The sequence below is a fragment of the Procambarus clarkii genome, chromosome 65, assembly GCF_040958095.1.
Source record: "Procambarus clarkii isolate CNS0578487 chromosome 65, FALCON_Pclarkii_2.0, whole genome shotgun sequence".
NCBI classification, from domain to species: domain Eukaryota; kingdom Metazoa; phylum Arthropoda; class Malacostraca; order Decapoda; family Cambaridae; genus Procambarus; species Procambarus clarkii.
In genome coordinates, this window is record NC_091214.1 from 30,198,913 (window position 1) to 30,271,001 (window position 72,089).

At 46.0% G+C, this 72,089-nt stretch overlaps 2 protein-coding genes across 3 annotated transcripts; one reads left to right on the forward strand and one right to left on the reverse strand.

Moving 5' to 3' along the window:
* Window positions 1-14,817: 14,817 nt before the first annotated feature.
* On the reverse strand, window positions 14,818-15,477 carry LOC123771194 (uncharacterized). The gene has a single exon (XM_045763646.2). It carries the CDS (start codon window positions 15,475-15,477, stop codon window positions 14,818-14,820), a length of 660 nt encoding a protein of 219 aa, XP_045619602.2.
* A 1,288-nt stretch (window positions 15,478-16,765) lies between these two features.
* Window positions 16,766-45,044, forward strand: LOC123770987 (beta-1,4-glucuronyltransferase 1). Of its 2 annotated transcripts, none has more exons than XM_069309668.1 (8): window positions 16,766-18,183; window positions 18,635-18,770; window positions 30,073-30,334; window positions 35,835-35,979; window positions 39,803-40,024; window positions 40,218-40,417; window positions 41,013-41,174; window positions 44,146-45,044. In XM_069309668.1, exons 1-8 carry the CDS (start codon window positions 18,180-18,182, stop codon window positions 44,338-44,340), a joined length of 1,326 nt encoding a protein of 441 aa, XP_069165769.1. In that variant the 5' UTR covers window positions 16,766-18,179; the 3' UTR covers window positions 44,341-45,044. The 2 variants fall into 2 exon arrangements, with proteins under 2 accessions (XP_069165769.1, XP_069165770.1); XM_069309669.1 differs by having other exon boundaries at window positions 16,767-18,183; window positions 35,835-35,981; window positions 39,817-40,024.
* Window positions 45,045-72,089: the final 27,045 nt, after the last annotated feature.

Below are 72,089 nucleotides of genomic sequence, written 5' to 3' on the forward strand. Positions count from 1 at the left end.
CCAGTCAGATGACCAGCGAGCCTGTGATGACCAGTCAAGTACTGGTGACTGGACCGACGTACCTCCGGATGGCCCAGTTTTGTTACTAGTTGAAATTAACATCGATATGTGCTCTAAGTTAAGATTTTTTATAGGTAAAGCCTTTAGGGGAAGCCAGCGTCTTGCTGGAGACCAGCCAGCATCCTGCTAGAGAGTCGGCGGTGTTCTGACACTGTGATGATACTGTGGAAGACTGGCCCGTGATTTGCAGAGACAGGTGGACTCTCCGGCGTGAGTACCATAGAAGAAAGGCTCTAAGACGGAACCTTGAGTGTTGTACAATAGAAGATAGAAGTGGATTCGTCGGGATAGAAAATTGCATAAGTTTTTTTGTAGTGTCCCGTGTGAAAAGTGACACCTGTGGTCACCTGTGGTGCTGTGCTGTATATATGTAGTAAGTGTAATATAGTAATATATGTAATATGTACATATGTAGTAAGTGTATATAGTTAAAAAGTACACGTGGTGATGGTTTCGTTTAGTGTGGTTTATCGCTATTCCAGTTGGATTGACTATTACTACTCAGTTCTAAATAATTTATCTATGACTCTGGTTGGATCTGGAAAAAGAGATCCAATTTTCTTTGTTCCCATAGAAAATTTGAAGTAAAAAACCCGGCTACTGGCTAAGTGAGGCCGTAACAATACCAATATGAGATCAGTAATGATCTATGGTTAACATAAATGAACTGAAGATATCTTTAGCAATGATGTTAGCCTTTCTTGGGCTTGGCCATCTGATATGTAATGTCCTGCTACCAAATACTTAAATATTATTATTTACTAGTTGGGAACCTGACAGCTGAGTGGACAGCGCTTCGGGTTCGTAGTCCTGGGGTTCCGGGTTCGATCCTCGGTGGAGGCGGAAACAAAAATGGGCATAGTTTCTTTCACCCTGATGCATCTGTTCACCTAGCAGTAAATAGGTACTTGCGAGTACATCTGCTACGGGTTGCTTCCTGGGGGTGTGTAACAAAAAGGAGGCCTGGTCGAGGACCGGGCCGCGGGGACACTAAGCCCCAAAGTCATCTCAAGATAACCTCAAGATAATGTTGAAAGGAAAGTTTTATAATCCAGATTGTAGTAATATTGTTGTAATTGCTTTACAAATAAATTATAACTGTCTTCCTAAACACTTGGACTTAGTTTGCATAACAAGTAGTGGGAAGCATAACAAGTAGTGGGGAGCATAACAAGTAGTGGGAAGCATAACAAGTAGCGGGGAGCATAACTTTTGCAAAATGTTTAATGTTTAATAGGTTTAATGTAAAAATTTTACACCTAGAGACTTATGTTTATTTTTAGTTGATGAATAAACAAATTTAAAATTTACCATTCATTTTTACTTAGTAATTAATTTAATTGTAAATACCAAATGAACCTAAACAAATTTCTTTCTTTGTCGACAACAAAATCTTTAGACATAAAATAAGTAACAAATAGCGCAAAGTAAAAGTAACAAATTTAAAACCTTAACCACTAAGGTATCTCGAGTAAGACTGAAAACAGGAGATGCTTTTTCACTCACAGAGTTATAAACCCATGGAACCGTCTACCCGCCTAAGCCGTAAATAATAAAAAATTGTTAGGTTTTAAAGTACAGTTGGAAAAGGTCTTCAAGGCAAATGGAGGGACCTTCGACATGCCGCCGACTTCCTGTCCTCGTCGAGGCCGCCAGAGAGTTACTGGCCTTCGGGTAAATTCAGGTAAATATAAAAATCAGGAGTGTCAACATATCCACTCAACACTGATAAATTCTGTAGTGAACAAAGATCTGCTAGCAATAGTTAACTTTTAATTAGCCACCGGGACGACAGAGTTATAACAGTTATTTTAAATCCATCGCAGGGAATATAACTCAGAGAACAAATATTAACACGTTTTTAATGATTTTTTCTTGACGTCCGTTTATCCGGAGCCGACGAGAGCCAGGTAAGATCTCTTAGAATTATGTAGGTAAAGAATCAACTTTAACATATATGTTTACTACAATACCGTTGCTGAATGTAGAACTTCAAAAACATAGTTTTACTCCGAAATAAACTCATTTTATAAGAAAATATATCGTAAATAGGTTGTTATTGGTTTAGGGGTGACGACGATCGTGGGATCTGATGCGCCTCGGCGTACCCGTGAAGGGTTAAACGCGAAGCCAGGAAAGGATGAAACGTCAAGCCTAATTGTGAAACGTGTGATGCCAATCACTGGAAACTAATATGCAACGCGGCAAAGATACGCAGACAGGCAGATGATTGGCGAGCCCCAGGAGTCCCCCAGGGTGACAAGCACCGGCCCCGCCCCACACAGACAACACTGGGGAGCCCCAGGAGTCCCCCAGGGTGACAAGCACCGGCCCCGCCCCACACAGACAACACCGGGGAGCCCCAGGAGTCCCGCAGGGTGACAAGCACCGGCCCCGCCCCACACAGACAACACCGGGGAGCCCCAGGAGTCCCTCAGGGTGACGTGCACCGGCCCCGTCCCACACAGAGAACACCGGGGAGCCCCAGGAGTCCCTCAGGGTGACGTGCACCGGCCCCGTCCCACACAGAGAACACCGGGGAGCCCCAGGAGTCCCCCAGGGTGACAAGCACCGGCCCCGTCACACACAGACAACACCGGGGAGCCCCAGGAGTCCCCCAGGGTGACAAGCACCGGCCCCGTCACACACAGACAACACCGGGGAGCCCCAGGAGTCCCCCAGGGTGACAAGCACCGGCCCCGTCACACACAGACAACACCGGGGAGCCCCAGGAGTCCCCCAGGGTGACAAGCACCGGCCCCGTCACACACAGACAACACCGGGGAGCCCCAGGAGTCCCTCAGGGTGACGTGCACCGGCCCCGTCCCACACAGAGAACACCGGGGAGCCCCAGGAGTCCCCCAGGGTGACAAGCACCGGCCCCGTCCCACACAGACAACACTGGGGAGCCCCAGGAGTCCCTCAGGGTGACGTGCACCGGCCCCGTCCCACACAGAGAACACCGGGGAGCCCCAGGAGTCCCTCAGGGTGACAAGCACCGGCCCCGCCCCACACAGAGAACACCGGGGAGCCCCAGGAGTCCCCCAGGGTGACAAGCACCGGCCCCGTCCCACACAGACAACACTGGGGAGCCCCAGGAGTCCCTCAGGGTGACGTGCACCGGCCCCGTCCCACACAGAGAACACCGGGGAGCCCCAGGAGTCCCTCAGGGTGACAAGCACCGGCCCCGCCCCACACAGAGAACACCGGGGAGCCCCAGGAGTCCCTCAGGGTGACAAGCACCGGCCCCGTCCCACACAGACAACACCGGGGAGCCCCAGGAGTCCCTCAGGGTGACAAGCACCGGCCCCGTCCCACACAGACAACACCGGGGAGCCCCAGGAGTCCCTCAGGGTGACAAGCACCGGCCCCGTCCCACACAGACAACACCGGGGAGCAAAACCACAAACTCGGCCCCAGCTAAAACACAAAAGTCATCCAGTGCCCCCCGGCAGATAAGAAGCCAACCGCCAACCACAGCTGAGGGCACACTAGGAGCCCACCAAGACCCACCAACTCCCGGCATCTCTCGGCCTAGCGGCGCCGGACACCGTCACCCCGCCGGGAGAACCAGCAAGAAGACGCCAAACAAAAAAAAATCTACCACTAGTCCCATGACCCAAGGCGATATGTGTGCCAGGCGTCGTGAAACCGAACCGTGAAAAAGGGATGCCAAATGGCAGTTTCAAATCCAAATCGCAAAAACAAAACATGATCCGGCGGCTCCCAGGCGGAGGAGGTGTCCAGACGTCCACTCGTCGTCAAGGTTGAACCAGGAGTCCCCACGTAAATAGGTGGCAAGTAACGGCCAATGAGCCAGCATTGTGATTGGCTAAGACAGTAAGATGGACAATGTTACCTTCTCTCTGATTGGCCTAACGAAAAGCCCTAGTGACATTTATCGAGACTTAAGTAAACTACATCAAAATTGTACGAATACTTTCCTGAATGGTACGTACGGCCATTAATCTTTATGTTGATATCGTAACACTTTGAAGTACTTCCCAGTACGTCAATACTTCTTACCCAGTACATAATAACCTTCATTACACAGCGACATAAAAAGGAATACATGATGCTTCGTAAATCTAGGTCCAGGAGTCTGGACCAAGCATGGCAGGCGCCTCACTCTGTTTATATACAGTGTATGAAATGAAGTGGCATACAAGCGAGTAGCATTGTTTGCTCTGAACATTACATTTCACTCCTGTTCTTTGAAAGGAAAGGATACCGAATGTCCACTAAGCTTGTAGCATACTGCTTAATGGTTATCGACACAAAGTAAGTTACTGACATTTTTGTTTTGACATATTTTTTTTTTTTTTTTTATAAAATAATACACAATGTACAAAACAGACACCCGCCGAACAAACAAGTTATGAACATACACAGGACAATATAACAAAGGAAGTAAACCACGGATACACTAAACATACCCAACAAAAACCAAGAAAGAAAACACAGGACACAAGGCACAAAAAAAAAAAGAGAACCCAGAAACGGGGACAGTATGTACCACAAAAAACAGAACATGACATAAATAGCACACAATAGAAATAACATAAAACATAGGCACATCCACACAACCTTAAGTACAGAAATACAAAAGGAGAACGCACATACAAGCCCAGCCCAACAACCCAAACACAGGTGCATAAAAGTACAGAACAACAGGCCTCCGAAACCCCTAAGAGGCAAAATTACAAAACTACATTAAACAAAAAACATGGAAATACATACATTGAAAGTCAAACAGAAATAACTGAGTACATTTCTTTTTTTTCTTACTCCGTTTCCTCATGTATAATTAAAAAGACACAATACAAAGGCAGAACACAAAACACAAATCAAGAAAGAACAGATAAATAATACATAAATAGCACAAGGCAAAGTACATGGCACATAAAAAGAGAAATAACAATCAGTAATGGCAAAAAAACACTCATAACACAGGAACAGTAGTACATGAAAAAGGGGGGGGGGGGGGGAGGACAAAACATAGCCCGGCCACCCCAACCCCCCACACAGAAAATCACAAAAAACAGAAGAGGCACGCTCCAAAGACATAGGAGCATATAAGCATACATACCACAAAGAACAAAAATGCACAAAACATAAAACCCATACAAGGCAAACAAAAAGGCCCACGCAGGAGCCAGGGAAAACATAAAAACCACACCCACACACAAGCACACCCAAACGAAACACACACCCACAGGAGCAACCACAACAGAAACAAAACAACCACACACACACACACACACACACACACACACCCCGCCCAACCCCCGCCGAGGAGGCCCATCGGAGGACCGGGGACCGAAAACAAACCGGAACAAGACCCACCCAACCAACCCACAGCCAACATCCACGAGCCCAACCCACGACCAATCACTCAAAAGCAGCCCCACGAACATACGCACCAGTAAACCAACCACAAAAATCATCCGGAAAAGCATGCTGCAGCCACCACCAGGTGAACCTTCACCGTAAGCGCCCTCTCAAAAACCCCAAAACCCTATCAACCCCATAACCCTCCCTCCGGCCAACCCACACACAATACACATAGTCAGCGACAAGAAGACAGAGCGTATTACGCACCCGTCGAGAGCCCCGCGGAAAAGACAAAAACAAAAACGGCAAAAAACCACCCCGACATCCCGGCCCACAAACCACGGCCAACACAGCACGAAACCAAGCAAGCAAACCACTCAGCCTCTCACAAAAATAGAAAACATGTAACTGAGTTTCAGGCAAACCACAGTGGACACATGCGTCAGAGGCACGCAAACCCAGCATGCACAACCGGTCATTTGTCGCCAACGACAAATGTAACATGCGAAACAACAACTCCCGCTGCTGCGGTGCCAAAAACCGCGCCCCTAACGCCGCCCACACCTCCCCCCAATCCCAACATGGGAATAAAGACTCCACCCGCGGCTGAACACGACAAAATAGAACCCCATAAATCGCCTTCACTGAGAGATACATATAACCCGGACAACGACAGACAGCCCGAAGAATGTCCACCGCCCAGGAGTAAACAGGAGGGGTACAAAAGGCCACCTCCCGACAAACACCGCAATCCACCAAAAAACTAAACCGGACCGAACAATAAAAAATACACAAAGCATTGAGCCCCCCACCCAACGCTAAACCCTGACGCAACGAGACCCAGAACAGCGCCCGAGCCCTGGTAAACACATCAGGAATACCAACCCCACCTTCCCGCACCGCTAACACCAACGTCGAGCGACGAACCGGGTGGTAACGACCACACCACACGTACCTATAAACCTGACGTTCCAACCCCAGAGCCAGCCGGCGATCTAGGGGGAAACACCGAGCCACGAACCAGACACGTGACAGAACTTTACAAGTAACAAGCAACGCCCCCTGATAAATTGTTAACGGGCGCGCAGCCAACAACCCAACCGCAACACCAACACTACGAGAAACCGCACCCCAATTAAATTCCAAAGATCTCTCGTAAGAAGCGAACCAGGTGATCCCCAGAACACGCAGAGAGGAGACCACCGGAAACCAAGACCCCTCCCACACAAGGCGAGAGGACCACCCACCGATACCCATAAGACCAGATTTGGCACGATTGACCTGGGCCCCAGTGGCCAACTCAAACCTCTCAACCACGACCTGGACAGCCCGAACAGAACCAGCAGAGGCCACGAACAGGATGGTATCATCCGCATAACCGCAGATGGGTAACCGAAGATCAGAAGGCAGCCGGGGGGGACGGATTAACGCACAAGCCTTGACCGCCCGAAAAAAAGGCTCCTGAAAGAGCACATAAAGGAGCATGGAAAGCGGACAACCCTGCCTCACCGAACGGCGGACAGGGAAAGGAGCACTCAAGAACCCATTGATGCAAACCCGACTGCAACACTGAGCGTACAACATACGCACCCAACGAACAAACAAAGGCGGAAAACCAAGCCTCTCTAACACACGAAAAACAAAAGCTAACGAAACACGGTCAAAAGCCTTAGACCAATCCAGGCAAAGCATCGCTGCAGACAAGCGAGAGCCCGACACGTACAGAAGCACATCCCGAAATAACGCATTGCACTGCAGTAACGAGCGACCTGGAACACCACAAAACTGTTCCACGGAAACCACAGACGCAACCACACGGCGACACCGACCAGCTAAAATCTTGGACAGGATCTTATAGTCCACATTCAACAAAGTAATGGGTCTCCAGTTCGAGAAGAACCGCAAATCGCCCGGCTTTGGGAGCAGCCGCACAATCCCAACGCACTGAGATACAGGCAGAACGCACCCCCGGAGGCAAGTCCGGACCACCTCCAAAAGAACATCACCCAACACATCCCAAAAGGCAACATAAAACTCGACAGGAAGTCCATCCGAGCCCGGCACCTTCCCGGAACGAAACGACCTCACCACACCGAAAAGCTCCCCCAACGAAACATCTTCCTCCAAACCAACACAATCAGCAGCAGACAACCCCGGAGCACAACCACCCAAAAAACCTTCCGCAATCGCGTCGTCCCCTACCACCTCCCCATAGAGCGCAACCAACTCTTGCCGCACATAATGCAACACACCACCGGTGTCCGAAACAACAGACCCATCCGGCCGTTGCAGAGCCGTAAAAAGAACACCGTCCCGCGCAGCCTTATCCCTAAAAGATAAGGAGAGAGCCGTTCCCCGTCAACACGTTCACTCACACGAGCACGCACACGAACACCCTCGGCCCACTCATTCCGCAAACCACAAATACGCTCCTTACACTCCGCAATCTCCCCAAAACAGTCAATCCCAGCATTGTACCGCACATACAACCGCGAAAGCCTCGCCTGGAACAACCGCAGCAACCCAAACCTTCCAGCAGCCTCACGTTTGGCAGCCACCCAAAAAAACAACCGACATTGCTCCTTACACCACTCCCACCAATCTAAAACAGAAGGAAAATCACACCGCCGGGCGAGAACCCCGACCCACCAAACCCGAAACTGCCCACAAACCCTCGGAGAACGCAACAACCCACAATTCAGCTTCCACCACCCCGCGCCGACCCGTACCTGACTGGGCACACCAACCCGGACCACCACGAGACTATGGTCCGAGAAAGCAACCGGGACAGTGTGGAAAGCAAACACAGAACACCCCCCGCCAGTAACATACACGCGATCAATCCGCGAACGCGCCCCATGCGCAGCAAAAGTAAAGGACAACTCGCCCCCATAGAGCACAGCAGCATCCTTGAAACCGCAAGAACGCACCACCTCCAGCAGCGCACCCGAGACATTCTGCGGGCGGGCGCTACTACAGTCCCGCGCACTCGTCACACAGTTAAAATCACCACCAAAAACCATACTCCGCGTATCATGACGCAGGAAAGGGAGAAGCCCCACCCGAAAAAACTCCTCCCGTTCCCGACGGCGAGCCACCCCCGAGGGGGCGTACACCGTCAGGAACGGAAGAACGACCCCCAAAAACTCAACCCTCACAAACAAAACCCGCCCATCTTCATCCATCTCCGTGTGAAGCACGGAGAAGGAAGCCCTCCTAGAAAACAACATAAGCGTCCCCCCGAAGGACGTCCTCGGCGGGTTGAGCACAACATGAAAATGCGCACTTAAACACTGCAGCACAGACACCTCACGAACATTATGCTCCTGGATCAGAGCCACATCCACACGCTGCTCCTGCAGAACATCCAACAGGCCCAACTGGACCCCAAGATCATTCAAACCACGAACATTCAAAGACGCACAGACAACAGAGGGCGCCATCGGGAGAACCTCAGGACACCCCCAACCCAATGCGTCTCCCAGGGGCCACAACCGCACCCGCAGCAGGAGCCACATCCACACCACCAGGCTCAACCCCCTGCCGCACCCTGGAAGACGACCGGCCAGGAACCGCCTTCAAAATCACAGGAGACACACCATGCGAAGAGGGCGCCCCAGGCGTCGAGGACACCATCCACAGTTTTTCCACTGCCTCCGCCGCCCCGAGCCCGACACCACGCTCAGTGCCCCGCTCATCCCCAGATCCCGCTTCCGAAGGGGGAGGAGGAACCACTGGAGAAGCGGAGGGAGGAGCACCAGCCAAAGGCACACCACCCGAAGCCTCGATCCTCTTCCCAGGGGGGCCCCTGCTGTGCGACCGATCCCTCGGAGCGCGCTTTCGTCGAGGAACAGAAGAGCCCAATGCAACCACAGGAGGCACAGCACAAGCGACAGCAGGCGGCTGCGCCACGGCACCAGCATCAGGAACACCGCTAGGCTGGCCGTCAGGAGACACAGTATCAACACCGCCCCTGGCCTCGGGAAGCACACTGGCCACTGCACACGGGTCGCCCTCCGGCACTACACCACACACGTCGGATTCCAAGGAGACACTCGGGTCGCGATGTACCTCCGCCGCCACCAGCATAGGCGCACCCGAAGCAGGAGCCGCGAGAGCATCAGAGTCAACAGACAGAGCAGAGGACCCAGCAGCAGACGGAGAGGTAGGTACAGCTGGGGCCGACGCCTCCAGAGGCACACCCACAGAGCCCGGGCCCGCTGGGGGCGCCCCAGCCTCCGGCAGAAGTGGAAAATCATCCGCATGGAAAACCGATGGGTCCTCTGGGTGAGGGGCACGGCAAGCTGCAGCGAAATGGCCTACCTCACCACACCGGAAACAGGAGCGAGTCTGCCCCTGGTAGAACACACGCACATAAAACCCACACACAGCCACCCGAGAGGGAATAGCCCCAGAGAGCCGCATGCGCAAAGTACGGGCACCCATACGGAGCCCCTTCAGGCGCCCACTAAGCAGACAGGCATGACGCTGCCCCACCACCTCACCATACCGACGGAACGCGGCGGACAGCTCCTCATCAGGAAACTGCACCAGCGCACCATGAACGCTCACATACGTCAGGGGGCCCCACGGATCGGAGACCTCCACCGTCACAGCAGAACCTGGAAGTACATGCGTCCGTGTACCCCATCGACGCACAAACAGCTGATACACCTGCGCCGAGGAGAACGTCACCGCCACCCGGGTAGGGGAAAGTTTCTCAACACCGTAGAGATCTTGGTACTCAACACGCATGACGTCCATAAGGGCAACCTCCACCAAGGGCCAGTCAATGGGGGCCGAGAAATCAAGCCGGGCGGTGTCGACCCGGCGAACACGGCCACCACTAGTCGACGCCATGACACCCGCCAGGCCCCGGCCAATGGCCGCACCACACCGTCAACAAGACGACCACCACGCAGCAGGTACAGGTCAACACTGACAGCCCGGGCCGAACGTCAGCGCCCTCCGGTAGCAGAGCGGCGAATCGTTGTTTTGACATATGGTATGCCATTGACAGTAATTTATTGACACATAATGTGTCAATAAATTTATAGGCCCTAGGACTATTTTTCTGTGTTTTGATTTTTCTTGAATTTTTTTCTTAGTATTATATAAAACATTAGGAACCGATTACCTTGCCTACATTTGGTACTCATGACGTTATAAAAACAGAAGCTGCTGTCACTATACACACCCATACCTCAATACCAACGCTCCCAAGTGTCAGCCCTCAATACCCACGCTGTCGGAAATTTCCAACACCCCAGATACTAATCTAACTAACCATACTAACAGAAATTCTAGAACATGATAGGGAAGATTGCGTCAGCCGCCACATGTACGCGGTTACTATTCCTTTGCCACTTGATAGAAACTCCGTCGTTAACCTGCTTTGATTTGCATTTGATTATCTTAGATACAGTTTAAGTAATGTTCATAGCAATTGAGAAGAAAAATATCGCATATAAATAAGCATTTGCCTCCTTTCATTGGCAAATTTGCACCAAAAATGTATGCCGTGAATGTCAGCTGATGAGGGGAGGGGGGCGAACCACGCAGGTGTTGTTGAGCACCCGGAGAGACAGGCAGACACATCGCCGTGCTCCCCAGATAAGCGCCATATTTGGGCTTATAATCTCAAGAAACATCTTTCATGGCGGTGCGAGGTGAGCAACAGAGTCCTGCCGTTGAATGGAATACCATGGATCAAGTTGTCGCATTCTCCATACACGAAAGGCCGCATCCTGGTTGTGGTATATTATATTTCCTTGTTATGAGCTCTTAACATTAAAATTTCAACCGGGTTATGAGGCAGAATTAATAACAAACCCCAGTAAGCCTTTCTCCCTTTCATTGGGTATCATTTCATGTGTTATAGTGCTAATACAGTAGGCTGTTGCAGTCGGTTCATTGCATTACCCCGGCAGATCTACGTTTGCGAGGTGAGGGTGCTACCGGTTCCAGCACGTTGGAGTTCAGGGTTTGAGTACATGATGCAGTGACCATAGAGTCAACATATACTGCATAAATCATCTGATAACTAATCTCTTGTTAATGGTGGGCCAGGAGGAAATCTTAAGTCTAGCTATGCTGAATTTTATAACTAATAAGTTGTAGTGTAGTCTACTAACTCTTTAACCCTCAGTTATCTATAAATATCATCATTGAATTTATTCAACATTTATGGATTAATTATTTCTGAGCATTCATGAGAATATTACCTCCGCATTATATGTAGACTAACATTATAGAATTTACCCCCCAAAAGATGTGTATGGGAATCACTTCACTTTAAACCAAAGTTTTACAGTTCACTTCTCATTTTTACTTCTCAGTTCACATTTACATTTTTATTCTGAATTAATTATCAAATTTAATATTATAAGATCCATAGGTCACTTTCTTAGAGCTCGTAACATTTTTTTATGGTCCATATGAATCTGTGACTGATATTATATGCTGGAGCAAATTTCCCCCTACACACGCTCCCATTGTCAGCCCTCAATACCAACGGGCCCAACTGTCATACCTCAATACCCACGCTGCCAGCTGTCATACCTCAATACCCACGCTGCCAGCTGTCATACCTCAATACCCACGCGCCCAACTGTCATAACACAATACCCACACTTCCAACTGTCATTCCTCGATACTCACAATCAAAACTGACAGCCTTCATTACCAACACTCCCAAGTGTCAGCCCTCAATACCAACACTCCCAAGTGTCAGCCCTCAATACCCACGCTCCCAAGTGTCAACCCTCAATACCCACGCTCCCAAGTGTCAACCCTCAATACCCATGCTCCCAAGTGTCAACCCTCAATACCCACGCTCCCAAGTGTCAACCCTCAATACCCACGCTCCCAAGTGTCAACCCTCAATACCCACGCTCCCAAGTGTCAACCCTCAATACCCATGCTCCCAAGTGTCAGCCGTCATTACCCACGCTCCTAAGTATCAGCATGTTACGGTATCGACACCGTCGCTGGAGTATGGAGTGTCGACTTCAGCGCCATCTACGGGTCTGCACTCCTACTCCCTGGTATCTGGTGCAACTTGGACAATGCTCTCTGTTGGTGGTGGCGTAACAGTGGTGATTGGCTCCGGTTTCCTGCCTCAATCAGAATGTGAGGTCGAAGATGATGACCTCTGGTGGGTGGCATATCGAGATCAGCGTCATCTAGGTTGTGGCTACAAGCATAATATCAATTCCTCCGTTAACGAGTGATATCGCAGGGCTGCCCAATGTATTGTCCATTTGGCTAATGACGTTTTTATGTCCACAGAGGTGACGTATGGAAGCGATTGAGTTGAGGAGAGCAGTTCACCATGGGTAGTGCACAAACTCTTAGGTTAGTCCTGCAAGAGGACTAAGTAGCCGCCGTCGATCCGAGCAGTGTGTGTGTTAGCTGCTGATAATGCAGTGTTTTTAAAGACCAACGTACCCGGGATTTGCTCGTTATAGTTACGGAAGATAGTGATGTGTCTATTGTGAAGTGCTGCTAGCAAGCTACTAGAGACTTCTGCCAGGGTGTTAGCTACCCCTGTATGTGTTAGTTTGGGACCCCTGTCAGCGTGTTGCTGAAGCCCTCTGCCAGTGAGTATCTGGAGAGCGAAGGTGGGGTGTATGCACATCGTGATAATGTGTGGGTAGGCTGGCCCTTGTAGAAGGTGAACACGCCAGTGTTTGCCAGTACGAGTGGATAACGTGTACCTGGAATGTGGCTTTACTGGGCTTGATGAACACTGTCGTTGTGTTGTGTTCTGCGTGAAAGAGTCGCCATTGTATAGAGATGTAGTTATACTTTAATATTATAATATATATATTGGTAAAGAAATTTGTGTATTGCTTATCTCCATCTCCTTATTTATGCATTGCACTACTACTTGACACAGCCAGTTCTCGAAATTTTACTACCGACTTGGAGTTGAATATAGGAAAAGAGGTTATAACAGCGAGAACCCAGTTACTGGCCCATAGTGACCGTAACACAGCTTTGATATCTTATTTAATGTGGTGTTCTTGAGAGTATCCTCATAATGCACCCAAAGTGTCAATCAGAGACTACTGATCACATGGCCCTGTATGTCCAGCCATCCTCTGTGATGGGGACATTTAGCATCGCGTAGCTAGTTCTAGACACACTCTGTACTCATCTTCATATAGTCTAGGTTAACTAGTTCTTGACACACTCTATAGTCCCCTTCATATAGTCTAGGGTAGCTACTTCTTGACACACTCTGTACTCCCCTTCATGTAGTCTAGGGTAGCTAGTTCTTGACACACTCTATAGTCCCCTTCATGTAGTCTAGGGTAGCTAGTTCTTGACACACTCTATAGTCCCCTTCATGTAGTCTAGGGTAGCTAGTTCTTGACACACTCTATAGTCCCCTTCATGTAGTCTAGGGTAGCTAGTTCTTGACACACTCTGTACTCCCCTTCATGTAGTCTAGGGTAGCTACTTCTTGGCACACTCTATAGTCCCCTTCATGTAGTCTAGGGTAGCTAGTTCTTGACACACTCTGTACTCCCCTTCATATAGTCTAGGGTAGCTACTTCTTGACACACTGTTACTTCCCTTCATATAATACAGTACATGTGCACATGTGTATATGTACCTATATGTTTTAATTAAATAAAAGTTCATACTATACAAAGCTACGCATAACTTTTTTGTTTAACTACGAAAAAAAAGTGAGAGGGGGAACAGTGTGAGAGGGGGGGAGAGAGGGAGGGAAACATCTTAGAAATGATCTAGCATGTTTCTTAGGAAACATTCCTAAGAAACATTTTAAGAATGATCTATCATGCTCTAGGAGGGTTCATCATACCTCTGGCATGGTCAATCATCCCCCTGGGATGATCCCTAATGCCCTAGAATGCTTCAGGATTCTCTTGGATGATCATTCATGCCCTGTGAGTGCCCGTAATATTCCTGAATGATTCACCAGACTGTGAGATGGTCCTTCATTCCTCACAATGACACTTGTTATTAAGACAAATAAGTCCATATATGACCAAATATTCACCATCACTGAAGGGTTCGGACGCTCTCCAGTATTATCTAGACAAATAACACACAAATAAATTGTTAAACAGACGAGGAAACTTGATGTTGATGGTCCGCCTCGCCGAGGAACGCTGGGAACGCCCAGTATTTTGTCCTCTTTCCGAAAGGTTCTGTCTGATAATGCTGGAAGTTTTAAATGAAAAACTTTTAAACTGTAAACACACATTTTCGGTTCCAATGACCGGGTTTTATTCATGGTATCAGAGTTAAAATCAACAGGAAATTCCATTGCCTGAAAGCTGGAATGAGAAAATCTCATTTGGTTGCCATTTAACGTCAGGGATGAGGATCCGGCTTGTACTCAGTGGTGGTACTCTGTACGGGGTGGAGTTGAGAGGTGGCTTGTACTCAGTGGTGGTACTCTGTACGGGGTGGAGTTGGGACGTGGCTTGTACTCAGTGGTGGTACTCTGTACGGGGTGGAGTTGAGAGGTGGCTTGTACTCAGTGGTGGTACTCTGTACGGGGTGGAGTTGAGAGGTGGCTTGTACTCTGTACGGGGTGGAGTTGAGAGGTGGCTTGTACTCTGTACGGGGTGGAGTTGAGAGGTGGCTTGTACTCTGTACGGGGTGGAGTTGAGAGGTGGCTTGTACTCTGTACGGGGTGGAGTTGGGAGGTGGCTTGTACTCTGTACGGGGTGGAGTTGAGAGGTGGCTTGTACTCTGTACGGGATGGAGTTGGGAGGTGGCTTGTACTCTGTACGGGGTGGAGTTGGGAGGTGGCTTGTACTCTGTACGAGGTGGAGTTGAGAGGTGGCTTGTACTCTGTACGGGGTGGAGTTGAGAGGTGGCTTGTACTCTGTACGGGGTGGAGTTGGGAGGTGGCTTGTACTCTGTACGGGGTGGAGTTGAGAGGTGGCTTGTACTCTGTACGGGGTGGAGTTGAGAGGTGGCTTGTACTCTGTACGGGGTGGAGTTGGGAGGTGGCTTGTACTCTGTACGGGGTGGAGTTGAGAGGTGGCTTGTACTCTGTACGGGGTGGAGTTGGGAGGTGGCTTGCCCAGTCTTCATCTTGAGCCACTCTGGCATATATACTAGAGCAAGGACTGCCATAGGATTGATTGACAGGCTGCTAGGAGTCAGATCCTCTTTATTATATATTTCATATTTATATACAGTTTTTGTAATTAGCAATAGAGTAGAGCCGGTCTTACCAGTAGAGTAGAGCCAGTCGTAGCAATAGAGTAGAGCCGGTCTTACCAGTAGAGTAGAGCCAGTCGCAGCAGTAGACTAGAGCCGGTCTTAGCAGTGGACTAGAGCCCGTCGTAGCAGTAGACTAGAGCCGGTCTTAGCAGTAGACTAGAGCCAGTCGTAGCAGTAGACTAGAGCCAGTCGTAGCAGTAGACTAGAGCCAGTCGTAGCAGTAGACTACACCCAGTCGTAGCAGTAGAGCCAATCGTAGCAGTAGAGTAGAGCCAATCGTAGCAATAGAGTAGAGCCAGTCGTAGCAGTAGAGTAGAGCCAGTCGTAGCAGTAGAGTAGAGCCAGTCGTAGCAGTACACTAGAGCCAGTCGTAGCAGTAGACTAGAGCCAGTCGTAGCAGTAGACTAGAGCCAGTCGTAGCAGTAGACTAGAGCCAGTCGTAGCAGTAGACTAGAGCCAGTCGTAGCAGTAGAGTAGAGCCAGTCGTAGCAGTAGACTAGAGCCAGTCGTAGCAGTTGACTAGAGCCAGTCGTAGCAGTAGACTAGAGCCAGTCGTAGCAGTAGACTAGAGCCAGTCGTAGCAGTAAAGTAGAGCCAGTCGTAGCAGTAGAGTAGAGCCAGTCGTAGCAGTAGAGTAGAGCCAGTCGTAGCAGTAGAGTAGAGCCAGTCGTAGCAGTAGAGTAGAGCCAATCTTAGCAGTAGAGTAGAGCCAGTCGTAGCAGTAGAGTAGAGCCAGTCGTAGCAGTAGAGTAGAGCCAGTCGTAGAAGAGAGAGATAGGGAGAGAGAGAGAGGGGGGGGAGAGAGAGGGAGAGAGAGAGAGGGGGGGGGGAAAGAGAGGGAGAGAGAGAGAGAGAGAGAGGGGGGGGGGGGAGAGAGAGGGAGAGAGAGAGAGAGAGAGAGAGGGGGGGAGAGAGAGAGGGGGGGGAGAGAGAGGGAGAGAGAGAGAGAGAGAGAGAGAGAGGGGGGGGGGGGGAGAGAGAGGGAGAGAGAGAGAGGGGGGATGGGAAGGCGGCATATGCTGATACGGAGATTGACAGGCAAACACATATGTACCCATAAATTATCATTCACATAATTTGCCTGGTTTCACTGAGCTCTACAGATAAGAGTTAACTATCTGGTGATAAGATTGTGAGCGCAAGCTTGTGTCCACCGTCCACGTCCCACTGCAGTTACAGCCACGGTGTTCACGGCTTCTTCCTTCCAGGGACACTAACTCTGCAACATGAGTCTTCCACGGACTCACTCTGATACACGAGTCCATTACTTGCAACCTGCCGTCAGTATGGTGTGTCCTGAACACCTTGTGGAGGTCACAGTGGTGGTGGTGCATTAGTCACCCAGCAGTGGTGGTGCATTAGTCACCCAGCAGTGGTGGTGCATTAGTCACCCAGCAGTGGTGGTGCATTAGTCACCCAGCAGTGGTGGTGCATTAGTCACCCAGCAGTGGTGGTGCATTAGTCACCCAGCAGTGGTGGTGCATTAGTCACCCAGCAGTGGTGGTGCATTAGTCACCCAGCAGTGGTGGTGCATTAGTCACCCAGCAGTGGTGGTGCATTAGTCACCCAGCAGTGGTGGTGGTGCATTAGTCACCCAGCAGTGGTGGTGCATTAGTCACCCAGCAGTGGTGGTGCATTAGTCACCCAGCAGTGGTGGTGGTGCATTAGTCACCCAGCAGTGGTGGTGCATTAGTCACCCAGCAGTGGTGGTGCATTAGTCACCCAGCAGTGGTGGTGCATTAGTCACCCAGCAGTGGTGGTGCATTAGTCACCCAGCAGTGGTGGTGCATTAGTCACCCAGCAGTGGTGGTGCATTAGTCACCCAGCAGTGGTGGTGGTGGTGATGATATATATTAATTAGGCAGTATATGTGATTGTAATTTTGCTGTGTGCAGCTTCGGAGGAAGTAATATAAAGACTGAAGACACTGCCAGGCTGGACAGTACCCTCACTTCACAAGCACCTAGACACTGCCAGGCTGGGCAGTGCCCTCACTTCACAAGCACCTAGACACTGCCAGGCTGAACAGTACCCTCACTTCACAAGCACCTAGACACTGCCAGGCTGGACAGTACCCTCACTTCACAAGCACCTAGACACTGCCAGGCTGGACAGTACCCTCACTTCACAAGCACCTAGACACTGCCAGGCTGGACAGTACCCTCACTTCACAAGCACCTAGACACTGCCAGGCTGGGCAGTGCCCTCACTTCACAAGCACCTAGACACTGCCAGGCTGAACAGTGCCCTCACTTCACAAGCACCTAGACACTGCCAGGCTGGACAGTACCCTCACTTCACAAGCACCTAGACACTGCCAGGCTGAACAGTACCCTCACTTCACAAGCACCTAGACACTGCCAGGCTGGACAGTACCCTCACTTCACAAGCACCTAGACACTGCCAGGCTGGACAGTACCCTCACTTCACAAGCACCTAGACACTGCCAGGCTGGGCAGTACCCTCACTTCACAAGCACCTAGACACTGCCAGGCTGGGCAGTGCCCTCACTTCCCCAGCACCAAGACACTGCCAGGCTGGGCAGTACCCTCACTTTACAAGCACCAAGAATGTGTAAGTTAATGGAACAATATGTTAGTGTTTCACCCTGAGACAATTTTCTGTGCATAAAACATAGAAAGATTTGCATATAAAATATTTCAGGTGCTGACACAGTGAAGAAAGAGATGTCCACAATGACTGCCAGATGAACAAAAGGGCATAGATAGAAACTTGAGAAATAGATGAGCAATACAGATGATTAACAATTGTTTTGTAGTTTAAGATTGATTAGTAATAAAATACTGTGAACTATGTGCAGGTTATAGAGCCAGCGAACTCCGAGCACAATTTCAAAAGTACATTTAAAAATAGAAATAGATAGTCATTGCATTAAACACCATAGTGTCGTCATTGTATTAGTGGTTACAGAGTCGGGGTCCAAAACTTAATCTCGACCCTACTGACGGAAATAGGTGAGTACACATCAAATTTGGAAAGAATTAACTCTATATTTCCGTCGCAGGCGCAAGATATTCTGTACTCTGGTTCCGGCGTAAGGTGACCCATCTGTCTGTGATTGTTAACGTGGCATTGTTCCTCTACCTCGTCACCACCTTAACTAGTCACAAAGTGTACAAGTGCCACACACTTGTACCCAAGTAAGTAGTTCTCTTTAACTGTACCGCAAGTGGTTAAAAACGATCCCGTGGTCAGGTCCCGTAGTACCTCCGAGGACAAAAAAAAAGGAATACAACATTGGTTACATGCAGGGTACACGGCTACTTGTCACAAGTTGTAGATCTCCTCCAGCTCCTCAGATGGCGGGCAGGAACCATGGATGCAGTGAGCATTTCCTCTCTGGATCGTCACACTAAGGTGCTAATATATATGACAGTGTCAGACCACGGAAGAAGAACTGAAATAGGAATTTCCTTACGTTCTTTCGTATATTAATATATATATATATATATATATATATATATATATATATATATATATATATATATATATATATATATATATATATATATATATATATATATATATGAGAGGGTATGCTATATCCGGTTGAGTGACGATAATGTGCGCCTTCATTACCACAACAGAGCCAGGTGTTTGGGTTCTGAGAGCCCTCCCAGGGAGAACACCAATCAACAGCCCACACCGCCCGTAAGGCAAAACACCTCCCAGACTTCATTCCCACAGAAAACTTATTAGAAGCTATCAAAGCAACATCAGCCAGAACCTTGCAACACATCCCTAAAGCAGCCCGCCCCCATGCAGCAGCCAAATTATCTGCCCTCCTGAGAAAGGTCAACGACTCTCCTGGAACGACCCAAGCATGGCACAGCCTCTTACTGTTTGGCAACATATGTCTAGCCACCCCTGCAAGGAGAGACAAGACCTTAGCTGCCTCAATCATCAAAGCTATAAATGATTTTCCCAGGGAGGACAACCAGGTGCGTCTTCCCACTCGTGCGAGAACACCCACGGCAGGAAGAGCAACAGTGCCATATCCGAGACATCAAAAATCAGAACATCAGTCACCAAGAAAATAGAAGAAGGAAACACTATTGGCGCAATAAGAGCCATCACCAGTGAGGACTCAATTGCCGACAGAGATGCCGCAACAGCTCAAGCCCTAAGGGAGAAACACCCACCCAGGGCTCCGCGTGAGGACGACATTGTACAAGTGGGGGCTACCGGAGCAGAACCTCTCTGGGTGGCTGAATCTGTGGTCCATAAAGCAGCCATGTCCTTCCCTACAGGATCAGCAGGTGGGTTCACAGGACTAAAACCCAACCACCTCAAGCAAATGCTCAACCCTGCACTGGGTGACATTGCAAAGAACCTCTTGGTGGAACTAACCAGATTCACCAACACATGTCTAGCTGGCAACATACCAGCGTCCCTAAGACCTATCTTTTTTGGAGCATCTCTCTGTGCTCTAAAGAAAAAGGATGGAGGGATCAGGCCAATAGCTGTGGGCAATTCTCTCCGGCGTCTCGTCGCAAAGGCAGCTGCAAGAACAGTTAGTGATGCAGCGGCCAACATGCTGAAGCCAAAACAGCTCGGGTTCGGCATTCCACAAGGGTGTGAGGCGGCAGCCCATGCAGCTCGAGTCTTCATCGCCAACATCACAGACGAAAAGGCCCTTATCAAGCTAGATTTCAAAAATGCCTTCAATTTGGTGCGGAGGGATGCTGTACTCCGTGCGGTTCATAGTCATTTCCCTTCCCTCTACCCTTTTGTACAATCATACTACAGTATGGACCTTAAGCTACTTTTTGGCGAACATGAAATTGACTCGCGAGAAGGCGTCCAACAGGGTGACCCCCTTGCTCCTCTCCTTTTCTGCTTAGTCATCAAACAAGTCACAGAGGTCCTGTCCAGCGAGCTTAACATCTGGTTCTTGGATGATGGTACCCTAGCTGGTTCCCAAGACTCCCTCCTGGAGGACATCAGAAAAATCCAGGAGCAAGGTGCAGTTTTAGGCCTCACCCTGAACCCTTCTAAATGTGAAATAATATGTTCCAACCAGGGCATCGTAGAGAGAATAGAGGGTCTTCTGCCAAATATCCATAAAACTAAACCTGAAGACAGCACACTCCTAGGAGCTCCCCTGGGGTTGAAAGCCATCGATGAGGTCCTTGATAAGAAAATCACCGACCTTAAGAGGATGGATGGGAGGATTGAGGATATTGATGCTCATGATGCACTCTACCTCATCACCAGATGTCTGTCCCTCCCCAGGTTAACCTACTTTCTGAGGTGTTCACCATCTTACAGCAGCCAAAAACTGAGTGAGTATGACCGGTTACTGAAATCAATGCTAGAAAAAGCCCTTAACCCTCTTGATGACCTACAGTGGAAACAAGCCTCTCTTCCCGTAAGACTTGGGGGCCTCGGAGTTCGAACAGCAACGCAAATCGCTGTTCCAGCCTTCCTGTCCTCCTTATCAGCATCCGACGACCTTGTGAAGGAAATTCTACCTGCCCACTTACATCAGCTGGCAGGTGTACATGATCCCAATTTTACAAGCCGTGCCACAGAGTGGGCCTCTCGTGCAGGCTCATCACCTCAACCACTATCCCCAAAAGCCCACAAGCAATCCAGCTGGGATGGCCCCATTGTAGACCAAGTTGCTGCAGAGTGCCTGGGTGCTGCAACAACACAACACGACATTGCTCGCCTCACAGCAGTAGCAGCCCCACATGCAGGGGATTTCCTGTTAGCAACCCCAATGTCGGCAACTGGCATGCGTCTCACACCACACGCCCTCCGAATTACTGTGGCCCTCCGCCTTGCTGCCCCAATCCACACCAGATATAGGTGTATTTGCGGCGAGGTGGTGGCTGACAGGTACGGCCACCATGGCCTACTCTGCCAAAGCAAAGGGGGATGGCACTCGAGGCACAGTGAAGTTAACGACATCATCAAGAGGAGCCTCACCACAGCTGGATGCCCAGCTGAAAGAGAGCCCCGTTACCTAACGCCCCGTAACTCTGATGCTCTTATTGGTCGCCCGGATGGTATCATAGTGAACCCCTGGAAGAATGGCAAGCAGTTGGTATGGGACTACACGTGCGTATCAACCCTGGCTAACACCTACATTAACCTCAGTGTTGCACAACCAGGTGGCGCTGCCACCCACAGGGAAGCAGCCAAATCCCGTAAGTATAGAGAACTGGATCACCACTACAATTTTGTCCCCATTGCTTCTGAGACACTCGGCGCCTGGGGTAAAAGTGCTACCAGTTTTTTGAAGGAACTGGGTTCTCGGCTCATTGAAACAACAAGGGACCCTAGAGATGCCAGCTTTCTTTTCCAGCGCCTCAGCGTGGCGATACAGAGGGGAAATGCGCACTACATCCAGGGTTCCTGCCCGCCATCTGAGGAGCTGGAGGAACTCGACAACCTATGATAACCATCTTTGTAACCTATATGTAACTCCTTTTTTGTAACAAGGTTCAAATAAAGCAAATATATATGTGTACATACCAAAGAATGGGGGTGGTAGGAGAAGAAAATATTAATGTTCAGTGAGAGACCACAAGGTCTCCTCTGAATACTTTTTATTTTCTTCTCCGAGGCTATGGGTCCCCACATTGGCACCAGAGGTGGTACCCTCACAAATTTTATATATATATATATATATATATATATATATATATATATATATATATATATATATATATATATATATATATATATATATATATATATATATATATATATATATATATAATATAGTGTGTGTGTGTGTGTGTGTGCAGAAAATCTACAAATGGGAAAGAGATGATGAACTTTTCGGCCGCTCAAGGCCAACACCAGACTAAGGGAAACAAAGGCAACTGGAAGCTGACCACCCATCCCCAGGATAATAATTACTCAGAAACAGGTATAGATTTAACAAATCCACAAGGGCCGTGACGAGGATTCGAACCTGCGTCCGAGAGCATCCCAGATGTTGCCTTAATCGACTGAGCTACGACATGGTCCTTGTGGATTTGTTCATTTGATGCATCACGCAATTGTGATTTCTGCGTGTAGTGTAAGGTATAGATTTGTTTGGGATAGTCAGAAGGATTAAGTGGTCAGAGAATAAGTATAAAAGGTTAAAGAAAAAGCCTCATAATATATGGTAATAATTTTGTATTGAGACATTTTAACCCTCCCTATCAGTTTTTTCTTAAGCTGTTTTGTAATACTGCATCTTAAAACTGGGTCAAGTTTGTACATACCAGTACTAACATTGAGAAGATATGAACATTGACTGGTTAGGGCAGACTCAATCAAATTCCGTTCCACAAAACCATTGCAATTGGTAATGCTTTTCGCTCCATCCCAATTAATAGTGTGATCACACAAACTTGTGTGTTGATACAATGCCTTAGACGTTTGGGTAGTTCTTATACTTTAAGCATGTTGGGACACACGCAATTGTAAGGATTTTCCTGTTAGTTCAAGGTGCACAGAGACACAATCATTCCAGGGCTTCGAAAACACACAACCTGCTGTACCAGGGGAATATTTTGTATTAATTAAATTGGACTTGATCGTACTATTCGTGAACACCAAATTGATATTAAGTTTCTTAAAAACCGGAGAACGTTTTTCAAGTCCCATCGCATAAGGTACCACGCTTAGCATGCCTGAACGAGCAATCCAAAAACATCTTAGGGTATTGTAAACTCTTCCCAATTTCATATAATTGCAGTTCCAGTTCTATAAACAGTTCCTCATTTTTTCCCTGACCAAGGATATTGTCACCTCATCATCTTCCTTCACAAACGTGGACACATTAGTGAGCAAGTATGATAACTACGATGACCAAGCTGTCACCTAACGCTTATCTTACTTCCCTCACAAGAATTTGTCAGGGGTTGACACTCACAGGAAGGGAGTCAGATAGCGGCAATGATATCTCTCTCTCCCGACAATACACTACACCTTCATATACACACAAGGCAGTCAAATACACAAGGCAGTCAAATACACAGAACAGTCAAATACACAGAACAGTCAAATACACAGAACAGTCAAATACACAGAACAGTCAAATACATATAAGAATTAAATACCCAAGTCAGTGAAATACATAAGTCAGTCAAATACAAAAGTTAGTCAAATGCACAAGGCAGTCACCCTAACGTGAAGTATCAAAGAGAAAATAAATTAGAACAATGTGGGGATACGAACCCTCGGCTTGGGTGCTCCCAAGGCGCGCACCTTACCTCTGGACCCCGACATTGTATAAGTTATATAAGCTGGCACTCCCCAGAACTTCTGGACAACTTATACCCGTGCCACCTCTTGGCTTACTTAATCTTCATAAATCAATCAATTCCACATGAGGTCTGCATGCCCCTACTGAGGCAGTCCTGGTTTGACATTATAGCCATCAGGCACCCTGGTATATGGCATATATCCCCCAAGCACCCTGGTATATGATATATATCCCCCAGGCACCCTGGTATATGGCATATATCCCCCAGGCACTCTGGTATATGGCATATATCCCCCAGGCACTCTGGTATATGGCATATATCCCCCAGGCACCCTGGTATATGGCATATATCCCCCCAGGCACCCTGGTATATGATATATATCCCCCAGGCACTCTGGTATATGGCATATATCACCCAGGCACCCTGGTATATGATATATATCCCCCAGGTACTCTGGTATATGGCATATATCCCCCCAGGCACTCTGGTATATGGCATATATCCCCCCAGGCACCCTGGTATATGGCATATATCCCCCAGGCACTCTGGTATATGGCATATATCCCCCCAGGCACTCTGGTATATGGCATATATCCCCCAGGCACCCTGGTATATGGCATATATCCCCCCAGGCACCCTGGTATATGATATATATCCCCCAGGCACTCTGGTATATGGCATATATCCCCCAGGCACCCTGGTATATGATATATATCCCCCAGGTACTCTGGTATATGGCATATATCCCCCAGGCACCCTGGTATATGATATATATCCCCCAGGCACCCTGGTACATGACATATATCCCCCAGGCACTCTGGTATATGACATATATCCCCCAGGCACCCTGGTATATGATATATATCCCCCAGGCACTCTGGTACATGACATATATCCCCCAGGCACCCTGGTATATGACACATATCCCCCAGGCACTCTGGTATATGGCATATATCCCCCAGGCACCCTGGTATATGACATATATCCCCCAGGCACTCTGGTATATGACATATATCCCCCCAGGCACTCTGGTATATGATATATATCCCCCAGGCACCCTGGTATATGATATATATCCCCCCAGGCACTCTGGTACATGACATATATCCCCCAGGCACTCTGGTATATGACATATATCCCCCAGGCACCCTGGTATATGATATACATCCCCCAGGCACTCTGGTACATGACATATATCCCCCAGGCACCCTGGTATATGACATATATCCCCCAGGCACTCTGGTATATGGCATATATCCCCCAGGCACCCTGGTATATGACATATATCCCCCAGGCACTCTGGTATATGTCATATATCCCCCCAGGCACTCTGGTATATGATATATATCCCCCAGGCACCCTGGTATATGATATATATCCCCCCAGGCACTCTGGTACATGACATATATCCCCCAGGCACCCTGGTATATGACATATATCCCCCAGGCACCCTGGTACATGACATATATCCCCCAGGCACTCTGGTATATGACATATATCCCCCCTGGCACCCTAGTACATGACATATATCCCCCAGGCACCCTGGTATATGACATATTAACCCCCAGACACTCTGGTATATGACATATAACCCCCAGGCACTCTGGTATATGACATATAACCCCCAGGCACTCTGGTATATGACATATAATCCCCAGGCACTCTGGTATAGGACATATAACCCCCTGGCACTCTGGTGTATGGCATATTAACCCTCAGGCACTCTGGTATAGGACATATAACCCCCCAGGCACTCTGGTATAGGACATATAACCCCCAGGCACTCTGGTATAGGACATATAACCCCCAGGCACACTAGTATATGACATATTAACCCTCAGGCACTCTGGTATATGACATATAACCCCCAGGCACTCTGGTATATGACATATAACCCCCAGGCACTCTGGTATATGACATATAACCCCCAGGCACTCTGGTATAGGACATATAACCCCCAGGCACTCTGGTATATGACATATAACCCCCAGGCACTCTGGTATATGACATATAACCCCCAGGCACTCTGGTATAGGACATATAACCCCCAGGCACTCTGGTATATGGCATATTAACCCTCAGGCACTCTGGTATAGGACATATAACCCCCCAGGCACCCTGGTATATGACATATAACCCCCAGGCACTCTGGTATATGACATATTAACCCCCAGACACTCTGGTATATGACATATAACCCCCAGGCACTCTGGTATATGACATATAATCCCCAGGCACTCTGGTATAGGACATATAACCCCCTGGCACTCTGGTATATGGCATATTAACCCTCAGGCACTCTGGTATAGGACATATAACCCCCCAGGCACTCTGGTATAGGACATATAACCCCCAGGCACTCTGGTATAGGACATATAACCCCCAGGCACACTAGTATATGACATATTAACCCTCAGGCACTCTGGTATATGACATATAACCCCCAGGCACTCTGGTATATGACATATAACCCCCAGGCACTCTGGTATATGACATATAACCCCCAGGCACTCTGGTATAGGACATATAACCCCCAGGCACTCTGGTATATGACATATAACCCCCAGGCACTCTGGTATATGACATATAACCCCCAGGCATTCTGGTATAGGACATATAACCCCCAAGCACTCTGGTATATGGCATATTAACCCTCAGGCACTCTGGTATAGGACATATAACCCCCCAGGCACTCTGGTATAGGACATATAACCCCCAGGCACTCTGGTATAGGACATATAACCCCCAGGCACTCTGGTATAGGACATATAACCCCCAGGCACTCTGGTATATGACATATAACCCCCAGGCACTCTGGTATATGACATATATCCCCCAGGCACTCTGGTATATGACATATAACCCCTAGGCACTCTGGTATATGACATATAACCCCGAGGCACTCTGGTATATGACATATAACCCCCAGGCACTCTGGTATATGACATATTACCCGCAGGCACTCTGGTATATGACATAACCCCCCCAGGCACTCTGGTATATGACATATAACCCCTAGGCACTCTGGTATATGACATATAACCCCTAGGCACTCTGGTATATGACATATAACCCCCCAGGCACTCTGGTATATGACATATTACCCCCAGGCACTCTGGTATATGACATAACCCCCCCAGGCACTCTGGTATATGACATATTACCCCCAGGCACTCTGGTATATGACATAACCCCCCCAGGCACTCTGGTATATGACATATAACCCCTAGGCACTCTGGTATATGACATATAACCCCCAGGCACTCTGGTATATTACATATAACCCCCAGGCACTCTGGTATATGACATATAACCCCCAGGCACTCTGGTATATGACATATAACCCCCAGGCACTCTGGTATATGACATATTTCCCGCAGGCACTCTGGTATATGACATATAACCCCCCAGGCACTCTGGTATATGACATATTACCCCCAGGCACTCTGGTATATGACATAACCCCCCCAGGCACTCTGGTATATGACATATAACCCCTAGGCACTCTGGTATATGACATATAACCCCCAGGCACTCTGGTATATGACATATAACCCCCAGACACTCTGGTATATGACATATAACCCCCAGGCACTCTGGTATATGACATATACCCCCAGGCACTCTGGTATATGACATATAACCCCCAGGCACTCTGGTATATGACATATAACCCCCAGGCACTCTGGTATATGACATATAACCCCCAGGCACTCTGGTATATGACATATAACCCCCAGACACTCTGGTATATGACATATAACCCCCAGGCACTCTGGTATATGACATATAACCCCCAGACACTCTGGTATATGACATATAACCCCCAGGCACTCTGGTATATGACATATAACCCCCAGGCACTCTTGTATATGACATATAACCCCCAGGCACTCTGGTATATGACATATATCCCCCAGACACTCTGGTATATGACATATAACCCCCAGGCACTCTGGTATATGACATATTACCCCCAGGCACTCTGGTATAGGACATATAACCCCCAGGCACTCTGGTATATGACATATAACCCCCAGGCACTCTGGTATATGACATATAACCCCCAGGCACTCTGGTATAGGACATATAACCCCCAGGCACTCTGGTATATGACATATAACCTCCAGGCACTCTGGTATATGACATATAACCCCCAGGCACTCTGGTATATGACATATAACCCCCAGGCACTCTGGTATATGACATATAACCCCCAGACACTCTGGTATATGACATATAACCCCCAGGCACTCTGGTATATGACATATTACCCCCAGGCACTCTGGTATAGGACATATAACCCCCAGGCACTCTGGTATATGACATATAACCCCCAGGCACTCTGGTATATGACATATTACCCCCAGGCACTCTGGTATATGACATATAACCCCCAGGCACTCTGGTATATGACATATAACCCCCAGGCACTCTGGTATAGGACATATAACCCCCAGGCACTCTGGTATAAGTCATGGTAACATCCGTCATGTACTCCAGCTCCAAATACACAAGGAAGTCACACTAAGGCAGGGCTTCAGATGGGGACTCTTGCCTGTTATATATTATTACAAGTAATGTTGAGACAAAGAAGATATTACCATATTATTTCTTCTTGTATATCAGTCAAAATTATTAAGGATAAAGAAAGCTTGTGTTGCTGCGTGTGTGTGTGTTTGTGAGGCTGTGTGTGTGTGTACTCACTTGTACTCACCTGGCTGTGCCTGTGTTGCTGCGTGTGTGTGTGTTTGTGAGGCTGTGTACTCACTTGTACTCACCTAGCTGTGCCTGTGTTGCTGCACCTGTGTGTGTGTTTGTGAGGCTGTGTGTGTGTGTACTCACTTGTACTCACCTGGCTGTGCCTGTGTTGCTGCGTGTGTGTGTGTTTGTGAGGCTGTGTGTGTGTGTACTCACTTGTACTCACCTGGCTGTGCCTGTGTTGCTGCACCTGTGTGTGTGTTTGTGAGGCTGTGTGTGTGTACTCACTTGTACTCACCTAGCTGTGCCTGTGTTGCTGCGCGTGTGTGTGTGTTTGTGAGGCTGTGTACTCACTTGTACTCACCTAGCTGTGCCTGTGTTGCTGCGTGTGTGTTTGTTTGTGAGGCTGTGTACTCACTTGTACTCACCTAGCTGTGCCTGTGTTGCTGCGTGTGTGTGTGTATTTGTGAGCCTGTGTACTCACTTGTACTCACCTAGCTGTACCTGTGTTGCTGCGCCTGTGTGTGTGTTTGTGAGGCTGTGTACTCACTTGTACTCACCTAGCTGTGCCTGTGTTGCTGCACGTATGTGTGTTTGTGAGCCTGGGTGTGCATATACTCACCTGTACTCACCTAGTTGTGCTTGCAGGGTTGAGGACCGGCTCTGAAGCCCGCCTTACGACTGTCAGTAATTCATTGTAATAATTGTTTCCATTTTTTTTCCTTATCATATTTACATTTAAAGCTGTATATCGGATTGTCTTTGTCAACATCTTTGGCCCATTGTTCCTTTATATCCTCTCGTTCTTGTGAGTCTCACTTCAAACATTTCTTCTATATCTACTTTATTATTTACACCTAGTATTTTGTACATCATTATCATGTCTGCCTTACTCTTTATTTCTTCTAATGCAGTCTTTCTTCTTAGCTCAGTCCCTTTGCTCTGGAACAAGCGATGTTGCATAACTTAGGATTTTTTCTAGTTTTGTATTTCTTTAAGTATGGGGTTCCATGTTGGGACAGCATACTCATGAATAGGTCTCACCAAATATGTATAAAGTGATTGTGCATGGTATTAGCATGGTAGCATGGTATTAGCATGGTAGCATGGTAGCTGTTTTTTGTTTAGTTTGTTTGTCCAAGTTTCTAACATACAACTTATGGTGTGCCAGTATGGCATATGCTGCTCTCGTTACCCTGCTGATGTGTGCCTCTGGTGTTTGGTCTTGGCCTTAAGTCTTTCTATTTTTCAATAGAAAGATGTTCCACTCGTTTGGAAAGTAGTCTTCCCTTTGTTTTGTACTCCAGTTGAGGTTTTCATACCTCATTTCCTATTCTCATAACCTTGCATTTGTCAGGGTTAACATCTAGAAGCCAATTTTCAAATCATCGCTGGAGATTGTCTTGATCATCTTACAGTTGTGATAGTGTGTTGTGTTCGTGTCCTGTTGCGTGCATGTAACCATTATAACATGTGCGTTAGTAACACATTGTACTAAAATAAACTCACCATTTGCACACTGCCACAGAATAAATCTCAGCGAGGAGTCCCCACAGCGGCGTCCCGACACTGCGACTACATTAACCCTGCAGGAGAAGATGTACGGGGATGCCGGGGAGTGCGTGAGTGGAGGGTTGAAGCCATCCGTGTACCAGAGGGGAGAGTACTGGGTCCTGGAGAACTACATCCCCGCCCTCCGCACCTTCCCCTGTAACCAGTCCATCACCTACACTACCCACGCTGACTACACCTTCCTTCACAACCTGGAGCCCCTCACCTCTCGCTGGCAGGTCTGTACCTCACACTGTGCCTCACCTCCCGCTGGCAGGTCTGTACCTCACACTGTGCCTCACCTCCCGCTGGCAGGTCTGTACCTCACACTGTGCCTCACCTCCCGCTGGCAGGTCTGTACCTCACACTGTGCCTCACCTCCCGCTGGCAGGTCTGTACCTCACACTGTGTCTCACCTCCCGCTGGCAGGTCTGTACCTCACACTGTGCCTCACCTCCTGCTGGCAGGTCTGTACCTCACTCTGTACCTCACCTCCCGCTGGCAGATCTGTACCTCACACTGTGCCTCACCTCCCGCTGGCAGGTCTGTACCTCACACTGTGCCTCACCTCCCGCTGGCAGGTCTGTACCTCACACTGTGCCTCACCTCCCGCTGGCAGGTCTGTACCTCACACTGTGCCTCACCTCCCGCTGGCAGGTCTGTACCTCACACTGTGCCTCACCTCCCGCTGGCAGGTCTGTACCTCACACTGTGCCTCACCTCCTGCTGGCAGGTCTGTACCTCACCTCCCGTTGGCAGGTCTGTACCTCACTCTGTACTTCACCTCCCGTTGGCAGGTCTGTACCTCACACTGTGCCTCACTTCCCGCTGGCAGGTCTGTACCTCACCTCCCGTTGGTAGGTCTGTACCTCACACTGTGCCTCACCTCCTGCTGGCAGGTCTGTACCTCACACTGTGCCTCACCTCCTGCTGGCAGGTCTGTACCTCACACTGTGCCTCACCTCCCGCTGGCAGGTCTGTACCTCACACTGTGCCTCACCTCCCGCTGGCAGGTCTGTACCTCACACTGCCTCACCTCCCACTGGCAGGTCTGTACCTCACACTGTGCCTCACCTCCTGCTGGCAGGTCTGTACCTCACACTGTGCCTCACCTCCCGCTGGCAGGTCTGTACCTCACACTGTGCCTCACCTCCCACTGGCAGGTCTGCACCTCACACTGTATCTCACCTCCCACTGGCAGGTCTGTACCTCACACTGTGCCTCACCTCCTGCTGGCAGGTCTGTACCTCACACTGTGCCTCACCTCCTGCTGGCAGGTCTGTACCTCACACTGTGCCTCACCTCCCACTGGCAGGTCTGTACCTCACACTATGCCTCACCTCCCGTTGGCAGGTATGTACCTCACACTGTGCCTCTCCTCCCACTGGCAGGTCTGTACCTCACACCGTGCCTCACTTCCCACTGGCAGGTCTGTACCTCACACTGTACCTCACCTCCCGTTGGCAGGTCTGTACCTCACACTGTGCCTCACCTCCCGCTGGCAGGTCTGTACCTCACACTGTGCCTCACCTCGCGCTGGCAAGTCTGTACCTCACACTGTGCCTCACCTCCCACTGCCAGGTCTGTACCTCACTCTGTGCCTCACCTCCCGCTGGCAGGTCTGTACCTCACACTGTGCCTCACCTCCCACTGGCAGGTCTGTACCTCACTCTGTGCCTCACCTCCCACTGGCAGGTCTGTACCTCACACTGTGCCTCACCTCCCACTGGCAGGTCTGTACCTCACACTGTGCCTCACCTCCCACTGGCAGGTCTGTACCTCACACTGTGCCTCACCTCCCACTGGCAGGTCTGTACCTCACACTGTGCCTCACCTCCCACTGGCAAGTCTGTACCTCACACTGTGCCTCACCTCCCACTGGCAGGTCTGTACCTCACACTGTGCCTCACCTCCTGCTGGCAGGTCTGTACCTCACACTGTGCCTCACCTCCCACTGGCAGGTCTGTACCTCACACTGTGCCTCACCTCCCACTGGCAGGTCTGTACCTCACACTGTGCCTCACCTCCCACTGGCAAGTCTGTACCTCACACTGTGCCTCACCTCCCACTGGCAAGTCTGTACCTCACACTGTGCCTCACCTCCCACTGACAGGTCTGTACCTCACTCTGTGCCTCACCTCCCACTGGCAGGTCTGTACCTCACACTGTGCCTCACCTCCCACTGGCAGGTCTGTACCTCACACTGTGCCTCACCTCCCACTGGCAGGTCTGTACCTCACACTGTGCCTCACCTCCCGCTGGCAGGTCTGTACCTCACACTGTGCCTCACCTCCCACTGGCAGGTCTGTACCTCACACTGTGCCTCACCTCCCACTGGCAAGTCTGTACCTCACACTGTGCCTCACCTCCCACTGGCAGGTCTGTACCTCACACTGTGCCTCACCTCCCGCTGGCAGGTCTGTACCTCACACTGTGCCTCACCTCCCACTGGCAAGTCTGTACCTCACACTGTGCCTCACCTCCCACTGGCAAGTCTGTACCTCACACTGTGCCTCACCTCCCACTGGCAGGTCTGTACCTCACACTGTGCCTCACCTCCCACTGGCAGGTCTGTACCTCACACTGTGCCTCACCTCCCACTGGCAAGTCTGTACCTCACACTGTGCCTCACCTCCCACTGGCAGGTCTGTACCTCACACTGTGCCTTACCTCCCGCTGGCAGGTCTGTACCTCACACTGTGCCTCACCTCCCGCTGGCAGGTCTGTACCTCACACTGTGCCTCACCTCCCACTGGCAGGACTGTACCTCACACTGTGCCTCACCTCCCGCTGGCAGGTCTGTACCTCACACTGTGCCTCACCTGCCGCTGGCAAGTCTGTACCTCACACTGTGCCTCACCTCCCACTGGCAGGTCTGTACCTCACACTGTGCCTCACCTCCCACTGGCAGGTCTGTACCTCACACTGTGCCTCACCTCCTGCTGGCAGGTCTGTACCTCACACTGTGCCTCACCTCCCACTGGCAGGTCTGTACCTCACACTGTGCCTCACCTCCCACTGGCAGGTCTGTACCTCACACTGTGCCTCACCTCCCACTGGCAGGTCTGTACCTCACACTGTGCCTCACCTCCCGCTGGCAGGTCTGTACCTCACACTGTGTCTCACCTCCCACTGGCAGGTCTGTACCTCACTCTGTGCCTCACCTCCCACTGGCAGGTCTGTACCTCACACTGTGCCTCACCTCCCACTGGCAGGTCTGTACCTCACACTGTGTCTCACCTCCCACTGGCAGGTCTGTACCTCACACTGTGCCTCACCTCCCACTGGCAGGTCTGTACCTCACACTGTGCCTCACCTCCCACTGGCAGGTCTGTACCTCACACTGTGCCTCACCTCCCACTGGCAGGTCTGTACCTCACAGTTAGTTAAGTTTTGGGTTCCTATTTACTACTAAGGAAAAGCCGCATCAGGTGCAAGCAAATGTTGCCAACCGTCTCGACCTTGGTGGTAGTCGCTCCCGGGACCATTCGCTTCATCCATCCATCAACCTCCACCATCCTATATGCAAAACTTTTCCATTAACCTGCATTAGAGTAAATACGACAATGGTGCAGGAGCCGAGTACCACAGGCAAAGGTTCTCCCGTGAGAAGCGAGGCGTCTCCTCCAGGGTGGAGCTGACACGCCCTCCCAGAGTGTCCTTGTGTCCGCTACTGGCAGGCACTGATGCTGGCAGACTTCACAGACCCAGCGTCCTGTAACGCTGTATTTTATGTGCTGATATTGCTTCATTAGTTTAACATTCCTTAGAACAAAGTATTTTTGTACCCGTGAGTGTGGCGGTGTACGCTCCTGGGCCTACACTCACAGGTGTTGGTGTTACAGGGACCCGTGAGTGTGGCGGTGTACGCTCCTGGGCCTACACTCACAGGTGTTGGTGTTACAGGGACCCGTGAGTGTGGCGGTGTACGCTCCTGGGCCTACACTCACAGGTGTTGGTGTTACAGGGACCCGTGAGTGTGGCGGTGTACGCTCCTGGGCCTACACTCACAGGTGTTGGTGTTACAGGGACCCGTGAGTGTGGCGGTGTACGCTCCTGGGCCTACACTCACAGGTGTTGGTGTTACAGGGACCCGTGAGTGTGGCGGTGTACGCTCCTGGGCCTACACTCACAGGTGTTGGTGTTACCAGGGACCCGTGAGTGTGGCGGTGTACGCTCCTGGGCCTACACTCACAGGTGTTGGTGTTACAGGGACCCGTGAGTGTGGCGGTGTACGCTCCTGGGCCTACACTCACAGGTGTTGGTGTTACAGGGACCCGTGAGTGTGGCGGTGTACGCTCCTGGGCCTACACTCACAGGTGTTGGTGTTACAGGGACCCGTGAGTGTGTCGGTGTACGCTCCTGGGCCTACACTCACAGGTGTTGGTGTTACAGGGACCCGTGAGTGTGTCGGTGTACGCTCCTGGGCCTACACTCACAGGTGTTGGTGTTACAGGGACCCGTGAGTTTGTCGGTGTACGCTCCTGGGCCTACACTCACAGGTGTTGGTGTTACAGGGACCCGTGAGTGTGGCGGTGTACGCTCCTGGGCCTACACTCACAGGTGTTGGTGTTACAGGGACCCGTGAGTGTGGCGGTGTACGCTCCTGGGCCTACACTCACAGGTGTTGGTGTTACAGGGACCCGTGAGTGTGGCGGTGTACGCTCCTGGGCCTACACTCACAGGTGTTGGTGTTACAGGGACCCGTGAGTGTGGCGGTGTACGCTCCTGGGCCTACACTCACAGGTGTTGGTGTTACAGGGACCCGTGAGTGTGGCGGTGTACGCTCCTGGGCCTACACTCACAGGTGTTGGTGTTACAGGGACCCGTGAGTGTGGCGGTGTACGCTCCTGGGCCTACACTCACAGGTGTTGGTGTTACAGGGACCCGTGAGTGTGGCGGTGTACGCTCCTGGGCCTACACTCACAGGTGTTGGTGTTACCAGGGACCCGTGAGTGTGGCGGTGTACGCTCCTGGGCCTACACTCACAGGTGTTGGTGTTACAGGGACCCGTGAGTGTGGCGGTGTACGCTCCTGGGCCTACACTCACAGGTGTTGGTGTTACAGGGACCCGTGAGTGTGGCGGTGTACGCTCCTAGGCCTACCCTCACAGGTGTTGGTGTTACAGGGACCCGTGAGTGTGGCGGTGTACGCTCCTGGGCCTACCCTCACAGGTGTTGGTGTTACAGGGACCCGTGAGTGTGGCGGTGTACGCTCCTGGGCCTACCCTCACAGGTGTTGGTGTTACAGGGACCCGTGAGTGTGGCGGTGTACGCTCCTGGGCCTACCCTCACAGGTGTTGGTGTTACCAGGGACCCGTGAGTGTGGCGGTGTACGCTCCTGGGCCTACACTCACAGGTGTTGGTGTTACAGGGACCCGTGAGTGTGGCGGTGTACGCTCCTGGGCCTACCCTCACAGGTGTTGGTGTTACAGGGACCCGTGAGTGTGGCGGTGTACGCTCCTGGGCCTACCCTCACAGGTGTTGGTGTTACAGGGACCCGTGAGTGTGGCGGTGTACGCTCCTGGGCCTACCCTCACAGGTGTTGGTGTTACAGGGACCCGTGAGTGTGGCGGTGTACGCTCCTGGGCCTACCCTCACAGGTGTTGGTGTTACAGGGACCCGTGAGTGTGGCGGTGTACGCTCCTGGGCCTACCCTCACAGGTGTTGGTGTTACAGGGACCCGTGAGTGTGGCGGTGTACGCTCCTGGGCCTACCCTCACAGGTGTTGGTGTTACAGGGACCCGTGAGTGTGGCGGTGTACGCTCCCGGGCCTGACTTTAACATCGCCATCAAGACCATCATCTACCTCAGAGACTGTGTCTCCCAGAACATCAAAAATCAAGTCACGTTTCACATCATCTTCAACGACTTACATACTCCGATGGTAAGCATCAGCGACTGTCCTCGCTGTTGTTCCTCGTGGTCTCTGTCCTCGCTGTTGTTCCTCGTGTTCTCTGTCCTCGCTGTTGTTCCTCGTGGTCTCTGTCCTCGCTGTTGTTCCTCGTGGTCTCTGTCCTCGCTGTTGTTCCTCGTGGTCTCTGTCCTCGCTGTTGTTCCTCGTGGTCACTGTCCTCACTGTTGTTACTCGTGGTCTCTGTCCTCGCTGTTGTTCCTCGTGGTCTCTGTCCTCGCTGTTGTTACTCGTGGTCTCTGTCCTCGCTGTTGTTCCTCGTGGTCTCTGTCCTCGCTGTTGTTCCTCGTGGTCTCTGTCCTCGCTGTTGTTACTCGTGGTCTCTGGCCTTCTGTCTCGCTCCTTGTCCTGTAATTCTATCCTCTTATTTATTTTTATCTATATTCATCTCAACTGAATTCAGGCATCTATTTAAGGACACAAGCCACAAGAATCTATACCTGGATTGTACTTGGATGGGGTTATGAGAGGTCATCTACTCCCCAAGCCCGGCCCTGACTTGTGAGAGCTTGGTCCAACAGGCTGTTGCTTGGAGCGGCCCGCAGGCCCACATATCCACCACAGCCCGGCTGGGGTGGCACCTCTTGAAGAAAACTATCCAGTTTTTTCTTGAAAACGTCCACGTTTGTTCCGGCAATATTTCTTATGCTCGCTGGGAGTATGTTGAACAACCGTGGACCTCTGATGTTTATACAGTGTTCTCTGAATGTGCCTATGGCACCCCTGCTCTTCACTGTTTCTATTCCGCATTTCCTTGCATATCGTTCACTCCAGTATGTTGTTATTTTCCTGTGTAGATTTGGGACCTGGCCCTCCAGTATCTTCCACGTGTATATTATTTGATACCTCTCTCGTGTCCATTTTAGGGAGTACATTCGGAGAGCTTTGAGACGATCTCAATAATTTAGGTAAGTTATCGTGTCTGTGTATGCTGTGTTTGTTCTCTGTATTCTCTCTATTTCAGCAATCTCCCCTGCTCTGAAGGGAAAAGTGAGTATCAAGCAGTACTCCAGACGGGACAACACAAGTGATTTCAATAGTAAACCATTGTGATGGGATCCCTGGATTTGTAGGTTCTCGTAATCCATCCAATAATTTTTCTTGCTGACGCAATATTTGCTTGGTTATGTTTCCTAAACGTTAGTTCGTCAGACGTCATTATTCTCAAATCCTTTACAAGTTGCTTTCCTACTATGGGCAGATTTGATTGTGTTTTCTATCCTGTATTATGATTAAGGTCTTAATTTTTACCTTGCCTGAGTACCTGGATTTTATCACTGTTAAACATCATGTTATTTTCTGCTGCCCAATCGAAAACTTCATTAATATCCAATTGTAGTTTTTCAATATCTTCAACATAAACTTTTGTCTATATCATACGAGAATTAGAAAAAGCAGTGATGCAAGGACTGAGGTACAGAGATTTTAACTTTGTTTGGACTCGATTTTATTTGGTTGACTGTTAGTCAACCAAATACCAGCTATTCCAAATACCATCAACTTTACCAGCTATTCCAACTGACTTCATTTTGTGTGCTATCACTCAAAGGTCACATTTATGGAATGCCTTTGCGAAGTCCGTGTATACCACATCCGTATTCTGTTTTTCTTCTAATGCCTCAGTGATTTTCGTCGTAGTGGTCAAGTAGGTGCGAAAGGAATGATCTTTCAGCTCTAAATCCATGTCGGCCTGAGTTGTGAAGGTCATTTGTTTCCATGAAACTGGTGACCTGACCCCTGATCACTCTCTCAAATATATTTATTGTATGGAACGTTATTGAAACTGGTCTACAATTCTTAACTAATTATTTACTCTTTTCCTTGTGTTGAGGGGAGCAAATTTGTCTACTGATTTAAGCGCATTTGTTATCCCCCCTGAGTCCAAGCTCTTCTTCCACACTATAATGCCGGTGCTACTGGCACTTTGCATTTCTTGGTAAATATTTAATTCAATGAGTCTGAACCCAGGGTTGAATGCATGGGCATGTTGTCAATTTCTCTTTCAAAATCTGCGGCGTTCGAGTTGATATCAGTTATATTCTCAGGGGTTTGAATATCACACATAAGGAAGCTGACCAGATATACTTTCATGCTGGTTTATTGCGGTGATAAACATGTCCTTATACCGGTTTTTTCAGAATTTCACTAATTCCTGTGTCGTCCTCTGTGTAGAAACTTCACTTGTAAGAATAGGTCCAATACTGATTGAGGTTTTAGCTTTTGATTTCGCATATGTGAAGAAATATATATTTTTTTATCTACTGTATGACTTTCTGTTTTAATTGCATTTGTACAACCTGATACGAATGCTTCAGTCTCTGCTCGACTTCCTCCATCTCCATGTTTAAATTATTTCTTCTCTGTAGGGATTACCGTCTGCTTAAGCATTTCCATTAATTTTTCCCTTCTTTTGTAGTGTCGTCTGTGTTCTCTTTCTACGTTGGTCCTCTTTGTGGCTTTCCTTTAAGGAACTTGTTTCAGACAGACTTTATATGCTTCTGAAGTCAGTTGTTCTGCTCCTTGTGTAGGATTTGTATTACATAGAACAGTTTCCCAGTATGTTCCCTGTTTATTTTTTTCCAGCCTTAGCTATTATTATTATTAAAATGAATTTACTGAATAACCCCTCTTGATTAATCACTGTTTTAGGCCTATTATGAGTATTGATGTTGTTTGCACTTCAATGAGCTTGTTATCTATGTGGTATCTGAAATTGTAATGTCCCTTATTATGTATTCATTATTTGTGAAGATCAGATTTTGAATATTCTCGTTCATAGTTGGCTCTGTTATCAGCTGGGTGAGTGAACATTTGTCACAGAATCTAAGTAGTTGTCTAATGTGTAGTTGGTTATGTCCAGATAGATTTGCTGGTAAAATATTATTCTTTGTTATTCTCTATTTTAGCCTTAGACTAGACATATTAGGCATATCGATACGATGGAATGTCTGCTTGTCTCTGTTCAAAGTTGGAGGCCAGACGCTGGAGGCTAGTCTTACCCAAATCTGCGGGGAAATTGGTCTGGGATACGGAACAGACATAGGCTGTGTGAGGTAGGCCTATGTTAAATTCTTTAAGAAGTTATAGTAATTAATAGTAAAGACCCTACAGTTGTTTCAGTGCTTTTAAATTAAAAAAATCTGAGGGAAACGGAAGAGTGAGAGAAGGGGGAGGAGCTGGAAGGGAAGGGAGGGGATGAGGGAAGGACAAGGCGAGGGAAAAGAGTGGATAAAGAAAAGAAATTATGAAAAATAAAAGAAAATATGAGAAACTCATTTAGTGCTTCTTAATGATAAATTTTCTGAGAGGCAGGAGAGCGAGGGAAGCAGAGGGTAATGGGGGCAGGACGAGGGCAGGGACCAAGGGGAGGGAGACGAGGAGTCAAGGGCAGCTAATCTTAGGTAGGAAACAGGATGGAAGGTGAGAAGGGGAGGAGACCTGGGTGAAGCAGGACACCCCTTCTAAATAAATAAATGGAAATATCTTCTCTGTTCGAGGTTGTAGAGGGAGGGGTGTAGGTGGGGGTGTAGGGACACGGGGGGAGGGAGTGGTGAGGGGTAGCGTGAGAAGGAGAAGAATGGTAAAGATAGGGAAGAGGGAGAGGGGAGAGGGAAGAGTGTGTCCCGATAGTAACAACACATGAACTATGTGTCTCCATAGGGACGACATAACGTGCCGTTCGATTTTTACCTACACGAATTTTCAATCATTTTCAGAATAATGCTTCACATGCCTTCACATGCTTCACAATCAATTATATTGCTTAATATTTCACACATTGTGGTTGGGGCCACTGGTGGGGCCGCAGGTGCCGCCGACGGAGGAGCTGCTGGCGAGGGAGAGCGACTGTGAGCAGCAGCAGCTGGCCAACTTGACGTCGAGGGCCTCGTACCGTCACCAGCAGGGCCTCTTGTACCCCATCAACGTGGCCAGGAACACCGCAAGGCAAGCCGCCCGCACCTACTTTGTCCTCCCTTCAGACATCGAGCTCTACCCTTCCATCAACTTCATCCCTGGTGAGAGACACACGGAGGAGAGAGAGAGAGAGAGAGAGAGAGAGAGAGAGAGAGAGAGAGAGAGAGAGAGAGAGAGAGAGAGAGAGAGAGAGAGAGAGAGAGAGAGAGATAGAGATAGAGAGAGAGAGAGAGAGAGAGAGAGAGAGGGGGGGGGGAGTAGTCTTCACATTGATCATGGGAACATGTATTTCAGAGTTCTTCAAGCTGTTGAGTGAGCAAGACGTGACGTCGTACAGCAAGGCTCGCGTGTACATCCTGCCAAGTTTTGAGATCAAGTCACATATACCAGCTCCAGCGACGAGGGCCAGTCTCGCCCAGCTTGTCGCAGCTGGAGCCGCCGCCCCACTCTTTACTACTTCCTGTAGAAGTGTTGTTAATACCGACTGGTTGCAGGTAACATCACGTCGGCTCCCTGTACCTGCAGTTTGTTATCTATGGAAAGGTTTTCAAGTAATACCATGTAAATATCCAGGAATATCTCGACAAGCTGGGACAAAAGTGTATCACGTATTGACTCATTTGTCCTAGACCTCTTGTCCGTGGGCGTTTTCTTGTCATTATTTTGAACACTTTCGTCTCAGTTCAGCCACAGTCCATTTGCCCGTTAACGGACCACGCAAGTGTACGCTCCTACTACAATTAGAAGAGGCACACACGCAAAAAAATTCCGTTTTCCGATAGTTGTCTTCAGATGTCACGAGCATTGCTCAAGACAAACAATATATGTGACATCACAACCAACTCTCCTGAAAAGCTTGACGTGACCGCCATGATGTACACGTCTACGCTTCTCTCAACCCAACACACACGGGAAGAACCGTACTAGTGTCTCTTGTGTTCAATCCCATCATCACGCTACTTGAAACTTATAACTATATTACTGCATTTCACTCATTACCTTAAAACACCTCTTTTAAATTCAACTATAATAATGCATAGTTTAAAATATACCAAAACAAAATACCCTAATATCGTTCTTTTCTGGAAGGACTGGCTCAGCCACTCTGAGGAGTCAGGACTCTCGGTCTTCCATGTGGAGCCAAGTGGACCACTCTACTATAGGTGGGAGCCCGTCTACGTTGGCACCAACGACCTGCCTCTCTACGACGAGCGGCTCTACAGAGAGGGCAAAAGGGATAAGATTTCTCAGGTGAGTTCTCTATCTAAATTTGGACTGCCCAACAAATTATAATATCGAAAACATCGAAGTATTATACTTTAATATTATTATTAACATTGCCAGTAGGAATAATAATTCTTCAATATGTGGTACAATTATGGTACATGTTGGCTGTATAAACATGAAGCTCGTAATCACCTAGTTGTATTCACCTAGTTGTGCTTGCGGGGAAGGAGCTCTGGCTCTTTGGTCCCGCCTCTCAACCGTCAATCAACTGGTGTATAGATTCCTGAGCCTACTGGGCTCTTATCATATCTACATTTGAAACTGTGTATGGAGGCAGCCTCCATCACATCCCTGCATTCCATCTGTTAACTACTCTGACACAGAAAAAAGTTCTTTCTAACGTCCCTGTGGGTCATTTGGGTACTATGTTTCCACCTGTGTCCCCCTGTTCGCGTACCACCCGTGGTAAACATTTTATCTTTATCTACCCTGTCAATTCCTCTGAGAATTTTATAGGTAGTGATCATGTCTTCCCTAACTCTTCTGTATTTCAGTGTCGTCAGGTTTAGATCCAATAATCTTTCCTCGTAGCTCATTCCTCTCAGCTCGAGGACTAGCCTGATGGCATACCTCTGAACCCTTTCTAACTTCGTTTTGTAATTGACTAGATGTGGACTCCAGGCTGGAGCCGCATATTCCAGTATTGGTCTGATATATGAGGCATACAAGGTTCTGAATCATTCCTTACACAAGTTTTTGAAGGCAGTATCAATGTTCACCAGCCTTGCATACGCCGCCGGTGTTATTCTTTTGATGTGGGCTTCTCTCTTCCTGAGTCCTGAAGGTTTTCCTCTCCCAGCTGATACCTTGTGGTTTCCCTAGTGCTCCCTACGCCTATCTTCATCACTTTTCACTTGCTTGAGTTAAATTCTAGTACCCATATGTTGGATCATTCCATCGGTCTGTCCAGGTAATCCTGTAGTCTCTTGCTGTCATCCTCTGTCATAATCCTTCTCATAATTTTAGCATCATCATCATCATACATTGAGAGGAATAAGTCTATACCCTCTCGAAGATCATTCACATATATCAGAAACAAGAGAGATCTGATTACAGAACCCTGTGAGACTCCGCTGGTGACACCACGCCAGTCTAAGGTCTCACCCCTCCTCACAGTAACTCTCTGCTTCCTGTTGTTTATTTACTCCCTTATCCATTGGAGCACCTTACCACCACTTACTCCAGCTTGTTTCTCCAACTTATGGAACAGGCTCTTATAGGGTACTGAGACAAAACTTTCTGATAGGCGAAGCAAATACAGCCTGCCCATCCTTCTCTTTCTTGCTTAATGCTTGTCGCTAGGTCATAGAATTCTATTAAACCTGTGAGACACGACTTGTCCTCCCTAAACCATGCTGGTGGTGTCCCTTCAAAGTCCCTTCTCTCCAGATGTTCTACAAGGCTTTTCTCATGATCTTTTCTATCACCATTAGTCCAACAGCCTTAGTCACGTCTAGATCGAGCAGATACCTCCTAATCTCATCTCTGGGAATTTCAATATCTTCCAAGTCTGCTTGGTCTATCGCCAGCCCTTTTAATTCAGGGACTTCTCCTTGCTCTGTTGTGAAGACCACCTGGAATCTCATGTTGAGTTCTTCACACACCTCTTTGTCATTCTCTGTGTGCCCATCCTCTCCCTTTTTTTCAGTTTCATTATCTGTTCTTTCACTGTTGTTTTCATCCTGATGTTTCTGTATAGCAGTTTTGGTTGTGCCTTGGCTTTATTTGCCATGTCATTTTCAAACTGCCTCTCTGCTACTCTCCTCACACTGAGGTACTCATTTCTGGCTCTCTGATATCTCTCTCTGCTCTCTGGTGTCCTGTTATTTCTGTTCTTTCCCCATGCCCTTGTGCTTAGCTTCTTGCTGTCTTACATGCCTGATTTAACCACGGATTTCCTTTTTACCTTTCGTTTCTTTCTTTCTGGACTGTGATTAACCTGTGTTCTGCCTCCTGACACTTCTGGGTGATGTAGTTCATCGTGCCTTGTACAGACTTTCCTCTGAGCTGTTTCCCATAGTGTTACTGTTAGAAATTTTCTAAGCTCATCATAGTTTCCCCTTCGGTATTCCAGCCTTTTACTTTTCGGCCCATTCCTTGGATGGTTTAATCCTACTTCCACCAGTTACTCAAATGTTAGGACACTGGTCACTCATTCAAAGGGGGGGGGGGGGGGGGGGGTGTTCTGATTTGACTTCCCTAATGTCTGACTCGTTCAGGGCAAATACCAGATCAAGTTTGGCTGGTTCATCATTTCCTTCATCATCCCATTGGCCTCCATGCCTTCCTTATCAGCAATGTTGTGTGTTGCTATCAATACGGAGACGTGTATTGATAGTAACACACAACGCCCTCTCTGACGCACTCTGTAAACGCACTCTTTAACTTGTATACATCATTTGGTTCATATCATTCATTCTCATTATTCCCTCCATCAGCACCTTGTGTATTTACTCTCATATGCTTGTACAATGTTGAGAGTTGAGAGAGAGAGAGAGAGAGAGAGATAGAGAGAGAGAGAGATAGAGAGAGAGAGAGAGAGAGAGAGAGAGAGAGAGAGAGAGAGAGAGAGAGAGAGAGGGGGGGGGGGGGGGGGGGGCAGTGAGAATGGTGAGGGGGAGATGAGAGGAAGAAGGGAGACATTTTGTGGGAGACGGGGAGAGAAAGGTGGGGAGAGTGAGAGAGAGGGACAGTTGGAGATGGGGAGATGGAGAAATGGGAGGAGAGTAGGTGATTGGGAATGAGTGAGGTGAGGAGGATATAGGAAAAGGGTGAGAGGGCGTATAGAGGGGATACTGGGAGACAGGGAAAGAGTGAGAGGGGTAGTAGGAAGACCCGGGCAGGGCCGGGTATCCCATCAGGTATATAACATGCTGTTCATATGTTCATATACACACACTCGATGTTGGACGCTGACGCGGGTGTGCGCGCGCAGATGTACGCTCTCTGCGCCAGGGACTACGACCTCCACATTCTCAACAACGCCTTCGTGGTGGGCAGCGCCGACATCCTGAAGACGGAAGTCTTCCGTAGCGACGTCAAGCAGCTCTCCCTCACTGTGGAGGAAGTCATGCCTGAGCTCACCATACTCTTTGGCCTCAGTCACAAGTGCGCAACTTTATTGGGGTAGAGAATGTATGCGAAAAATAAAACATAGATTAAAATTAAATAATATACAAGAGTCTGGTAGTTGAATTTTGTTATTTCTTTTTTACTTTACTAGGAACAAGTATGGACCATTAAAAATAAATATTTTCCATTTTTTAATACCACAAGGAAGCCTATATTAGCGTCTTAAGCTTTTTATGAAGAAACTCTGACGATCTGAAGCCTTTGTTTATATTTACTTCAAGCACACAAAATATTCTTGTTACAGGAAAGTTGACAACTCTTCCCTTCTTGTATATATTTGTTTGTTAAGGAAACTTAAGGCAAAATCAGAATAAAAGATTTAAGAAACCCAGAAGTATTATACTGTACTAACTTATTTATATCAGGAAACCAACAAAAAAATTATCATCTTCGCTGTTAAACTTTTGGCTACGACGTTGTTTACTTCAACATTATATTAAAGTATATATATATATATATATATATATATTAAAGTATAAATATATTAAAGTACACATATATTAAGGAATACATATATTAAAGAATACATATCCTTGTAGCTTTAATCCAGCCTTGAGTATTTGTTTCACACGCTACACACTTGTTTTTGTTCTTAATATTTGGGATTAACTGTTTGTAGATGTTCGAAGGACCACAAGACCTAACCAATATCTTACAGAAATGTTTTAAACACCAAATAAAACAAAACTGAGTATAACACTTTTTGCTGTTTTCTTGATTTGTTCAGAAGTCATCCACAGAGTCGCTCTTATAGTAATTATTATTCATTTTGTAAGCAACGCACCCTCCTACTGTCCACTATACGTGGGTCGTCCTCTCCGGAACTCTCCCTCCCTATTTCACCCGGCTTCTTTTCCCTCTTCCTTCATACTCCTTCCCCTCTTACCCTCTTTCCTCTCTCTTCTCTCTCATCTCACATTTTCCCCTTCTCCCCCACTCTCCCTCTCCTCCATATTTCTACTCTCCCCTCCAACCTCGAACAGACATTACAGTTTATACATTTAGAAGGGATACCTGGCTGCATCTGGGCCAATTCCCAATCTCTTCACTCCGTTTTTCCACTCCACCTTGACCCATCGTTCTCATCCCCTTGGTCCTCTCATCTTTCCCCGCTCTCAGAAAATTTATACTGAACCCAGAAAACAATTTTAGGTTGCCACAACGTATCTAGAAAGTGTTTTAAAGTATTGGCAACGTTTGTTTTCACGCATTAGATGCATAATTTTGTGTGGATGTAAATAAGTTTCTAAAACGTATTGCACGTAACGTTGCCTAAAAACAAAATTGAAACCTTGTGGCAACCTTAAATGTTTCATAATCGTAGTTTTTTATTGCTGTTATTTCTATAAATGTAGAAATATAAAAGTATATTTCTACATTTAGTAAAATGAAACAAGGTCATAATAAAGGTTAATTCATCATTTTTACTCATACTCTTAGGAAGAGGTCGAGGAGGAAGAATTCCAGGCAAGAGGATGAGGTCGAGGAGGAAGGAGGAGGTAGAGGAGGAAGTTAAAGAGGACGTTGAGGAGGAGGGCGAGGAGGAGTAGGGCGAGGAGGAAGGAGGAGGAGGGCGAGGAGGAAGAAGGAGGAGGAGGGCGAGGAGGAAGGAGGAGGGCGAGGAGGAAGGAGGAGGCCGAGGAAGGAGGAAGGAGGAGGGCGAGGAGGAAGGAGGAGGGCGAGGAGGAAGAAGAAGAGGAGAGCGAGGAGGAAGGAGGAGGAGGAGGGCGAGGAGGGAGAGGGAGGAGGAGGCGGGTGAGGAGTAAGGAGGAAGGCGGGAAGGAAGGAGGAGGAGAGCGAGGAGGAAGGAGGAAAAGGAGAACAAGGAGGAAGGAGGAGGAGGGCGAGGAGGAAGAAGGAGGAGGAGGGCGAGGAGGGCAAGGAGGAAGGAGGAAGAGGGCGAGGAAGAAGGTGGAGGAGGGCAAGGAGGAAGGAGGAGGAGAAGGAGAGCGAGGAGGAAGGAGGAAAGATGAGGAAGAAGCAAGAGGGCTAGGAAGAAGGAGAGCGAGGAGGAGGGCGAGAAGGAATAGGAAGTCGAGGAGGAAGGAGGAGTAGGAGGGCAAAGAGGAAGGAGGGCGAGGAAGGAGGAGGAGAGTGAGGAGGAGGAGGGCGAGGAGGAAGGAGGAGGAGGGCGAGGAGGTGGGCGAAGAGGAAGGAGGAGGAGGAGGGCGAGAACGAAGGAAAAGGATGTCGAGGAGGGAGGAGGAAGAGGGCGAGGAAGATGGAGGAGAGCGAGGAGAGGGAGAGAAGGAAGGAATAGGAGGGCGAGGAGGAAGGAGGAGAGCAAGGAGGAAGAAGGTGGAGGAAGGAGGAGGAGGGCGAAGAGGAAGGAGGAGGAGGAGAGTGAGGAGGAGGAGGGCGAGGAGGAAGGAGAAGGAGGGCGAAGAGGAAGGAGGAGGAGAGTGAGGAAGAGGAGGGCAAGAAAGAAGGAATAGGAGGTCGAAGAGGAAGGAGGAGGGCAAGGAGGAAGCAGTAGGAGAGCGATGAGGAAGGAGGAAGAATTCCAGGTAAGAGGATGAGGTCGAGGAGAAAGGAGGAGGTCGAGGAGGAAGGAGGAGGAGGGCGAGGAAGAGGAAGGAGGAGGAAGGTAAGGAGGAAGGAGGAGGAGGAGAGCGAGGAGGAAGGAGGAAAAAGGAGAGCGAGGAGGAGGAGGGCGAGAAGGAAGGAATAGGAGGTCGAGGAGGAAGGAGGAAGAGGTCGAGGAAGAAGAAGGAGGAGAGCGAGAAGGAAGGAATAGGAGGGCGAGGAGGAAGGAGGAGGAGGAAGGCAAGGAGGAAGAGAACGAGGAGGAAGGAGGAGGAGGGCAAAAAGGAAGGAGGAGGAGGGCGAAAAGGAAGGAGGAGTTGGAAAGGTAGGAAGGTTGCGGAGGAGGAGGTCGAGGAGGAAGGAGGAAAAATTCCAGGTAGAAGGATGAGGTCAAGGAGGAGGAGATCGAGGAGGAAGAAGGAGATCAAGGAGGAAGGAGGAGGAGGAGGTCGAGGCAGAGGAGGAAGGAGGATGAAAAAGAGGAAGGAGTAGGTCTAAGAGGAAGGAGGAAGAAGAAGGAGAGGAAAGGAGGAGGGGTCAAGGAGCAAGACGTCTGGGGGGGGGAAAGGGGGGAATTAGATAATGGAGGAGAAGAGGAGGGGGAAGAATAGCAGGGGTAGGAGTAGTACAGGTAAGAGGGGGGAAGAGAAGGCAGGGGCTGAGCAGGGGGAGGGGTAAGAGAAGGAAGGGGAAGAGCAGGGGGAGGGGTGAGAGAAGGAAGGGGTAGAGCAGGGGGAGGGGTAAGAGAAGGAAGGGGAAGAGCAGGGGGAGGGGTAAGAGAAGGAAGGGGAAGAGCAGGGGGAGGGGTAGGAGAAGGAAGGGGAAGAGCAGGGGGAGGGGTAAGAGAAGGAAGGGGTAGAGCAGGGGGAGGGGTAGGAGAAGGAAGGGGAAGAGCAGGGGGAGGGGTAGGAGAAGGAAGGGGTAGAGCAGGGGGAGGGGTAGGAGAAGGAAGGGGAAGAGCAGGGGGAGGGGTAAGAGAAGGAAGGGGTAGAGCAGGGGGAGGGGTAGGAGAAGGAAGGGGAAGAGCAGGGGGAGGGGTGAGAGAAGGAAGGGGTAGAGCAGGGGGAGGGGTAAGAGAAGGAAGGGGTAGAGCAGGGGGAGGGGTGAGAGAAGGAAGGGGAAGAACAGGGGGAGGGGTAAGAGAAGACAGGGGCTGAGCAGGTGGAGGGGGTGATGGTCACTACGTGAGGGTATAAACACTGGCCCACCACCCGGGTGATGGTCAGCTGACCCTCGCCTGGTGGACCCTCACCACAACCGTCGCTGCCTCACCAATCTGCATGTTCACTTAATAATATTAATTTAATTTATTAGTAAAATCAGAGATAAATTAATGTAAAACATTATTATCTGATTCTTTATTTTTCTTGCTGTATTTGATGAAGATGAACACACCATAGTCATCTACCAAGACATGCCTGTTTAATCCAGCGCCCTAACACGTCATGGCAACTGTGTAGGCCTATAGTGTACATGCCCCAGCCGTCACACAGATCCCGTTACACTCCCTCCCCACCTTCCTCTCTTCCCTCCTATCCTCTTCCCCTTCCTCCTTCTCATTCCCTTTCTCTTACCCCTCACCTATTCCCCTCCTCTTTCCCTTCCTTCACATCCCCTCTTCTCTTACCCCCTCCCCACTCCTCATCCCCCTTCCCTTACCCCTCCCCCTCCTCCTCCCCCTTCTCATACCCCTACCCCATTCTCTTTCCCTTTCTCTTACCCCCTCCCTTCTTTCCCCTCCTCTTCCCCTTCCACCTCATTTTCATCCTCCTTCTCTTCCCCATCCTCCCCTCCTCCTCATCCACCCTTCTCTTACCCCTCCCCCCCTTATTACCCCCTTTTTTTACCCCTCCCTCTCCTCTTCCCCTTCTCTTACCCTTCCTCTCTCCCCCTCCTCTTCCCCTTCCTCCTCATCTCTGTCTGTTATCCCTCCTTTTCGTCGTCCTCCTCATCCCCCCTTCTCTTACCCCTCCCCCTCCTTACCGCCTCGTTCTCTTACTTCTTCCCCCTACCCTCACCCCCTCCACTTCCCCTTCCTTCTCATCCCTCTTCCCTCACTCCTCTTCGCCCTCCCCCGTTTACCTCTACTACTTCTACCCCTGCTATTCTCCCCCCTCCTCTTCTCCTCCTTCACTTAGTTCCCCCCTCCCCGAGGTCCTCCTCCTTGCACCTCCCCCCTCTTCCTCCTTCCCCCTCCCCCCTCTTCCTCCTTCCTCCTAGACCTACTCCTTCCTCCTCTACCTCATCCTCCTTCCTCCTCATTCTGTTCCTTACTCCTCGCCTTCCTCCTCCTCCTTCCTCCTCGCCCTCTTCCTCCTTGCCCTCCTCATTCCACCTCTCCTTCCTCCTCGCCCACCTGCATCCTCCTCGCCCTCCTCCTCCTCCTTCCTCCTCACCCTCCTCCTCCTCCTTCCTCCTCGCCCTCCTCCTTCCTCCTCGCCCTCCTCCTCCTCCTTTCTTCCCGCCCTCCTCCTTCTCCTTCCTCCCTGCCCTCCTCCTCCTCCTTCCCCCTTGCCCTCCTCCTTCTTTCTCCTCGCCCTCCTCCTCCTCCTTCCTTCTCGCCCTCCTCCTTCCTCCTCGTCCTCTTTCCTCCTCGCCCTCCTCCTAATTCCTTCTTCCTCCTAACCCTCCTCCTCCTTTCTCCTTGCCCTCCTCCTCCTAGCCCTCCTCCTCCTTTCTCCTTGCCCTCCTACTCCTCGCCCTCCTCCTCCTCCTTCCTCCTTGCTCTCCTCCAATATATAAGACAACAAAACGTTTTCAGATTCTTTCACACCACTTTCCAGCAACATTTATAATTTATATCAATTATTTTAGGGAATAATACATAAATTATATATTTTAACATGATATTAGTGTTTAGTGGAATGCATAAGGAGTCAAATTGTGTTAAAAAGAGCGATTTTTAGAAAAATTGGAAAACTACTTTTTTCTGATCATAGAATAACTAAATGTATTTTGAAGGTTTCATTCAGCCATTAAATATCATTCACAATTTATTAATGAATTTTACAAAAAACATCATATATTTTATATTTAAACATGTAGAAACTATTTGTAATACATTAGGAACAAAATAGTTGTAGAAAAACAATTTATTATAAAACCTTTGTGTTTGGATTTTTGGATTAAAAGTTTCTCAAATGCTCTCCTGCACCATTCTCAATGCAAATCATTCCTAAACCTATTGGAAGAGATAGACGAACGTTTTCTATACGATTTATGGTTGCTGGGAAGCAGTGAAAATACTGTATGAGTCCTCTTAAAAATTATTACAATCACTCAAACTCTATGGGAAGCACACCACATATATCATACGTGACTCCGTGTCATTAGTATGTCTCTAGCTTTGCTAATATTTCTTGAAGCATTTAACTTGGGCCAACCTCGACCAGCCTATGTCCGTTCCATACCCACACATCATTCACCCTGCAAAGTTGGGTGAGACTAGCCTCTAGTGTCTGGCCTTAGACTGACATAGATCCTCTCTTATATTGACAGAAAACACAAATATACAGCAACATTTATCCTAGAACTGAGAAGAATGAAGTATAGTGAAAGCCTCGGATGGCTCAATATTGTCACAATGTAAAAAAAGACATAACAAAATGCCAAATTAGGAGAGGACTGGACAACATTGAGGTACAAGTTGGTTGCATCCCTCATGGGCTCCATCATCCCGTTGTTCAAGTATTCCTGACACACAAAATGGTTCATATTTACTCTTACTATCAGTCTTTTATATTAATGTTTACTGTTATGGTGTGGTTGGCGTCGGAGCTCGTGATGTAACAAACTAGGTTTGTTGTAAGAAATTACTCAGTATAGACTCTCATAGACATGGGGACCGCGTAGTCTTGAAAGTTTGGAGTAAGACAGTACTCGACCTGACTCGGCAGAGGAAGGTCATCCCTCCAGGGATTAAAGGGATTAGCGTTTAAGATTACAAGATGGCTGGTCCTTGTATGGCTGGTATTAATGCAACATATAATGAATATTTCGACAAAATACAGGAACAACTATTTGATTAAGTATGTAGGCTAGGCCAGCATGAAGGTAGAGGTTGAGATCAGGGTTCATACACCGTCATTATGAAGTGACGTCATGAGTAGGAGGTACTAAGTCGGTGGCCGCTTATGACGTAGTTGAGGCACGGGGGTCAAGGTGGTTGACATGACCACAATCTCCCATATTTAAGTAATTTGTAATGTACAAATTCAGTTCACTAGCCAATATTGTAATTGGAAATAGCCTTTCCCTAAGATGCCTGTACAATTACCATCAGTGTTCAACCATCTGGGTTATTCACTACATAGAGATTAGTTGTTCAATTTAAACCCTGCTTAGTAAATGTAGTAACCAAGCTGAGTGATACTAGCCTAGGTCAGTCCTTAGCTGGGTACAAGTGATGAGTGTGGTTTTGGGCAGCAACTGAAGAGGTCAACCATTCTCACCTCTCCAGAGATCAGCACTCCATTGGCTGGTCTTCTTAGATTAAGGTAAAAGTTGCAGTGAAGTTTAGTAGAGTAATCTCATGTCTGCTGCCTCTATAGGAAACAAAGTTCATTTAGAGAGTGATAGTTAAGGAGTGCTTATTATTTTACATTTCTTAGCTTTTGATAATAAACTCTGTTAAGACTTTCCCGTTCGTATTTTTGAATATCTCCATCAATGATATTATGTACTTATTGTTCCGGCCGTGGTCTCTTCGAGTCTGGGTTATTGGAATGAATCAGTCTGAATCCTACAAGCAAGTTTGCTATCATAACTCCCAAATATAGCCCTTTGTTTTGTTTGAGTAATTCCCACACTTAACATAAATTCATCCCCCTTTTCCCAGTAATTTGGGGATTAAGCCCCAAGGGTTAAATGTTTGATTAATTGGTCCAGACCCCAATTAATTGACAGGTTTGGTTAATTGTCTGGTGGTGGCAGTGTAAAGAGATCCCTTGAATTGGCTAGCAAGCCTGGTACGACGTCACGTGTCTGTAGAATCTTAGCTGGTCGAGCGGCTAAGACCACTTGGCATGGGACTCAGCTGAGAGTTAGCTCTGGGGTCCTTAGAATTAAGCTTAAGTAGGTAAATTACGGGCGGGGTAAAGGACAGACCAGAGCCAATACTACATCCCGTTTTACAATGGTAGCAACGGTGTTTTCAATAATTTATTAAAATTTATTGAAGCCTCACGTGTCTGTCTATTCGGTTATACTGCATGGTGAGAGTTCAGCCAGGGGGCCACGCGCTAATGTTCGCGGGAATCCTATGTACACCTTAACCCCTCCCCCATCCTATTATCCCCCTCTGCCAGCCACCATGCCTGGTGGCGGCCTTACTCCCTCCTCTAATTCCTCACCTTCCACCATCGCTACTCCTCACTCCTCCACTTCCCCGATTCCCCTTCCCCCCCATTCCCCTTCACCCCTTACCTCCCCTCCCGGTGTTGAATCTCTAGTATTAGCTTGTAGTGGAAAGCGGGCAGAGACTTGTGCAGTACACGGAAGAGGAAGGGAAGTATAACCCCAGGCAACATGAGTTTAGAATCCGCAGAGGGGGGCCCATACAGCTATAGCCCTAATCTACGAGCATATAGCCAACGCAGTGTCGAAAAAAGATCAGTGTAATATAGTGCTTAGAGTCGTTTCGAAAGCCTTCGACAAAGTGTGGCACACACGCCTAAAATATAAGATATCTGAACTAGGACTTCCTGAGAGATTTACTGCTACTCTCTGCAGCTTTATAGACAATAGAACTGCTAGGCTTAATATTGGCAGCTACTTGAGTGATGTAATAGAACTGAAAAGTGGAGTACCACAAGGAAGCTGCCTCTCCCCAACTCTATTCAACATATATATACAGCTGACCTACCTCAACCCCAACATGGAGAATACATCACATACGCTGACGATGTCACCCAAATAGTTACCAGTTGCGTTGCTCCTGGGAGTAGGGGTTCGAGTCACTTTTGGGGTGTGAGTTTTCAGACATATATATATATATATATATATATATATATATATATATATATATATATATATATATATATATATATATATATATATATATATATATATATATATATATATATATATATATATATATGGCCTGCACTGTGGAAAATCGGGTGGTTGGCACACTAGACACGACGAAGTCAACGACATCATTAAAAGAAGCCTTGCCTCTGCTCAGTGTCCAGCGGAGAGAGAGCCCCGCAACCTACTGAACCGTGACTCTGTTAGCTTTGCCGGCCGACCAGACGGAATCACACTGCGTCCGCGGAAGGGTGGCAGGCAGTTAGCATGGGACTATACTTGCATATCCACCCTGGCAACGACATACATCACCCTCTCTGCCGGCACGGCAGGAGCCGCAGCGACACACAGAGAAAAACAAAAGTCAGTCAAGTACAGGCAATTAGATCAAAGGTACAATTTCGTTCCAATAGGGTCTGAGACCCTAGGCCCATGGGGTGAGAGTGCAAGAAGGTTTCTTAAGGATCTTGGTTCCAAGCTCATTGACACCACAAGAGACCCTAGAGCAGCAAGTTTTCTCTTTCAGCGCCTCAGTGTCGCGATCCAGAGGGGAAATGCCCGCTGCATCCTCGGTTCCTGCCCGGCGTCGGAGGAGTTCGAGGAAATCTACAGCCTCTAGGAAGCGAACTTTTTCTTGTGTCCTCTTAATGTTCATTTTTTGTATAAAATCAGATATGTAACTGTATAACCTTGCATAATAAAGTGTACATCATAATAAAAAAAAAAAAGGGGGTGGTAGGAGAAGTGAACACTCTTTCGTATTCAGAGTTAAATGTCAAGTTTTTCCCTGAGTGCTCTGTGTTCCCTTCTCTGAGGCTGTGGGTCCCTATAATTACACCAGTGGTGGTACCCCCCTATATATATATATATATATATATATATATATATATATATATATATATATATATATATATATATATATATACATACATACATATATATGTCGTACCTAGTAGCCAGAACTCACTTCTGAGCCTACTATGCAAGGCCCGATTTGCCTAATAAGCCAAGTTTTCATGAATTAATTGCTTTTCGACTACCTAACCTACCTAACCTAACTTTTTCGGCTACCTAACCTAACCTAACCTAACCTATAAAGATAGGTTAGGTTAGGTTAGGTAGGGTTGGTTAGGTTCGGTCATATATCTACGTTAATTTTAACTCCAATAAAAAAAAATTCACCTCTTACATAAGGAAATGGGTTGCTTTATCATTTCATAAGAAAAAAATTAGAGAAAATATATTATTTCATGAAAACTTGGCTTATTAGGCAAATCGGGCCTTGCATTGTAGGCTGAAAAGTGAGTTCTGGCTACTAGGTACGACATATATACATATATATTTGTGTATATATATATATATATATATATATATATATATATATATATATATATATATATATATATATATATATATATATATATATATATATATATATATATGTCGTACCTAGTAGCCAGAACGCACTTCTCAGCCTAATATTCTAGGCCCGATTTGCCTAATAAGCCAAGTTTTCCTGAATTAATATATTTTCTCTAATTTTTTTTCTTATGAAATGATTAAGCTGCCCATTTCATTATGTATGAGGTTAATTTTTTTTTATTGGAGTTAAAATTAACGTAGATATATGACGGAACCTAACCAACCCTACCTAACCTAACCTAACCTATCTTTATAGGTTAGGTTAGGTTAGGTAGCCGAAAAAGTTAGGTTAGGTAGGTTAGATAGTCGAAAAACAATTAATTCATGAAAACTTGGGTTATTAGGCAAATCGGGCCTTGCATATTAGGCCGAGAAGTGCGTTCTGGCTACTAGGTACGACATATATATATATATATATATATATATATATATATATATATATATATATATATATATATATATATATATATATATATATATATATATATATATATATATATATATATACAACTAACACAACACCTATACCCCCTATTAGACTATTTTACAGGAACTTCTTTTCCACAGCTCATAAAACAGAGGAAAGGGTCCTGAAAGATATTGTTAATAGAAACGTTATCCCTACAGACAAAAATCAGAGGATACAACTGACGATTTACTATAAAACCAGAAAAACGGCCAGCCTACTCATGAGAAACTCTCCAGACACGAAACAGAACGCTTTAAAAGAGACTAACGTCGTCTATGCCTTCAAATGCCCACTTGGGGACTGTAAGCTCCAAAAAACCCAGTATATAGGCAAGACAACAACATCTCTTTCTAGGCGTTTAACGATGCATAAACAACAGGGCTCCATTAAGGAACATAATCTCTTCCCATAACCAAACCATCGCCAGAGAAATCCTAGTAAACAACACAGAAATCATCGATAGATACAGCAATAGCAGGCGGCTTGACGTTTGCGAGGCACTACACATCAAGAAGTCAACACCAGCAATCAACAGCCAATTATTGCACAACTATATTCTACCCACCTCAAGACTCCGCTCCAATATAGAAGCATCAAGAAATATGGACCAATAGGCTTTCTACAAACACTTCTATTCAATACCCATTGTTTCTGTTCTGTCTTGTGTTGATACTTTTAATACCCTATTAATATCCTCTAGTGTTCTGTCTTGTGTTAATGCCACATCATCCTTCCCACCTCACTCAAATGTAATGCCACATCACCCTTCCCACCTCACTCAAATGTAGATATAAAATCAGGGAAACGCAAGTTCTAATCAGTTGTGTATTTGTGAAGTCTTTGAAAATGTAATAAGTTTTACGAAACGCGCCCGTGTCGCGTCAGACTAGAAATAAAAATGAATTTTGGAGAAGTGATTTTTGATTTACCTCCAACAGTGAAGCATAATGTACGAAAGATTGAGAAAATTCGTGTTAGAATTATTAATCTTACTTTTTCGGTCATATTTAATAATATATATATATATATATATATATATATATATATATATATATATATATATATATATATATATATATATATATATATATATATATATATATTGTGACGGTAACGCGTTGGTGTTCGGCTGTTCAAAGCTAGGGGTATGGCCTTGTCACATAGTATTAAAAAAAAATAGAAAATCTGGAACTTCGTCTGTGGTAAGGTAAGGAGAAGACACACAAAACACAAGTAAATTTTAACAATGGAATTTTAATTACGTTAAAGAAATAAAACATGAATAAAATGGACAAACAAATTCGTATAATAAAATCAATCAATCAAAATAATAAGAATAATTAAATGACACAATGAAAAGTTACGTTAAGACAAAATAACAAGAAGTGCAATATACAAGTATATGAAACTAGGTGCTGGAATATTGGCTTTAAGCTATCACCTCTCTCAGTATACGTACGCTAAAGCTTACGTCTAGCAGGGAGAAGTGTTAACTGTGAAAGCACGGAATATTCTGAGGACTGAGGTCGTGGCGGCCCCAGACATCAAGTAGTATGGGGGGGGTGGAGTGCAGTTGCAGCCCGACCGGCGACCAATCAGAGGAGCCGGCAGCAAGACAGGTAGTTTGGCGGTTTGAGTCTGAGCAGGTGTTCTTGGCTGCAAACGTTTTGCGCTCTGGCAAACCTTGCTGGTGGTGTTGTCGTTGTTGGACATTTCTTCCATAGTAGTTATATATATTTGTTGCGACGTATTTGTGGAGGGAAGAGCAGGCTCAATCTCTTGAAGGAGATTATCGTCACAATATATATATATATATATATATATATATATATATATATATATATATATATATATATATATATATATATATATATATATATATATATATATATATATGTCGTACCTAGTAGCCAGAACGCACTTTTTGGACTACTATGCAGGGCCCGATTTGCCTAATAAGCCAAATTTTCCTGAATTAATATATTTTCTCTAAATTTTTTCTTATGAAATGATAAAGCTACCCATTTCATTATGCATGAGGTCAATTTTTTTTTATTGTAGTTAAAATTAATGTAGATATATGACCGAACCTAACCAACCCTACCTAACCTAACCTAACCTATCTTTATAGGTTAGGTTTGGTTAGGTAGCCGAAAACGTTAGGTTAGGTTAGGTTAGGTAGGTTAGGTAGTCGAAAAAACATTAATTCATGAAAACTAGGCTTATTAGGCACATCAGGCCTTGCATAGTAGGCTGAGAAGTGAGTTCTGGCTACTAGGTACGACATATATATATATATATATATATATATATATATATATATATATATATATATATATATATATATATATATATATATATATATATATAGGGGGGTACCACCACTGGTGCAATTATAGGGACCCACAGCCTCAGAGAAGGGAACACAGAGCATTCAGGGAAAAACTTGCCATTTAACTCTGAATACGTAGGAGTGTTCGCTTCTCCTACCACCCCCTTTTTTTATGGTGTACACTTTATTATGCAAGGTTATACAGTTACATATCTGATTTTATACAAAAAATTAACATTAAGAGGACACAAAAATATGTATATATATATATATATATATATATATATATATATATATATATATATATATATATATATATATATATATATATACATATATATATGTATATATATATATATGTCGTACCTAATAGCCAGAACTCACTTCTCAGCCTACTATGCAAGGCCCGATTTGCCTAATAAGCCAAGTTTTCATGAATTAATGTTTTTTCGTCTACCTAACCTACCTAACCTAACCTAACCTAGCTTTTTTTGGCTACCTAACCTAACATTACCTATAAAGATAGGTTAGGTTAGGTTAGGTAGGGTTGGTTAGGTTCGATCGTATATCTACATTAATTTTAAATCCAATAAAAAAAAATTTACCTCATACATAATGAAATGGGTAGCTTTATCATTTCATAAGAAAAAAATTAGAGAAAATATATTAATTCAGGAAAACTTGGCTTATTAGGCAAATCGGGCATTGCATAGTAGGCTGAGAAGTGAGTTCTGGCTACTAGGTACGACATATATATATATATATATATATATATATATATATATATATATATATGTCGTACCTAATAGCCAGAACGCACTTCTCAGCCTACTATTCAAGGCCCGATTTGCCTAATAAGCCAAGTTTTCATGAATTAATGTTTTTTCGTCTACCTAACCTACCTAACCTAACCTAACCTAGCTTTTTTTGGCTACCTAACCTAACCTTACCTATAAATATAGGTTAGGTTAGGTTAGGTAGGGTTGGTTAGGTTCGGTCATATATCTACGTTAATTTTAACTCCAATAAAAAAAAATTGACCTCATACATAGAGAAAAGGGTTGCTTTATCATTTCATAAGAAAAAAATTATAGTAAATATATTAATTCAGGAAAACTTGGCTTATTAGGCAAATCGGGCCTTGAATAGTAGGCTGAGAAGTGAGTTCTGGCTATTAGGTACGACATATATATATATATATATATATATATATATATGTCGTACCTAGTAGCCAGAACGCACTTCTCAGCCTACTATGCAAGGCCCAATTTGCCTAATAAGCCAAGTTTTCATGAATTAATTGTTTTTCGACTACCTAACCTACCTAACCTAACCTAACCTAACTTTTTCGGCTACCTAACCTAACCTAACCTATAGAGATAGGTTAGGTTAGGTTAGGTAGGGTTGGCTAGGTTCGGTCATATATCTACGTCAATTTTAACTCCAATAAAAAAAAATTAACCTCATACATAATGAAATGGTTAGCTTTATCATTTCATAAGCAAAAAATTAGAGAAAATATATTAATTCATGAAAACTTGGCTTATTAGGCAAATCGGGCCTTGCATAGTAGGCTGAAAAGTGCGTTCTGGCTATTAGGTACGACATATATATATATATATATATATATATATATATATATATATATATATATATATATATATATATATATGTATATATATATATATATATATATATATATATATATATATATATATATATATATATATATATATATATGTATATATATATATATATATATATATATATATATATATATATATATATATATATGTCGTACCTAGTAGCCAGAACTCACTTCTCAGCCTACTATGCAAGGCCAAATTTGCCTAGTAAGCCAAGTTTTCATGAATTAATTGTTTTTCGACTACCTAACCTACCTAACCTAACCTAACCTAACTTTTTCGGCTACCTAACCAAACCTAACCTATAAAGATAGGTTAGGTTAGGTTAGGTAGGGTTGGTTAGGTTCGGTCATATATCTACGTTAATTTTAACTCCAATAAAATAAAATTGACCTCATACATAATGAAATGGGTAGCTTTATCATTTCATAAGAAAAAAATTAGAAAAAATATATTAATTCAGGAAAACTTGGCTTATTAGGCAAATCGGGCCTTGAATAGTAGGCCAAAAAGTGAGTTCTGGCTACTAGGTACGACATATATATATATATATATATATATATATATATATATATATATATATATATATATATATATATATATATATATATATATATATATATATATGTCGTACCTAGTAGCCAGAACGCACTTATCAGCCTACTATTCAAGGCCCGATTTGCCTAATAAGACAAGTTTTCATGAATTAATTGTTTTTTGACTACCTAACCTACCTAACCTAACCTAACCTAACTTTTTTGGCTACCTAACCTAACCTAACCTATAAAGATAGGTTAGGTTAGGTTAGGTAGGGTTGGTTAGGTTCGGTCATATATCTACGTTAATTTTAACTCCAATAAAAAATAAATGACCTCATACATAATGAAATGGGTAGCTTCATCATTTCATAAGAAAAAAATTTGAGAAAATATATTAATTCAGGAAAACTTGGCTTATTAGGCAAATCGGGCCTTGAATAGTAGGCTGAGAAGTGCGTTCTGGCTACTAGGTACGACATATATATATATATATATATATATATATATATATATATATATATATATATATATATATATGTGTGTATATCACGAAAATAAACACGTGATTAAGAATGTGACAATGTCAGACCACGGAGGAAAAATGAAACAGGAAATTTCCTTAAGTACTTTCGTATATTAAATACATCTTCAGAAGGTCCGTGGAAGAAGGAATTTTTTCCTCCGTGGTCTGACATTGTCATATATATATATGTCGTACCTAGTAGCCAGAACTCACTTCTCAGCCTACTATGCAAGGCCCGATTTGCCTAATAAGCCAAGTTTTCATGAATTAATGTTTTTTTGTCTACCTAACCTACCTAACCTAACCTAACCTAGCTTTTTTTGGCTACCTAACCTAACCTTACCTATATATATAGGTTAGGTTAGGTTAGGTAGGGTTGGTTAGGTTCGGTCATATATCTACGTTAATTTTAACTCCAATAAAAAAAAATTGACCTCATACATAGTGAAAAGGGTAGCTTTATCATTTCATAAGAAAAAAATTATAGTAAATATATTAATTCAGGAAAACTTGGCTTATTAGGCAAATCGGGCCTTGAATAGTAGGCTGAGAAGTGAGTTCTGGCTACTAGGTACGACATATATATATATATATATATATATATATATATATGTCGTACCTAGTAGCCAGAACACACTTTTTGGCCTACTATGCAAGGCCCGATTTGCCTAATAAGCCAAGTTTTCCTGAATTAATATATTTTCTCTAATTTTTTTCTTTTGAAATGATAAAGCTACCCATTTCATTATGTATGAGGTCAATTTTTTTTTATTGGAGTTAAAATTAATGTAGATATATGACCGAACCTAACCAACCCTACCTAACCTAACCTAACCTATCTTTATGGGTTAGGTTAGGTTAGGTAGCCGAAAACGTTAGGTTAGGTTAGGTTAGGTAGGTTAGGTAGTCGAAAAACAATTAATTCATGAAAACTTGGCTTATTAGGCAAATCGGGCCTTGCATAGTAGGCTGAGAAGTGCGTTCTGGCTACTAGGTACGACATATATATATATATATATATATATATATATATGTCGTACCTAGTAGCCAGAACGCACTTTTTGGCCTACTATGCAAGGCCCGATTTGCCTAATAAGAAAAGTTTTCCTGAATTAATATATTTTTTCTAATTTTTTTCTTATGAAATGATAAAGCTACCAATTTCATTATGTATGAGGTCAATTTTTGTTTATTGGAGTTAAAATTAACGTAGATATATGACCGAACCTAACCAACCCTACCTATCCTAACCTAACCTATCTTTATAGGTTAGCTTGGGTTAGGTAGCCGAAAAAGTTAGGTTAGGTTAGGTTAGGTAGGTTAGATAGTCGAAAAACAATTAATTCATGAAAACTTAGCTTATTAGGCAAATCGGGCCTTGCATAGTAGGCTGAGAAGTGAGTTCTGGCTACTAGGTACGACATATATATATATATATATATATATATATATATATATATTAGTATATTTTGGTAGCAGTCTTTCCTGTAGACATATATTATTAAATATGACCGAAAAACTAAGATTAATAATTCTAACACGAATTTTCTCAATCTTTCGTACATTACGCTTCACTGTTGGAGGTAAATCAAAAATCAATTCTCCAAAATTCATTTTTATTTCTAGTCTGACGCGACACGGGCGCGTTTCGTAAAACTTATTACATTTTCAAAGACTTTAGTTCACAAATATACAACTGAATAGAACTTACGTATCTTCGATTTTATATCTACATTTGAGTGAGGTGGAAGGGGTGATGTGGCAATTAAACAACACAGAAATCATCGATAGATACAGCGATAGCAGGCGGCTTGACGTTTGCGAGGCACTACACATCAAGAAGTCAACACCAGCAATCAACAGCCAATTATTGCACAACTATATTCTACCCACTTCAAGACTCCGCTCCAATATAGAAGCATCAAGAAATATGGACCAATAGGCTTTCTACAAACACTTCTATTCAATATCCATTGTTTCGTGTTCTGTCTTGTGTTGATGAAATTAATACCCTATTAATACTCTTGTTCTGTCTTGTGTTGATGAAATTAATACCCTATTAACACCACACTTTGTTCTGTCTTGTGTTAATGCCACATCACCCCTTCCACCTCACTCAAATGTAGATATAAAATCGGAGATACGTAAGTTCTATTCAGTTGTGTATTTGTGAACTAAAGTCTTTGAAAATGTAATAAGTTTTACGAAACGCGCCCGTGTCGCGTCAGACTAGAAATAAAAATGAATTTTGGAGAATTGATTTTTTATTTACCTCCAACAGTGAAGCGTAATGTACGAAAGATTGAGAAAATTCGTGTTAGAATTATTAATCTTACTTTTTCGGTCATATTTAATAATATATATATATATATATATATATATATATATATATATATATATATATATATGTCGTACCTAGTAGCCAGAACTCACTTTTCAGCCTACTATTCAAGGCCCGATTTGCCTAATAAGCCAAGTTTTCCTGAATTAATATATTTACTATAATTTTTTTCTTATGAAATGATAAAGCAACCCTTTTCTCTATGTATGAGGTCAATTTTTGTTTATTGGAGTTAAAATTAACGTAGATATATGACCGAACCTAACCAACCCTACCTAACCTAACCTAACCTATATTTATAGGTAAGGTTAGGTTAGGTAGCCAAAAAAAGCTAGGTTAGGTTAGGTTAGGTAGGTTAGGTAGACGAACAAACATTAATTCATGAAAACTTGGCTTATTAGGCAAATCGGGCCTTGAATAGTTGGCTGAGAAGTGCGTTCTGGCTATTAGGTACGACATATATATATATATATATATATATATATATATATATATATATATATATATATATATTTTATTAAATATGACCGAAAAAGTAAGATTAATAATTCTAACACGAATTTTCTCAATCTTTCGTACATTATGCTTCACTGTTGGAGGTAAATCAAAAATCACTTCTCCAAAATTCATTTTTATTTCTAGTCTGACGCGACACGGGCGCGTTTCGTAAAACTTATTTCATTTTCTGACATCAGGTACCTGTGTAAAAATGTCGTCAACATACCTGCAGTATATGGCCGGTTTCAAGTTCATTTCGACTAAGACTTTTTGCTCGATGGTACCCATGTAGAAGTTTGCAAACAGGACACCTAGGGGGGAACCCATGGCGACCCCATCTACTTGCTTATACATGTGCCCATCCGGGCTCAAGAAGGGTGCCTCTTTAGTACAAGCTTGGAGTAGTTTCCTCAGAATGTTTTCTGGTATGTCAAGAGGAGTGCAGGCCGGATCACGATACACTCTGTCGGCTATCATCCCGATTGTCTCGTCCACAGGTACGTTGGTAAACAGGGATTCTACGTCCAATGAGGCTCTTATCCCTGTGGCCCGTGTGCCCCGCAGTAAGTCAACAAATTCCTTTGGAGACTTCAGGCTGAAGGCGCAAGGGACATAAGGAGTCAGCAGGCCGTTGAGTCGCTTAGCCAGTCTGTACGTGGGTGTGGGTATCTGGCTAATGATTGGCCGAAGTGGGTTTCCAGGCTTGTGTGTCTTGACATTTCCGTCAAGAATCGAGGCAACTACAGAAGCACCATACTTTCCCCCGAGCTCAAAGCGGCAGCTAAGAGCCTTCGTGAGAACAAGGAGATAGTTGTTAGGAGAGGTGACAAGTCGCCAATATACGTCATTCTTAAAAAAGACGCATATCTGGCGAAAATGAACCTCATACTCTCTGACCAAACTAAATTCCAAAGGGTAACGAAGGACACTACAGCCGAATTGAAAGCAAAGGTCAACAAACTGATCGAAACTGTGAATGCCAAGAAATCCGGACTCCACCTGCCAAAGGTTATTGGGGAATATAAACCTGGATATGCATATGGAAATGTGCATTTCATGAAATATATATATACGGTGTGTGATTGCACCTGTGGTTTAATAAAGAGATTTCTGTGACGAGGACATTTATAATCATGTCATTTATATTATAAGTTTGTGCCAGAGGATATATATATAAATGTACAATTATTGGTGTAAGGCTGTGTGCCTAGTGTTACCTCGCTATTATATTAAATATTGATGAAGTGATCTATATATATATACTGGAGTTATTGAATAGTGTATTCATATGAATCGTGATTTATTGTGTTAATGCCAGTGAAGTGAGATACTGTGATCATGAAGGGATAATAGGTGCTTCATGCCAAGATAGTAAGTACAGTGAGCTGGGCGAAAGTACAGTGAACTGAATGAGTGGGCGTTGCATCTCGCGAGTTGCCAAACGTTCGATAACACTGAAATTGGAGCGTAGGAATGAGCGACTGTGGGGAAGAGGGAGTGATAGATGCTCCTGTATTTCTTTGCCTTGTTGCTGATCCAGAGTTATAATACTTTAATCTTTTAAGTAAAATACAAAACCACCTTCGTGTTTGTGTTATCCCTCAATTACTTTGTTGCTATTGAGTCCATTGAAAAGAGAGAGTGATTGAGACATATACCTGCCTGTTACCAAATTTGATTAGTGTTCTCTTGGGCCACTACTACTACTACTACCATAATTCCACCATTCCACTGAAGTGTTACTGGACATGGAAAACATCAGTTGGCGACCTTTTATTTAGCAGTAGAGCCCTCTGTCGGGGCAGGCACAGGATCAAGAGAGTAGATCGTGTTCCCACTCGTCTTCATGTTACGAGGCCAGCCGGAGATAGACTGGGAGACTCTTCAGGTGAACAGTGGCACCGTGAGGATTGAGTGAAGACCTGTGGGGCTACGGTAAGTCACGTTCATCACTAAAAATACTTGGTGGTGACTGGTGAGAGGGAGAGACACCCCGACATTGGCGACCTTCCCAGGATATTAAGACCGAGAGAAACCTCGACAATATATATATATATATATATATATATATATATATATATATATATATATATATATATATATATATATATATATATATGTTGTACCTAGTAGCCAGAACTCACTATTTGGCCTAATATGCAAGGTCCGATTTGCCTAACAAGCCAAGTTTTCCTCAATTTATATATATTTTTATTTTTTTGCTTATGAAATGATGTATCTATCCATTTCATTATGTATAAGTTAAATTGTTTAAATTTGAGTTCAAACTAACGTAGATATATGACCGAACCTAACCAACCCTACCTAACCTAACCTATCTAAACCTAATCTAAACTAACACAACTAAGTCAATAATTTTTGTTCCTAATATAATATAATAATAAAAATTCAAATAAACTAATTGGAAACAATTTATTCAAAATAAAGAAAATCACTCGGCCTATTAGGCAAATCAGGCCTTGCATAGTAGGCAAAGAAGTGCGTTCTGGCTACTAGACACGACATATATATACATATATATGTCGTACCTAGTAGCCAGAACGCACTTCTCAGCCTACTATGCAAGGCCCGATTTGCCTAATAAGCCAAGTTTTCCTGAATTAATATCTTTTCTCTAATTTTTTTCTTATGAAATAATAAATCTACCCATTTCATTATGTATGAGGTCATTTTTTTTTTATTGGAGTTAAAATTTACGTAGATATATGACCGAACCTAATCAACCCTACCTAACCTAACCTAACCTATCTTTATAGGTTAGGTTAGGTATGGTAGCCGAAAAAGTTAGGTTAGGTTAGGTTAGGTAGGTTAGGTAGTCGAAAAACAAGTAATTAATGAAAACTTGGCTTATTAGGCAAATCGGGCCTTGCATAGTAGCATAGTAGGCCGAGAAGTGCGTTCTGGCTACTAGGTACGACATATATATATATATATATATATATATATATATATATATATATATATATATATATATATATATGTCGTACCTAGTAGCCAGAACGCACTTCTCAGCCTACTATGCTAGGCCCGATTTGCCTAATAAGCCAAGTTTTCATGAATTAATTGTTTTTCGACGACCTAACCTACCTAACCTAACCTAACCTAACTTTTTCGGCTACCTAACCGAACCTAACCTATAGGGATAGGTTAGGTTAGGTTAGGTAGGGTTGGTTAGGTTCGGTCATATATCTACGTTAATTTTAACTCCAATAAAAAAAAATTGACCTCATACATAATGAAATGGGTAGCTTTATCATTTCATAAGAAAAAAATTAGAGAAAATATATTAATTCAGGAAAACTTGGCTTATTAGGCAAATCGGGCCTTGTATAGTAGGCTGAGAAGTGCGTTCTGGCTACTGGGTACGACATATATATATATATATATACATATATATATATATATATATATATATATATATATATATATATATATATATATATATATATATATATATATATATATATATATATATATATGGCACAACTCTCCGAAACACGAGAGTTAAGTATACAACTTTAGAAAAGTTGTATAAAGTTGTATACTTAACTCTCGTGTTTCGGAGAGTTGTGCCTTAAGCAGAGACACTGTGTCTTCCCATATTAACAGGGACTTGATGAAATTAACGTCTAAATGACCCCTCACTTGCTCTGGTGCTCTTGGGAGGTGTTGATCTTTGGGGGATTTAAATACTCCGAAATTACCATCTCTTTTAAGGGTCTGAGCGGTGGTGCAGAGGGTTAAGGCGTACCTGTTATGCCAGTTGCTGGAAGGCTTCTGTGCTGGCTAGGGTTCGAGTCTCCTGGTGGGAAAGTGTTCTAAAGTTGTATATATATATATATATATATATATATATATATATATATATATATATATATATATATATATATATATATATATATATATATATGCGAACAAGCCTGAATGGTCCCCAGGACTATATGCGACTGAAAACTCACACCCCAGAAGTGACTCGAACCCATACTCTCAGGAGCAACGCAACTGGTAACTATAGGGCGCCTTAATCCGCTTGACCATCACGGCCGGACAAAAGGAAGTGATAGCCGAAGCTATTTAAACCACTTACCCGCCTGCAACTCGGATGGTAATCTTGGGCATAGCATTTCACCAAATCACCTCATTCTTTGGGGCACACGTGAGGAACACAAATGCGAACAAGCCTGAATGGTTCCCAGGACTATATGCGACTGAAAACTCACACCCCAGCAGTGACTCGAACCCATACTCCCAGGAGCAACGCAACTGGTAACTATAGGGCGCCTTAATCCGCTTGACCATCACGGCCGGACAAAAGGAAGTGATAGCCGAAGCTATTTAAACCACTTCCCCGCCGGCAACTCGGATGGTAATCTTGGGCATAGCATTTCACCAAATCACCTCATTCTTTGGGGCACACGTGAGGAACACAAATGCGAACAAGCCTGAATGGACCCCAGGACTATATGCGACTGAAAACTCACACCCCAGAAGTGACTCGAACCCATACTCCCAGGAGCAACGCAACTGGTAACTATAGGGCGCCTTAATCCGCTTGACCATCACGGCCGGACAAAAGGAAGTGATAGCCGAAGCTATTTAAACCACTTCCCCGCCGGCAACTCGGATGGTAATCTTGGGCATAGCATTTCACCAAATCACCTCATTCTTTGGGGCACACGTGAGGAACACAAATGCGAACAAGCCTGAATGGTCCCCAGGACTATATGCGACTGAAAACTCACACCCCAGAAGTGACTCGAACCCATACTCCCAGGAGCAACGCAACTGGTAACTATAGGGCGCCTTAATCCGCTTGGCCATCACGGCCTGACAAAAGGAAGTGATAGCCGAAGCTATTTAAACCACTTCCCCGCCGGCAACTCGGATGGTAATCTTGGGCATAGCATTTCACCAAATCACCTCATTCTTTGGGGCACACGTGAGGAACACAAATGCGAACAAGCCTGAATGGTCCCCAGGACTATATGCGACTGAAAACTCACACCCCAGAAGTGACTCGAACCCATACTCCCAGGAGCAACGCAACTGGTAACTATAGAACGCCTTAATCCGCTTGACCATCACGGCTGGACAAAAGGAAGTGATAGCCGAAGCTATTTAAACCCCTTCCCCGCCGGTAACTCGGATGGTAATCTTGGGCATAGCATTTCACCAAATCACCTCATTCTTTGGGGAACACGTGAGGAACACAAATGCGAACAAGCCTGAATGGTCCCCAGGACTATATGCGACTGAAAACTCACACCCCAGAAGTGACTCGAACCCATACTCCCAGGAGCAACGCAACTGGTAACTACAGGGTGCCTTAATCCGCTTGACCATCACGGCCGGACAAAAGGAAGTGATAGCCAAAGTTATTTAAACCACTTCACCGCCGTCAACTCGGATGGTAATCTTGGGCATAGCATTTCACCAAATCACCTCATTCTTTGGGGCACACGTGAGGAACACAAATGCGAACAAGCCTGAATGGTTCCCAGGACTATATGCGACTGAAAACTCACACCCCAGAAGTGACTCGAACCCATACTCCCAGGAGCAACGCAACTGGTAACTATAGGGCGCCTTAATCTGCTTGACCATCACGGCCGGACAAAAGGAAGTGATAGCCGAAGCTATTTAAACCACTTCCCCGCCAGCAACTCGGATGGTAATCTTGGGCATAGCATTTCACCAAATCACCTCATTCTTTGGGGCACACGTGAGGAACACAAATGCGAACAAGCCTGAATGGTCCCCAGGACTATATGCGACTGAAAACTCACACCCCAGAAGTGACTCGAACCCATACTCCCAGGAGCAACGCAACTGGTAACTATAGGGCGCCTTAATCCGCTTGACCATCACGGCCGGACAAAAGGAAGTGATAGCCGAAGCTATTTAAACCACTTCCCCGCCGGCAACTCGGATGGCAATCTTGGGCATAGCATTTCAACAAATTACCTCATTCTTTGGGGCACACGTGAGGATCACAAATGCGAACAAGCCTGAATGGTCCCCCAGGACTATATGCGACTGAAAACTCACACCCCAGAAGTGACTCGAACCCATACTCCCAGGAGCAACGCAACTGGTAACTACAGGGCGCCTTAATCCGCTTGACCATCACAGCCGGACAAAAGGAAGTGATAGCTGAAGCTATTTAAACCACTTCCCCGCCTGTAACTCGGATGGTAATCTTGGGCATAGCATTTCACCAAATCACTTCATTCTTTGGGGCACACGTGAGGAACACAAATGCGAACAAGCCTGAATGGTCCCCAGGACTATATGCGACTGAAAACTCACACCCCAGAAGTGACTCGAACCCATATTCCCAGGAGCAACGCAACTGGTAACTACAGGGGGCCTTAATCCGCTTGACCATCACGGCCGGACAAAAGGAAGTGATAGCCGAAACTATTTAAACCACTTCCCCGCCAACCACTCGGATGGTAATCTTGGGCATAGCATTTCACCAAATCACCTCATTCTTTGGGGCACACGTGAGGAACACAAATGCGAACAAGCCTGAATGGTCCCCAGGACTATATGCGACTGAAAACTCACACCCCATAAGTGAATTGAACCCATACTCCCAGGAGCAACGCAACTGGTAACTACAGGGCGCCTTAATCCGCTTGACCATCACGGCCGGACAAAAGGAAGTGATAGCCGAAGCTATTTAAACCTTTTCCCCGCCGGCAACTCGGATGGTAATCTTGGGCATAGCATTTCACCATATCACCTCATTCTTTGGGGCACACGTGAGGAACACAAATGCGAACAAGCCTGAATGGTCCCCAGGACTATATACGACTGAAAACTCACACCCCAGAAGTGACTCGAACCCATACTCCCAGGAGCAACGCAACTGGTAACTATAGAACGCCTTAATCCGCTTGACCATCACGGCTGGACAAAAGGAAGTGATAGTCGAAGCTATTTAAACCACTTCCCCGCCGGTAACTCGGATGGTAATCTTGGGCATAGCATTTCACCAAATCACCTCATTCTTTGGGGCACACGTGGGGAACACAAATTCGAACAAGCCTGAATGGTCCCCAGGACTATATGCGACTGAAAACTCACACCCCAGAAGTGACTCAAACCCATACTCCCAGGAGCAACGCAACTGGTAACTACATGGCGCCTTAATCTGCTTGACCATCACGGCCAGACAAAAGGAAGTGATAGCCGAAGCTATTTAAACCTTTTCCCCGCCGGCAACTCGGATGGTAATCTTGGGCATAGCATTTCACCAAATCACCTCATTCTTTGGGGCACACGTGAGGAACACAAATGCGAAGAAGCCTGAATGGTCCCCAGGACTATATGCGACTGAAAACTCACACCCCAGAAGTGACTCGAACCTATACTCCCAGGAGCAACGCAACTGGTAACTACAGGGTGCCTTAATCCGCTTGACCATCACGGCCGGACAAAAGGAAGTGATAGCCGAAGCTATTTAAACCACTTCCCCGCCTGCAACTCGGATGGTAATCTTGGGCATAGCATTTCACCAAATCACCTCATTCTTTGGGGCACACGTGAGGAACACAAATGTGAACAAGCCTGAATGGTCCCCAGGACTATATGCGACTGAAAACTCACACCCCAGAAGTGACTCGAACCCATACTCCCAGGAGCAACGCAACTGGTAACTACAGGGCGCCTTAATCCGCTTGACCATCACAGCCGGACAAAAGGAAGTGATAGCTGAAGCTATTTAAACCACTTCCCCGCCTGTAACTCGGATGGTAATCTTGGGCATAGCATTTCACCAAATCACCTCATTCTTTGGGGCACACATGAGGAACACAAATGCGAACAAGCCTGAATGGTCCCCAGGACTATATGCGAGTGAAAACTCACACCCCAGAAGTGACTCGAACCCATATTCCCAGGAGCAACGCAACTGGTAACTACAGGGCGCCTTAATCCGCTTGACCATCACGGCCGGACAAAAGGAAGTGATAGCCGAAACTATTTATACCACTTCCCCGCCGGCAACTCGGATGGTAATCTTGGGCATAGCATTTCACCAAATCACCTCATTCTTTGGGGCACACGTGAGGAACACAAATGCGAACAAGCCTGAATGGTCCCCAGGACTATATGCGACTGAAAACTCACACCCCAGAAGTGACTCGAACCCATACTCCCAGGAGCAACGCAACTGGTAACTACAGGGCGCCTTAATCCGCTTGACCATCACGGCCGGACAAAAGAAGTGATAGCTGAAGCTATTTAAACCTTTTCCCCGCCGGCAACTCGGATGGTAATCTTGGGCATAGCATTTCACAATATCACCTCATTCTTTGGGGCACACGTGAGGAACACAAATGCGAACAAGCCTGAATGGTCCCCAGGACTATATGCGACTGAAAACTCACACCCCAGAAGTGACTCGAACCCATACTCCCAGGAGCAACGCAACTGGTAACTATAGGGCGCCTTAATCTGCTTCACCATCACGGCCGGACAAAAGGAAGTGATAGCCGAAGCTATTTAAACCACTTCCCCGCCGGCAACTCGGATGGTAATCTTGGGCATAGCATTTCACCAAATCACCTCATTCTTTGGGGCACACGTGAGGAACACAAATGCGAACAAGCCTGAATGGTCCCCAGGACTATATGCGACTGAAAACTCACACCCCAGAAGTGACTCGAACCCATACTCCCAGGAGCAACACAACTGGTAACTATAGGGCGCCTTAATCCGCTTGACCATCACGGCCGGACAAAAGGAAGTGATAGCCGAAGCTATTTAAACCACTTCCCCGCCGGCAACTCGGATGGTAATCTTGGGCATAGCATTTCACCAAATTACCTCATTCTTTGGGGCACACGTGAGGATCACAAATGCGAACAAGCCTGAATGGTCCCCCAGGATTATATGCGACTGAAAACTCACACCCCAGAAGTGACTCGAACCCATACTCCCAGGAGCAACGCAACTGGTAACTACAGGGCGCCTTAATCCGCTTGACCATCACAGCCGGACAAAAGGAAGTGATAGCTGAAGCTATTTAAACCACTTCCCCGCCTGTAACTCGGATGGTAATCTTGGGCATAGCATTTCACCAAATCACCTCATTCTTTGGGGCACACGTGAGGAACACAAATGCGAACAAGCCTGAATGGTCCCCAGGACTATATGCGACTGAAAACTCACACCCCAGAAGTGACTCGAACCCATACTCCCAGGAGCAACGCAACTGGTAACTACAGGGCGCCTTAATCCGCTTGACCATCACGGCCGGACAAAAGTAAGTGATAGCTGAAGCTATTTAAACCTTTTCCTCGCCAGCAACTCGGATGGTAATCTTGGGCATAGCATTTCACCATATCACCTCATTCTTTGGGGCACACGTGAGGAACACAAATGCGAACAAGCC

Coding starts and splice junctions, on each gene's coding strand:
- LOC123771194 (XM_045763646.2), bottom strand. CDS start 15,477: ATGAAGACTGGGCAAGCCACCTCCCAACTCCACCCCGTACAGAGTACA.
- LOC123770987 (XM_069309668.1), top strand. Junction 18,771..30,072: donor TGCCACACACTTGTACCCAA/GTAAGTAGTTCT, acceptor ACACTGCCACAG/AATAAATCTCAGCGAGGAGT. Junction 41,175..44,145: donor AAAGGGATAAGATTTCTCAG/GTGAGTTCTCTA, acceptor GTGCGCGCGCAG/ATGTACGCTCTCTGCGCCAG.